This window comes from Uloborus diversus, chromosome 8, assembly GCF_026930045.1.
Source record: "Uloborus diversus isolate 005 chromosome 8, Udiv.v.3.1, whole genome shotgun sequence".
Taxonomy (NCBI): Eukaryota; Metazoa; Arthropoda; class Arachnida; order Araneae; family Uloboridae; genus Uloborus; species Uloborus diversus.
The window spans coordinates 13,200,908-13,272,996 of NC_072738.1; the positions used below are offsets into that span (position 1 = coordinate 13,200,908).

Consider the following 72,089-nt stretch of genomic DNA (forward strand, 5'->3'; position numbering starts at 1 on the left):
TAAATAAATAATCTATATTCGCAAAAGAAATTAATTCGAAAAAAAAAAGGAATTTTCAAATTAGAAAATAGAAATATGCGTCGAAGATTTTCGTTCCACCTGAAACTTGAACCTTGGGCAGCTCGCTTGAAAGCCCGACGTTCTAGCAATCTGGCTATCAGAGCTCTGGCGAACGGAGTCTTTAATATAATAAAAATTAAAAATGCACCTTGGTTATTATTGATTTAAAGCTTTGAAATCTATAGGTAGAATAGTTAAATTGACTCAGAATTTTCATCCCCAAATAAATAATCAATATTCGCAAAATAAAAGAATTTGAAAAAAAAAAAAAAGATTTTTCGAATAAGAATACAAAAATTTAGGTGCCAGATTTTCGTTCAACCCGAGACTTGAACCTTGGGCAACTCGCTTGGAAGCCCGACGTTCTAGCAATCCGGCTATCAGAGCTCTGTCGAACGGAGTCTTAAATATAATAAAAACTAAAAATGCACCTTGGTTATTGATTTAAAACTTTGAAATCTACAGGTCGAATAGTTATAACTGAAACCGAATTTTAATCACTAAATAAATAATCAATATTCGCAAAATAAAAGAATTTGAAAAAAAAAGATTTTTCGAATTAGAAAATAAAAATTTAGATACCAGATTTTCGTTCAACCCGGGACTTGAACCTTGGGCAACTCGCTTGGAAGCCCGACGTTCTAGCAATCGGGCTATCAGAGCTCTGTCGAACGGAGTCTTAAATATAATAAAAACTGAAAATGCACCTTGGTTATTGATTTAAAACTTTGAAATCTACAGGTCGAATAGTTATAACTGAATCCGAATTTTAATCACTAAATAAATAATCAATATTCGCTAAAGAAAGGAATTAAAAAAAAAAGAATTTTCGAATTAAAAAATAAAAGTACACATTGAAGATTTCCGTTCCGACTGGGACTCGAACCTAGGGCCACTTGCTTGGAAGACCGACGTTCTAGCAATCGGGCTATCAGAGCTTTGTCGGTCGGAGTCTTAAATATAATAAAAACTAAAAATGCACCTTGGTTATTATTCATTTAAAACTTTGAAATCTACAGGTCGAACAGTTAAATTAACTCAGAATTTTTATCCCCAAATAAATAATCAATATTCGCAAAAGAAAGGAACTAAAAAAAAAAAAATTTCGAATTAGAAAATAAAAGTGTACATTGACGATTTCCGTTCCGACTGGGACTCGAACCTAGGGCCACTCGCATGAAAGCCCAACGCACTAGCCACCGGGCTACCGGAGCTCTGTCGGTCGCGGTCTTTAATGTAATAAAAATTAAAAATGCACCTTGGTTATTATTGATTTAAAGCTTTGAAATCTATAGGTAGAATAGTTAAATTGACTCAGAATTTTCATCCCTAAATAAATAATCAATATTCGCAAAATAAAAGAATTTGAAAAAAAAAAAAAAAAAGATTTTTCGAATAAGAAAACAAAAATTTAGATACCAGATTTTCGTTCAACCCGAGACTTGAACGTTGGGCAACTCGCTTGGAAGCCCGCCGTTCTAGCAATCGGGCTATCAGAGCTCTGTCGAACGGAGTCTTAAATATAATAAAAACTAAAAATGCACCTTGGTTATTGATTTAAAACTTTGAAATCTACAGGTCGAATAGTTATAACTGAAACCGAATTTTAATCACTAAATAAATAATCAATATTCGCAAAATAAAAGAATTTGAAAAAAAAAAAGATTTTTCGAATTAGAAAATAAAAATTTAGATACCAGATTTTCGTTCAACCCGGGACTTGAACCTTGGGCAACTCGCTTGGAAGCCCGACGTTCTAGCAATCGGGCTATCAGAGCTCTGTCGAACGGAGTCTTAAATATAATAAAAACTAAAAATGCACCTTGGTTATTGATTTAAAACTTTGAAATCTACAGGTCGAATAGTTATAACTGAATCCGAATTTTAATCACTAAATAAATAATCAATATTCGCTAAAGAAAGGAATTAAAAAAAAAAGAATTTTCGAATTAGAAAATAAAAGTACACATTGAAGATTTCCGTTCCGACTGGAACTCGAACCTAGGGCCACTCGCTTGAAAGCCCAACAAACTAGCCATCGGGCTATCGGAGCTCTGTCGGTCGGAGTCTTAAATATAATAAAAACTAAAAATGCACCTTGGTTATTATTCATTTTAAACTTTGAAATCTACAGGTCGAACAGTTAAATTAACTCAGAATTTTTATCCCTAAATAAATAATCAATATTCGCAAAAGAAAGGAATTAAAAAAAAAAAAATTCGAATTAGAAAATAAAAGTGTACATTGAAGATTTTCGTTCCGACTGGGACTCGAACCTAGGGCCACTTGCTTGGAAGCCCGACGTTCTAGCAATCGGGCTATCAGAGCTCTGTCGGTCCGAGTCTTAAATATAATAAAAACTAAAAATGCACCTTGGTTTTATAGATTTAAAATTTGAAATCAACAGTCGAATAGTTAAACTGACTCCGAATTTTCATCACTAAATAAATAATCTATATTCGCAAAAGAAAGGAATTTGAAAAAAAGAAAGGAATTTTCAAATTAGAAAATAAAAATGTGCATTGAAGATTTTCGTTCCACCTGAAACTTGAACCTTGGGCCACGCGCTTGAAAGCCCAACGCTCTAGCCATCTGGCTATCAGAGCTCTCGCGAACGGAGTCTTAAATAAAAAAAAGTAAAAATGCACCTTGGTTATTATTGATTTAAAACTTTGAAATCTGCAGGTCGAATAGTTATAACTGACTCCGAATTTTAATCACTAAATAAATAATCTATATTCGCAAAAGAAATTAATTCGAAAAAAAAAAAGGAATTTTCAAATTAGAAAATAGAAATATGCGTCGAAGATTTTCGTTCCACCTGAAACTTGAACCTTGGGCAGCTCGCTTGAAAGCCCGACGTTCTAGCAATCTGGCTATCAGAGCTCTGGCGAACGGAGTCTTTAATATAATAAAAATTAAAAATGCACCTTGGTTATTATTGATTTAAAGCTTTGAAATCTATAGGTAGAATAGTTAAATTGACTCAGAATTTTCATCCCCAAATAAATAATCAATATTCGCAAAATAAAAGAATTTGAAAAAAAAAAAAAAAAAGATTTTTCGAATAAGAAAACAAAAATTTAGATACCAGATTTTCGTTCAACCCGAGACTTGAACCTTGGGCAACTCGCTTGGAAGCCCGACGTTCTAGCAATCGGGCTATCAGAGCTCTGTCGAACGGAGTCTTAAATATAATAAAAACTAAAAATGCACCTTGGTTATTGATTTAAAACTTTGAAATCTACAGGTCGAATAGTTATAACTGAAACCGAATTTTAATCACTAAATAAATAATCAATATTCGCAAAATGAAAGAATTTGAAAAAAAAAGATTTTTCGAATTAGAAAATAAAAATTTAGATACCAGATTTTCGTTCAACCCGGGACTTGAACCTTGGGCAACTCGCTTGGAAGCCCGACGTTCTAGCAATCGGGCTATCAGTGCTCTGTCGAACGGAGTCTTAAATATAATAAAAACTAAAAATGCACCTTGGTTATTGATTTAAAACTTTGAAATCTACAGGTCGAATAGTTATAACTGAATCCGAATTTTAATCACTAAATAAATAATCAATATTCGCTAAAGAAAGAAATTAAAAAAAAAGAATTTTCGAAATAGAAAATAAAAGTACACATTGAAGATTTCCGTTCCGACTGGGACTCGAACCTAGGGCCACTCGCTTGAAAGCCCAACAAACTAGCCATCGGGCTATCGGAGCTCTGTCGGTCGGAGTCTTATATATAATAAAAACTAAAAATGCACCTTGGTTATTATTCATTTAAAACTTTGAAATCTACAGGTCGAACAGTTAAATTAACTCAGAATTTTTATCCCTGAATAAATAATCAATATTCGCAAAAGAAAGGAATTAAAAAAAAAAAAAAAAAGAATTTTCGAATTAGAAAATAAAAGTGTACATTGAAAATTTTCGTTCCGACTGGGACTCGAACCTAGGGCCACTTGCTTGGAAGACCGACGTTCTAGCAATCGGGCTATCAGAGCTTTGTCGGTCGGAGTCTTAAATATAATAAAAACTAAAAATGCACCTTGGTTATTATTCATTTAAAACTTTGAAATCTACAGGTCGAACAGTTAAATTAACTCAGAATTTTTATCCCTAAATAAATAATCAATATTCGCAAAAGAAAGGAATTAAAAAAAAAAAAAATTTCGAATTAGAAAAAAAAGTGTACATTGAAGATTTTCGTTCCGACTGGGACTCGAACCTAGGGCCACTTGCTTGGAAGCCCGACGTTCTAGCAATCGGGCTATCAGAGCTCTGTCGGTCCGAGTCTTAAATATAATAAAAACTAAAAATGCACCTTGGTTTTATAGATTTAAAATTTGAAATCAACAGTCGAATAGTTAAACTGACTCCGAATTTTCATCACTAAATAAATAATCTATATTCGCAAAAGAAAGGAATTTGAAAAAAAGAAAGGAATTTTCAAATTAGAAAATAAAAATGTGCATTGAAGATTTTCGTTCCACCTGAAACTTGATCCTTGGGCCACGCGCTTGAAAGCCCAACGCTATAGCCATCTGGCTATCAGAGCTCTGGCGAACGGAGTCTTAAATAAAAAAAAGTAAAAATGCACCTTGGTTATTATTGATTTAAAACTTTGAAATCTGCAGGTCGAATAGTTATAACTGACTCCGAATTTTAATCACTAAATAAATAATCTATATTCGCAAAAGAAATTAATTCGAAAAAAAAAAGGAATTTTCAAATTAGAAAATAGAAATATGCGTCGAAGATTTTCGTTCCACCTGAAACTTGAACCTTGGGCAACTCGCTTGGAAGCCCGACGTTCTAGCAATCGGGCTATCAGAGCTCTGTCGAACGAAGTCTTAAATATAATAAAAACTAAAAATGCACCTTGGTTATTGATTTATAACTTTGAAATCTACAGGTCGAATAGTTATAACTGAAACCGAATTTTAATCACTAAATAAATAATCAATATTCGCAAAATAAAAGAATTTGAAAAAAAAAGATTTTTCGAATTAGAAAATAAAAATTTAGATACCAGATTTCCGTTCAACCCGGAACTTGAACCTTGGGCAACTCGCTTGGAAGCCCGACGTTCTAGCAATCGGGCTATCAGAGCTCTGTCGAAGGGAGTCTTAAATATAATAAAAACTAAAAATGCACCTTGGTTATTGATTTAAAACTTTGAAATCTACAGGTCGAATAGTTATAACTGAATCCGAATTTTAATCACTAAATAAATAATCAATATTCGCTAAAGAAAGGAATTAAAAAAAAAAGAATTTTCGAATTAGAAAATAAAAGTACACTTTGAAGATTTCCGTTCCGACTGGGACTCGAACCTAGGGCCACTCGCTTGAAAGCCCAACAAACTAGCCATCGGGCTATCGGAGCTCTGTCGGTCGGAGTCTTAAATATAATAAAAACTAAAAATGCACCTTGGTTATTATTCATTTAAAACTTGGAAATCTACAGGTCGAACAGTTAAATTAACTCAGAATTTTTATCCCTGAATAAATAATCAATATTCGCAAAAGAAAGGAATTAAAAAAAATAAAAAAAAGAATTTTCGAATTAGAAAATAAAAGTGTACATTGAAAATTTTCGTTCCGACTGGGACTCGAACCTAGGGCCACTTGCTTGGAAGACCGACGTTCTAGCAATCGGGCTATCAGAGCTTTGTCGGTCGGAGTCTTAAATATAATAAAAACTAAAAATGCACCTTGGTTATTATTCATTTAAAACTTTGAAATCTACAGGTCGAACAGTTAGATTAACTCAGAATTTTTATCCCTAAATAAATAATCAATATTCGCAAAAGAAAGGAATTAAAAAAAAAAAATTTCGAATTAGGAAATAAAAGTGTACATTGAAGATTTTCGTTCCGACTGGGACTCGAACCTAGGGCCACTTGCTTGGAAGCCCGACGTTCTAGCAATCGGGCTATCAGAGCTCTGTCGGTCGGAGTCTTAAATATAATAAAAACTAAAAATGCACCTTGGTTTTATAGATTTAAAATTTGAAATCAACATTCGAATAGTTAAACTGACTCCGAATTTTCATCACTAAATAAATAATCTATATTCGCAAAAGAAAGGAATTTGAAAAAAAGAAAGGAATTTTCAAATTAGAAAATAAAAATGTGCATTGAAGATTTTCGTTCCACCTGAAACTTGAACCTTGGGCCACGCGCTTGAAAGCCCAACGCTCTAGCCATCTGGCTATCAGAGCTCTGGCGAACGGAGTCTAAAATAAACAAAAAAGTAAAAATGCACCTTGGTTATTATTGATTTAAAACTTTGAAATCTGCAGGTCGAATAGTTATAACTGACTCCGAATTTTAATCACTAAATAAATAATCAATATTCGCAAAAGAAAGGAATTAAAAAAAAAAAGAATTTTCGAATTAGAAAATAAAAGCGTACATTGAAGATTTCCGTTCCGACTGGGACTCGAACCTAGAACCACTCGCTTGGAAGCCCGACGCTCTAGCCATCGGAGCTCTGTTGGTCGGACTCTTAAATATAATTTAAAAAAATGCACCTTGGTTATTATTGATTTAAAACTTTGAAATATACAGGTCAAATAGTTATAACTCACTCCGAATTTTCATCCCTACATAAATACTCAATATTCGCAAAAGAAAGGAAAAATGAAAAAAAAAATTCAAATTTGAAAATAAAAAAGTTCATTGAAAATTTTCGTTCCGCCTTGGATTTGAACAACGTTCCACTCGCTTGGAAGCCCAACGCTCAAGCCATCGGGTTATCGGAGCTCTGTCTGCCGTAGTCTTAGATATAATAAAAACTAAAAATGCACCTTGCTTATTATTGATTTAAAACTTGGAAATCTACACTTCGAATAGCTATAATTGACTCCGAATTTTCATCCCTACATAAATACTCAATATTCGCAAAAGAAAGGAAAAATGAAAAAAAAAAATTCAAATTTGAAAATAAAAATTTCCATTAAAGATTTCCAACCCGCCTGGGCTTTGAACCTTGGGCCACTCGCTTGGAAGTCCAACGCTCTAGCCATCGGGCTATCGGAGCTCTCTCAGTCGGAGCGTTAAATATAATAAAAACTAAGAATGCACCTTGGCTATTATTGATTTAAAACTTGGAAATCTACAGGTAGAATAACTATAACTGACTCCGAATTTTTATCCCTAAATAAATAATCAATATTCGCAAAAGAAAGGAATTTGAAAAAAAAATATTTTCAAATTAGAAAATAAAAATTTAGAATGCAGATTTTCATTGCGACTAGGACTCGAACCTAGGGCCACTTGCTTAGAAGCACTACGCTCTACCCATCGGGCTGTCGGAGCTCTGTCAGACGGAGTCTTAAATATAATGAAAACTAAAAATGCACCTTGGTTATTATTGATTTAAAACTTGGAAATCTACAGGTAGAATAACTATAACTGACTCCAAAATTTTCATCCCTACATAAATACTCAATATTCGCAAAAGAAAGGAAAAATGAAAAAAAAAATTCAAATTTGAAAATAAAAATATGCATTGAAGATTTTCGTTCCGCCTGGGATTTGAACCTTGGTCCACTCGCTTTTAAGCCCAATGCTCTAGCCATGGTGCTATCGCAGCTCCGTCGGTCGGAGTCTTAAATATAATAAAAACTAAAAATGCACCTTGGTTATTATTCATTTAAACTTTGAAATCTACAGGTCGAATAGTTATAACTGACTCCTAATTTTCATCCCTACATAAATACTCAAAATTCGCAAAAGAAAGGAATTTGAAAAAAAAAATATTTTCATATTAGAAAATAAAAATTAAGAATGCAGATTTTCATAGCGACTGGGACTCGAACCTAGGGCCATTCGCTTAGAAGCCTAACGCTCTAGCCATGGTGCTATCGTAGCTTTTTCGGTCGGAGTCTTAAATATAATAAAAACCGAAAATGCACCTTGGTTATTATTCATTTAAACTTTGAAATCTACAGGTCGAATAGTTATAATTGACTCCGAATATTCATCCCTACATAAATACTCAATGTTCGCAAAAGAAAGGAATTTGAAGAAAAAAAAGATTTTTCAAATTAGAAAAGAAAAATTTAAATTGCAGATTTTCATTGCCACTGGGACTCGAACCTAGCGCTTGGAAGCCCAACGTTCTAGCCATCGGGCTATCGGAGCGCTGTCGGTCGGAGTCTTAAATATAATAAAAACAAAAAATGCATCTTGGTTATTATTGATTTAAAACTTTGAAATCTACAGGTTGAATAGTTAAACTGACTCAGAATGTTCATCCCTTTATAATTAGCCTACGTACTAATGGCATACTTTATAGCTGTTTTGCGAGTTATTTTCATGGAACTTTTTATTTTAATCATACTTTGTTGTTTTCTTTGGAGGTTTTATTTTATATTCCTCAATTTTTACTTTATTAGCCGATAGTTTTCCATCTCAATGGGACTGTTAGTCGTCCTTCAAAATTTGATTTGTCCACATTTAAAAATAAGTGTAGACACAACAAATGAGCTGCTTTATACAGTTTTGAACACATAAAGCTATAACAATTAAATTAAAAAAGGTAGCTCAGATTAAAAGCACGCCTTTTCATTCCTATAACGGAAAACAGAGATTTTAATTGGTGATATTCTAAATATCCGTATCCATAGATATCCGAGGGAAAATAAAGATCTGTATCCGTTACTTTTTTGACGGATCATTTCTTTTTTAAAAATTTGAATAAAAGACTTTTAAATTCCGTTTAAACTAGGTTTTATTCCCTATTTAAATTATAAGGTATCATTTCAGAAGCCAATCTGTACCCCCCCCCCTTGTTGCAATAAGAAAGGGGAAATAAGTTTTAAAAGTGTGTATCAGTGTGTCATTTTGTGGCATCGTAACTCCTAAACAGATGAACCGATTTTGATAGTTAATTTTTCGTGTAAAAGGTGACTTCATCGTAAGTGTTCTTAGTTTGGCCTCGTTTTTATTGAACTTTAATTACCGGACATGTTTTGTTTTTTTTTTTAATTTGATATTAGTTTTTGTTATTGACTTGGGGTTTCTGTGTTTCTTCATTTTTGTTTTTCTCGGCATCCTTCAAAAGAAGTGAGACTAAATTCTCTTTTTACTGTTGTAAAGGTGTTCCCGGCTCTGTATTTCGTCGGTCGGAGAAGTTCGGAGGAAAGGGTCAGCGCTGCATTTATGCTGAAATAAAATAGGAAAAATTATTTCTAGCCTGTCTAGTAGCAGGTTTACATTCTTGCTCCTGTATCCTACATTTACCGAGTAAGCTAAAAATAATTTTTCACATTCCATCTAAGCATTAATGCAGCGCTGACCCATTCCTTCTAACTCTCCCTCAATTTTGATGGAGATTTCTTTAGAGCAAATCATAGTCTTGATTATATTTTTGCTGCAGTTGACATTTTTTGAAGAAACTGCCATTATTCTCACGGGAATACCTTTCGCAACAAATTTTTCACTTGGATAGTTGAACTGGGTAAAAAAAGAATATTTGAGATCCGAATCCGCGGATCTTGAAACTAATGATCCGGATCCGTGGATCTACATTTTTAACGACTACTAATTTTAATGCCTGACCTGTGTGAGATAGGTTGCAGCGACATACCTTGTAATCAATGTCCAAAAGCAAAAAAAAAATGTGTATGCAGCAGTTCGCGTAGTTTAACTAAACTACCCGAGGCCCAAATTAGAAATATTTTCGAAGTTAACTGTTTTTTAGCCCACAGCAAGGTGGCCAATTTTAATTCTATGTGCGATTTATGAAGTTAATTTTATTAATACTTCACAAATCGATTTCGCGTTTAAATGTGGGTAAGAATTTCACGAAGTATTTTTCAGTTCATGTCAAGATTTAAAATACATTTAAACAACAATTCGCCATACACCTGATACCATTTAGCTGGTACAGAGGGCTCTCTATCTAATCTGAACACTCCCTAATGTGAACACCCCGATATTCTGAACACATTTCGAGGGTCCCAACGAAATTCCACCGATTTAACGTAGGATGGTCAATGTTATCTGAACACCATGTAATATTAGCATCCCAGTATTATTGAACTCCAGTTTTAACCCCATTCAATTATTACCTTTCTATCAACAGAACGTATTCACAATCATGGGTTTCGTTCGCATACCGCTACCGAACGGTTGATCACATGACAGATAATGACGTCAGCGATTGTTCACCAGTTGTTCAATAACCGATGCTTCATCGATCGTTTTCGGTTGGTACGCGGCTACTTGCACAGACATATAACGCGCAGGTTTTTTTTAATTATTATTTGCCAAATAAGTCACGTGGTCAATCAACCATTTTGAAGCTCATTCGACTGGTGAAGCTATTGAAACGACTTCGGAGACAACCAGTTAACCAGTAACTGTATTAGAACGCTCTGGTTAATCACCAGACGACCGGTAGCGGTGTGCGAACGAAACCATTACTCGGGAATACCTATGAATCATATTGGAAAGCGTGTATACTTCACAAATTCATCCTACTAATTTAGTGTTCAAGTGAAGAAGAAAAGTTCTTTCCTGGATATTGTGCAGCACATAAAATATTTCGGCTGACCAATATAAGCCTTAAATTTCTGCCACTAACTATTTCAAGTATTCAAGACCTTTTAAGTTCGGCTTACCGTCAAGCAACATGCGGCTGATAATCAATTGGAAACCTCTTCATTTAAACTATTGGATGATAACACGTATCTTGCATAGCAGTAGACATTGCAAAAAGAGATTGAGATTACGTACCGTTTGCAGTATTGTAATATTTTATAGTTGAATGTTGAGTAAAACTTTGTTTTTAGAAAGAAAAACAAATGCAAGAGTTCAGGTCCTATTGAGCTAACTTGGACATTTCTCTAGTCATCATGCCAAAATTCAGCACCTTTATATCAGCAAGTGGTGTAGCTCACAAGGCGATGTAATGAATATAGTCCATTATTGCACTATAATACACGTACCTGCATTTTCAATCTTCCCAGATAATATGCACCCCTTTAATCTTTACACTTTTGTTCGGTCCCATGAGTGTTCAGAATAGAGAGTCCACTGATAGAATTACATCAATCTCTGTCTATACCAAACCTATTTTCTGCCTCCCGACCCCCCCCCCCCCCCCCAACTTTATTTTTACCACCTAATTCAACCAAAAAAAGTGGCTAATGTCACTTACCTTTTACTTACCAGAGGGTAAGGGAAGACATATTATCCTTTCCCATCACCTTAGTGCTCCAGCTCGTCAACATTTTATTTCAAAAGTAAATACATACATACACATTGCCCATATTAAGACAGGCTAAAACAATGACATAGTTTTTGTCTGTGAAAAAATCAAATGTTTTTGTTAAGATTTGCTGCGTAGCTAGTATTGAATGAAAAGCGATACACATTGGCACGGGAGAAGATTCAATAAGATTTGCACAATTTCTGCGATACAGCCAAGATGCTTTTTGTCCCACACCCACAAAACTTGGAAGTTCTTCGAATGTTCTTGTTCCGTGCGCGTATTTCCCCGACTTTCACCATCACGATCTCTTCGATCACAGCTAGTCTTCAAATATCAATCCAACAATGGGTGAAGTTTACTTCTCATGCTGTTAGTAATGCTGTCATCAGTGACGTAATGTTTCTTTCACTTCTAAATCTCCTCTTCACTTTCTTACCTTGAAAGAAAAAAAATCGTTAGTTCTTCGCAAAGCAACAAAAGCTAGGATCAAACTACGTTATTAAACACATTCCACTTGTTATATTTTGTACAGTGCATTTATTGTAATAATGCAGGATAACTCGAATTATCCGAACTCCGACTGTCCGAATTGCATTCGGAATTTCGGAGAAAATTAAGGCAGATTTTAAAAAAGTATTAAATTACACAGCTAGTGTAGGCGCAGCGCCAACATTATTGGGAACATGCGTCAACCGCGTCAAGTGGCGTAACCAGGGGGAGGATACGGGGAGTCTGGAAGCTCCCCGAAATGAGTTATAAATTTAAAACATGAAAATACCTATGTTTTCTCACGTAGTGTTCCTGTTTGTATACACTTAGCTAAAGCAAAATTTGAGTGCATGCAAGTCCCTTTGGACCCGCTCCGAAATGAAATCCTAGCTGTGATGCTAACCATCTCATAGTCGAGTTCTATTCTTGGCTTCCAACGTGCAGTACTTATAAGTACGCTTAACATGTACAAGTGTTAACCTTTCATTTAATTACTTAAAAGCTATTCTTCTTTAAAAATAAGCTTCTCTCATATTTTCAACACATAGGGAATCATTAAAAAATATTAATTAAAATTAAATTATCCGAATATTTTGTTATCCAAATGGGGTCCGGTCTCAATTGATTCGGATAGTTGGAGTTCTATTGTCATTCAACTTGTTAGGAGACTCTTCGCTTTCATTCTGACCATATTATTAGACGTGATATGAACACATAGATACCAGAACTAACTCAAACTGTCTAGATACGAACTTTATTGATGACCGCCATCCACACTACAAGGCGCAGAGTAGCGCGTCCACTAATACAAAAAAGCAGCCGACCACCTGTCAACAGAAGGTATTATTTTATCTGGCGCCACCTGCCAGATAAATGGCTTTACATCAAAATTTGCATAAATCAAAATAAATAAAAGAATTGAATAATTAGAAAGAGAAAACAGTTCAAAGTTCTTTTCTGATCAGTTTCACAACACAACTTCTCTACTCTGTGGTGCTATTATAATATAATGCGGCCGTACATTATTGGTTCTCTTCCTTGGACGAGTTAGTTTCAAGCAGATTGAAAATAAGATAGGCCAGGGATTCCAGTAACCAAGCATTGGCGAAACAGGATTTTCTTCGTAAAGCATCGCTGTTCGCTTATAGTAAGAAGTAAATTGCAAAAGAAAGTTTGCACTTTACATATGAGAATAGCGCATCGGAAGTCCTGATTTGCTGAGCGCATTAACTACCCTCCCTATTTCCTACCCATTCCATTTTTTGCCTGTTACACCGAACGTTAACACTGGGAGGGCCTTAAACTACAGGTTATTAAGAAAACATGATCCTACAACTCGTTCGTTGAAGTATGTTCTTCGTGCGAAACTCGGACAGCCCATGCCTAGTTATCCTATCCAGAGACTGAAGTTTCATTCTTTTTATGAACTCAAAAGTCTCAAACAGTGACTGAGCTGGAGGCAAACATCCTCTCATTGAAGCAGAGAATTCCAACAGACTTGTTGCGAAAGAAAATTTAGCTCTCTAGCTCCAGTCCACAGCTATGGTGGAGTTGGACTCGTAAATTGCAAATATTCACTTCAGCTTAAATTATTTTAGTTACCAGTTCGTTAGCACTCTCAGCTTCAATGAGATGACATTTGATTCCAGCTCGGTAAATCACTATTTCGGACTGATGAATCAAAGGACGAAACAGCAGCCTGTGGATGTGATAACTGGAGCATCCGTACATTGCACGAAGTTCTGCCTTAGTCCTGTAACTTAGGGGACAAAGTTACAGGACTAAGGCAGTTAGTGTTAAATAGATTGCTATTACTTACTGCTTAATAATGTATATAGATGTTACTGTATAACTTACTGTTTAATAGTATGCTGTCTTAATCACTTATTTAGTCTTGTAGCTAGATCCGCACAGAAGTTACAGGGGGTTAAAGGTGTTCTGAGTGACTTCGAAAAAAAGCAGGCTCGAATCTTTAGTTTCTTTCCTTTTGTTCTACTCTACGGAAGCACTTCTTTGTCCCCAGATTGAATATTTCACAAATCGTAAACCGTAGGTTGAGGAATTTAACATACTAATGTCATGCTGTACTAAAAAATTGAAGCCGGGAGTTAAACTCCTGCACCCCAAGATCCTAATTTTTTTGTAATAGATCTTGAGATACATTTATTCAAAACATTGCATTATTTAACCTCAATTGGTAGTTAATTTAAACTCAGGTATTGTTACTAGTTTCTGAAGTACTTATATGAAATAGCGTTTAAGCTTAAATTAAAATGTCAACCATTCTGCCAGTTCTTTTAATTATTATCGGCATTCTTACGAAGCGATCACGTTATCACAGCCCCGCCTATTTCCTTGCCAATGTATGCCATAACTACGGCCTCAATTTTATCTCCTTTTTACCACACGTGTCATTTTATGCTTTGTACTAGCTTAAATCAAAAATGTGAGTTGACTAAGGAATTCCTTAGAAAAATTTTGTTGATATTACTCGCTCGTTTCTACAATGGCAGTGTGGCAAAAGCAAAGATGGAGCAGGTTTTGAAGTAAAATGAGTTTTTTTGCAGCGGTTTTCTATCTGATAGGGAGACTCGTTACGAACTGCTTTGTCGCAGAGTAATTTAGTCAAAGATGAATCTACTAAAAGAAAGAAAAAAAAACATGATACTTATGAAAATTTATAGAGTAAGCCATTTTGACACTAAACGCCTCTATTGTACTCACAAAAATAATTCATTCAAATCAGATTATTCACACAAATTAAGGCCTGAATTTACATTTATTCTCACCCTTAAATAAATGCTGAGTAGTTTTTTTCGATCCGTCCACCCTTGCACGCGTAGAGGAATTTGAGGCAAAGTAATGAAATGATAAATTATTTTCAGTTTGCAGCGACACCTATCTAGAAATACTTTATCTACGTTCCAAAACATACAGTTGATTTCAGTCAAACAATAAATTGTTCTGAATATTAACTTGTTACACAAGTAATTTTCTAAATTTGCTACTCATCTAGTATTACTAAAAGACGCGATATCTATGCATCCATCTCATTGATACTCCAGGTGAACGACAGGGAACTGACCATCAAACCAGCAATCGATAGACTCGTAATTTTTCAGGCTACGTGTTTAGCTACCTTGCATAATTGTACGACTTTAACTAGTGGAGAAGATATATTAATGAAAAACTTTCTTTTCTCCCTTCTTTTTTCTTTTCGAAAATTCAGAGTCTGCCTGAAAAATGTCCAAAGCTAAAGTCAGTCGCTGACGGGAAGGTCACGCCGCGAGTACAAATGTTTCGAGTGACTGAAACGAAGCGCGTTTTTCAATGCGCGGGGAAAACTGATGTTCAGAAAAGCTCACGTGAAGCGCGTTTTTCAATGCGATTGTTTTTCATTTCTCCTTGTTAAGGAATGTATTTTACTTCCCCAAAACGTTAATTTAAATTCTTTCGCTAACTTAAGCTGATGCAAGAGGCAAGTGAGGGGCGAAATCCCAAAGGTTTCTTTTCGGCATTTCTTGGAAATGGAGTTGTGCACAAAACCACTGCAGGTCAGCTGGGCGAGTCACAGTAGGTGGAGAATCCGATGCTGTGGAGCAAGTAGCGGTAAGAAGAGGGCGAAGCCCCCGACATACACCTCCGATGGTGGTTTACACCAACCAGCTGCAGGCAGTTTGTACGAGCCGGGAGTCGAAGGCGGCTTGTATTGTAATATTTTGTGACTTAACAGAAACAATTTTTTAAACTTTAAAATTAGATTTTTGCAATTATCCTTTCAAATATTAATGGCGATCAATTGATGTCAATTACTTATTTAGTTAATATTTCGCATATTTTGAATTTTACGATATAATGCAATTTATCAAAGTGCACGCAAAACGTGAATGAAGCAAAATGTAATACTTAGTTTCGTTTGCTTATTTATTCATTAATTTCTTCACTTACAGATTTATTTGATAATTAACTTATTTATTTATTCATTCATTCATTCCATTATTTCTCTTTTCATGTACTCTTATTTTTCCTATATTAAAAAAAAAAAAAAAACAAATTAAGTAACTTATTCAAAATATCTTTAATACTCAAATCCAAAATACTTCATGAGAAAAATATTTTTCATTTTGATCCATGTATATTTTAAGTAATTCTCAGTTTTTTTTTTTTTTTCGCAGTAACTTCTTTTGTTATTTTCTTCTATAAACTGCAATAGTGGAGTGAATTCCAAAACTCTTTAATGCTGACTTATATGAATTATTACATGAAACCATTCCCAACCTAATGAAATTTGATATCAATATCGTAAGTTGGGGCAAGTAGACAACATTTTCTGGGAAAGTGTGCGAATGCGCACACGTACACAAGCTGCATTATGAGCAGGGCCGGATTAGCCATAGAGCGCAGAAGTAGCAAATGCTACGGTTCCCGCTCTTCTGGGAGCCCTGCACCATGAGGAAAAAACACTACTTTTACTCGCTTAAACTTCTTCCTCTCACTCTCTTTATTTTGATTCAGGTTTTTCCATAAAAAGTAAAGTTTCAAATGAGAAAAATTACAAATCTAATGTTTTTCGTTTAAGTGCAGACTCGTAACGTGTACGGTATAATACCATCCTGGCCTTTATCATCGGTGCTGGGAGAGGGGGAGGGATCTTCTTGCTTATTTTTGAGACGGTAAGAGCCATGAAACTAAGGCATCGGAGACAAAAAAAAAAAAAACTTGAACTACTTGTGAAAAAAAAAGGAAGTTTCGCCAATTAGATTTCGACTAGAACCACTAACTTTAAATCCCCCCCCCCCTTTTTTTAAAATTTGCTTAACAATTTTGCACATTAATATTTGACCTCTCGAGGATACGCATTTTCGACTAAAATACGGCTTTGTGCTGCTTATGTAAATCTGCGGACCCGGGGCAAATCTAGAGACTTTTTTTTTTTAAAGCTCATACAAATATTTTTTTCAGATAGGTCTTTTGTTCTGGAAGAGGCGATTATTCTTTATAAAGAGATTACTTCTGGTACTGTTATTTTTATCAAATGCTAAACGATTTTACTTTTGCGCGTACCGGTAATATTCGAACTGCATTTCATTAATAGCTGCAGCTATAAATTTAAAAACTGCCAAATTAAGAAAAAAAAACCTATAAATGCTACACATTAAATTTAGTGACAAAAATTGTTTCATGATTATCCGTCAAACTTTCATACATTCAGGTTTTGATCGAGTACGGGCTCTACTATATTTAGGGGTATTTGGTCTTACCTTCATTGCGCTCTTGCGAACCATCAACGATCAACCAATTTATGTTTGATCGTTGATGGTTCGTCGTTGATCGTTGACGTCGACAATAGATGTTTCGGACTGCATACACGTTTAAAAAACAGAAATATATATAAAATACTATAATAAAAAGTCGCACACTAGTAGTTCTAAATGTCTGAAGGTAAAAAACAAACTTAAAGCAAAAATTTATCAAGAGGTTCAGTTGTCAGGGCATTTACAATTAATTAAAATGGAAAAAACTTTCCTGAAAAATGCCATCTTGGTCTATAATAATAAGAGTCTACTGAAGGTGGAACTGTTTGTACCTTTAACAAATAAAAATATTAGGGTGGAAATTGAAAATTTCTTTACGGAAATCCTTACCATTTAAATATTTCTGAAACAAATAGTGGGAGTGGGGTAGATTTTCCCACAATATTTGTATTGAAAATAAATCAAAGACGGCGTAGAAAAGAAGGGGCAGGGAGAAAGTCCGCGTATGTAATCCATCTCTTTTGCATCACTAAAGGTAGCCTAGAACTTTATTACTAGTAATCTAAATTCAAAAAAACTCAGGGAGAAAATCGTCTAACATAATCGAGAACCGGCTAAAACTACTTTCTGGAACTTCCGTTTCGAAAAATTTCCATGGTTGAAATCCCGAACCCGATTCTTCCTTATAACGTCATTAAAGATGGCCTACAACTGTGTAATTCGGACTATAATTTAGAAAAAATTTCCATGGGAGAGTACCCCTCTCCCTCCACCCGATCACCTAAAATGTATTTTTAGAACTTTAACTTAGAAAATTTTCCAGATTTCCGGGGAGAGTCCCATACCGAAACTTTACCAGCGATGGTCTATATTCCCGTTTTCAACACTTCAATTTGAGCAATCTCCAGGGAGGGGCTTTTAAGCCCCTCCCCCGGGCCCCAACCAAAGATCGTATAAAACTACCCTTTTAGAGCCTATAGCTTTGAAAATTCAAAATTTGTCTGGAGGGATCTCCTTAAACCCTCTTTTACCAATCTTCCTCAAACTCATTAAAGATAATCTTCAATTTAATTTAGGGCTTCAATTTCGAAACATTTCCTAGATTGAGTCGCTGTGAATCCAGTTTCCTCCCAAGATGGTACAATCGCGTTTTTTTGACTTCAGTTTCTCCAAATAAGGGACTCCGAATTTTCTCTCCGCCTAATGTCATCAGAAGTCGTTAAAATTGCGTTTTTAATCGAAATATCGTAAAATTTTCTGGGGGTAAACCACCGGAACCCCTCTCTTCAGACTGTCCAAAACTGCGTTTCCGGAATCTCCAAAATTCATAGTGATGGGGAAGTTCAATGTAAGGTGGTCATAACCCTCACTAAGCACAAAAATATATCTATGTGTATGTATGCATTATAAATTCTTTCCCCGTATTCATGAAAAAATCTACTATTGTTTATAATTATACAAAGGCAAAGGCCCTTTGGTAAAATTTGCTACAGGCCCCGCGCTGGCTTAATCCGGCACTGATTATAAGCCTCAAAACGTTAAACAATTGAAGCCTAAATGATGAAAAATGCTAATTTACTGAATTGATTGCATTGATTCCACAAAATGCTTGAGATTACAATATCTTATATACAGGGTGTTCCGTTTTAAGCTGCAAGACCTTTATTTTCGCAACCGTTAGTCCTAGATATATACTTCCAATTGCAAAAATGTTCAAAATCAGGTACGAAGTTAAGATATTGAAATTTTGAAGATTTCAATATTTTTGATTTTTGAAAATAAAAATGAATCAAAAAATACAAAATTTTACTTTTCATACGGGCTCTAGATCCTTTAACTAATATTTAGAGAAATAATCTCCATTGAAAACTATTACTGATACAAAAAACTTGACATTTGAGCGACCAAAACTCAAGAAAATATTTCAGTTCAAAGTTTTAAGGGACCATACAGTAGATGAGATTGTAACTTATCGCTCTTTCAGAAGAATGACAGGTCGTCAAAGTAAGAAAAACTAGGCATTGATATTTTTCTTTGCTATTCAAAAATAAATGCCGTGATACGCAAAAACACACTACAAAATCCTCGAACAATTTGAAAAACCACACTCTATGCGCACATGTAATTTTAAACACTTGTTAATCGCTATATTTTCTCGCAAGTGGTGCAATTGACGGCGAGTGAAAAGTGGTGTAAGTTACAAAACTATGCGTTTCATATCTCGGTGAATATTGGTCGTACTAATTTCAAACTTTTTGTGTTGTAATTATTTTTTCATGGAGATTATTTCCCTGAAGATAAGTTAGGGGACCTGGGGCCCGTATAAAATGTCAAATTTTGTATTTTTTGACTCGTTTTCATTTTCACTTCAAACTTTCAATATCTAACTCTGCATCTGATTTTGAACATTTTTGCAGTTGGAAGTATACATCTAGGACTAACGCTTGCAAAAAAAAAAAGGTCTTGCAGGTTAAAACGGAACACCCTGTACATGTCTGTGCAATTTTACATACTCACCTACGACCTACGTATGCTCTGTTTCAAAAAATGAAATACTCGGAAGAAAAACCGAAAAGGAAAAAACTCCAACAAATGTAATACTGTGTGTAGAATTACCTTTGACTCTTTTGCTTGACAATAACTACTCTCATCTGCCAATAGAAAGGCTGGATATCTGTAAGCCGATGGAATAACACTCCTCACTTAGAGTTGCAGCCTAAGGAGAAAGTGTAAAAGATTCATTAAAAAAGTATGTGAATACGACCAATGATTCTTGTGTGGTTAACAATACAGGCGAAACTACGATTACACAGGTAAACAAAAGTTTTGTTACATGAAACATTAATAGTATTCCCAGGGTAATTTTTAACGCTGATTTCAAATATCCACTTAGACTTTTCCCATCTCCCATTTTGTGCAATTATAGGTTTTAAGTTATTTATTTTTCCAATGTTTTCCTATACCAATTAATGATAAAAACTAACAAAGACTTTGTTTAATGGAACATCTGTGGTTTTTCTAGGGTAAATTTTGACGCTGATTTCAAATATTTGATCAGAATTTTTTCATCATCTACAGTTTTTGTATAAACATTGGTTTTGAGTGATTTATTTTTCCCGTGTTTTCCTACATTACATAATGATGAAAAATCATTGTTAACAATTAAAATCTTTTAATAAAGACACGAAATGTGGAGATAGTCAGGTTTGCTGGTACTGCAGTGATAATAAGGTAGTCAGTCTTAGTGGCACCCCACTTTCGTGATATACCTGAATAGAATCATTTTCTGTAATTTTATATTTGAATACAAACATAAAGAATTCACAGATTTTACTTCAACGAAAATTCTTTAGTATACTGTATAGACTCTGTACTGGATATGTTTGTATTTTTCATATCAAACAGATGAGACTTGGTTTTAACTCTTTCGAAACTAGTTCAAAAGCTATACTATTTCATGATTGAATCATGCCTTCGGTATCACTCGCATATTCAGTCGAAATGAAGGAAACGTATTGCGATTTGTAAGTCTTTTTTAAATAAAACTTAGTACAGCACATATCATGGGACAATTATTTCTGGCCTAAGATTAAATTAAACAAAATTTATTAACTGGGTCATTCCATGCGAAATGAGTAAAATTCGCAAAAAAGTAGTGGCCGCATGGTAAGAGATTTTTATGAAATTTGGTATACAGGTTCCTTTTTATGCCTATATAAAAATATCTAAAATATTTTTGCTTAAAAATTTTTATTTAAATAGTTACATGCGATTGAAAATTGGTCAAATTGAACAGCATTCTCATAAATGCAACATGTTGCACATTTGAAGGCTGGTATCTTATTAACTATTCAATGAAAACATAAAAGTTATATGTTTTTTGCAATCTATGGAGCAGGGTAATCAATCTGATATCAGTAAAATTTTCAAAGTTATCATAGTTAACTTTTAACCGAGCTTCAAAACCTGAAAATATTTCAATTTTCTCATAATTAAGCATTTTATTTTTTAATCTCAATCTTTAAGGAAGGCATTAGCTTCGATGAAATTATTACCCAATAATGTGCTAAGTATCATAAAAGACTTCTGCTTTTGAAGTTGTACGTTAACTCATTTGTCTTCAAAATCAGTTTAATGATCAGTTTTTGATCATTAATTTTAGTATTAGTCATGTATGTGAATATGCGAATATCTTTCAAACTTATGTCCAGTGTTACAAAAAATCTGTGGAGGATGGAGAAAAACTGTTTGCCTATTTGAATTCAGCGCATCATTTTTACACTATGGTCAGGTATTTTTTTTCCGTTTAACAGAAAAAATGTTTCTTTTTTTTTTTTTTTGTTTCTAGAGTTATTTATACAGGTTGAGTGGTAATAAGCACGTAAACCGGCATTTCACAAAGTGTGATAGTGTGGGAAGCGGTTTCTTGGGACACACGATCACCTGTAGTTGTTCTCCAAGGCACTTTGACAGCTCGCCGATACCTTGATAGCATTTTAATGCCGATTGTTCTGCCTATGCAAAAAGTCGCCCAGGTGCCATTTATCAGCATGACAATGCTCGTCCACGTACTGTGCGACTCTCTCAACATTATCTTCAGGGATATAGCGTACTCCCATGGCCTCCAGGTCACCAGACCTTTCGCCAACAGAGCATGTCTGGGACGTGCTGGGAAGGCAACTGCAGCCATCTCGGTATACAGGGGAATTAACGACGCAGTTGCAAAGATTATGGCATGATCTTCCGCAGGGAGTCATTAAGTGACTTAATTGATTCGATGCCACGTCGTGTTTCGGCTTGTATTGCTGCCAGAGGTGACTTTACTACTTACTGATTTGTAACCTTTTGCATGCTGTAACTGCTTAATAAAATAGCTTTTCTTCTGAATTTTTAATCATCTTCTTATCTTCTTATACACTACATGCCTGCCAAATTTCGTGAGTGTAGTTCAATTTCTTCTGGGTGCAAATATTTCTTTGCGACATAGTGTATTTCAGTACACCAAAGGTCAACCATACAAATCTTTCTCTTTTTGGCTACTACTCTTTTTTATGTATTTACTAAAATATATATTGCTGTGGCTCACTGTTGGAGCGAGAAAATTTCGACGGCCGAAGTTTCAGAAAAAAACCTTTTTTTGGCCAACTTTGAGTGACCCCTGACCTTCGCGTAAGAAGTCCACCAGAACTAATTATGTTCAATCAGATATCGAGGATACAGTAGAATACAAAATAACTGCAAGTTTCATGACTCACTCATAAAGTAAAGTATTGGTCTATGAAAATCGGTGTGTTTTTCTTGGAAAAAACGAATCAAGTCCAACTTGAACCACCAAATACTAAAAGATTGTTTTTGTTTTTTTTTTGCAAAAATAAAAAACAAAACACGTATTTAGCAGCTTTAAATAAGTTATATATCCTGGGAATTTCAGCAAAATCAAAAATGTCAACTATCTAGCTTGTCTGATCCTTTAAAAAACTGACTCTTAACTACTAATACTATGTGGATTATCCAAGCAACAAAAGAAAGTTTTTGTACTCCCTGTACAGCCTTTGAAAAATTAAGGTTTAAAAAGTTCGCCAAAAGGCCCCGGTGTCCGCCACGTAGTGTAACTTGCCTTAAGGAGGCTAAAAGATGCTGGAAAGATATCATTCTTGAATCGGGTACAGATGTTGATTTCATTATTTGCTATTGATCCAGAAAAGAAAGAAATATATATTTGTAAATTGAAAGATAGCAAAAAAACAAATAAACTATAAATCGAGAAACATGGTTAAGTTAGAAACGTCTTGCTTGTGCGTGCAATGACAGAGTGCGATACAACATCACGTTGTTACAGTTTGAGGAAGATAAAAGCCGCTGAAGTTAATTCTTCCATGGAAGCTCAATAACAAGCTTTAACATTTTTTGTTTGAAAAACTTTCGAAAGAGCAATTTCTTATTTATGGAAAAACTTTTGCACTCACTCTACATGGAATAAGCAGGTACAGATGCTTAAATGATGTTGGTTTTTTAAAATTGATGAGCCTATCGAAAAAATCGAATTCGAGATCATATTTCGACTTGGCAAACTTAACGTTCGTACATGAATATCTTTTAGAGTGTAAATTAGGGTGGGCCGAAAAAAAATCCAAATTCTGCAGAGTGCTTAGCCAAAGTGCAGAATATTTGTTACTCTTTCCCACTAATCACTATTCAAAACTTCGTGGTTCTGAGTTAATGTCTTTCGATCTGGCAACAGACTTGAATTTTTTTATTTAAAAAAAATCGAATTCAGAGATTATTCATAAAATATTTTAAATTTCGCAGAACGTTAAGCTATAGTGCTGGAATTTCGTAACTTCTTAACAACTGCGTAAAATTTCAAACCTGTGAGTTAATTACTTCTGCTCTGGCAAGAGAGTTCTAGAGAAATTCATAAAAAATTTTTTAAGAGTCACACATTACAAAGGAGCTACAAACCTACGCTGCAATACTTTGAAAGTTTAATCACCTCAGCACAAATTCAGACCACCCCTTAAACCGGTTCTGTTATTTAAAAAGAATTAAAGGGACGGGGTCAGTATCCTCCTTAATTTTGAAAAACTGATGTTTTTTCATATAGGTGAGCATGATTTTGTCCTTATCCGATAAAATATCATCGAGTTCATGCACTCCTTTCCTCCGTCGCCTTGTGGAACAATTCGATAGATCGGGCCTGTCTTTCATTTTGTGAACTCCTAAAACAAATTATTGAACAAATTTCCTGTTTCTGGGTTAATTTTCTCTGCTGTGGGAAGAGGTCTAAATTTCAATGGAAAAAACTTTTTTTGTTATCGTATGACTGTTGTAGTGGATAGAGATTTAAAATTTGCAAAGTCTTTAATTTTCAGCTTATTGCATGTGTCATTCTTCAAAAAGTAACTTTTCTGTCCCACGCCTTTTACAGTAAAACTTTTAAGGAACAATTCATTTATCAATGCTTTTGTAATTTCATCAAAAATATATCTGTTTAAACCCATCAGCAATTTTTTAATAATAATTTTTATTTTAATATATTTTTGGTTCACAACATTTGAGTTCTCATCTCCGTGGCATGTCCCACACCTGGTGTGACTGTTTATGTTGCTTAATAACTTGCTTAATGAAAAGTATATACCAATTTGTATATTATTCCTCCACAAGTGTCTCAAATTCTAATTGTTTATTCATATTTAGTTATTTAATGTTACACTTTAGTTCATTTAATAGCCCGGTCAATTTAGACATAAAAATAGTGATCAAATAACAAAAATTCCGGGAAAGCTAAATTTTGGTAGGGACCTTGGGCTTACTATTACAAATAAGGTGCCAAAAGTCCCCGTCGATCCCATGTGCGCTAAAAAAGTTATTCGGGGTCAATGGTCCAAATTTTAGGTTTTTTGGATTTTTCCCAAAAACGGTAAGTTTTATCGAAAAGTACCGCAGACCAAAGTTGTAGATCTCAAAATTCTCTATAAAAATGGTCCTTATGATTTTTTTCTCCAAGACCAAACCTTCCCAGATATTGCGTACTCTCAAAAGACAGTCAGTCATTTACAGAATCCCCTCTACTTGCATGGCCTTGAATAACATCTGGCTATTCTAGTCCGTGTGGCACCGTTCACGTACCCAAAGGGGCCGGACCTACTAAGGGCATGGGCGCACCCCTGAATATCGCGGAGCCCCCCCCCCCCCAAGAAGCAAGAGTCCCCCTCCAAAAACTGAGAAAAATACCTCTCAAAACAGCCCCCTTTTAAATGTGTTTTGAGCTCTCAAACTGTAACCACATTTCATACAATAAAACATAGTTTGGCTGGCGAGTCGCATTATTATCTTGACTTCTGACAATATTTGGCCTTAGTGATACATTGTGAGTAAGATTTCTGGATTCTAATCTGACTCTAAGAAATCCATCTCTCTTAGTTAGACAACAAACTGACGCTTTTTTGTCTAATTTTACGCATCGTCTCACTGCTTTAGTATAACGTGAGGTATTGGAAATCATATAATTCAGTAGTTACGCCCTCAAGCACCATTTCTTTTAAAGTTTTATTTGATATTCCTTTTTTTAGGAAGATGATCCGAGTTTTCCCACTTCTGCTTACCAAAGAACTCAAGTTGAAATCTGAAATTGTAAATTTTCGCTATACAATCGAATTTTTTAAACTTGCCATCGTACTATGTTTAGAATATCAGCTCTTGTTCTGCAAACTGGTTACTTTGAGAATCCAAAAAATATAACACTAGGCATTGCGGATGACCATCATCAGAGAACTTGTTTCAAGACGGATTACGACGATCAGCTCGAAGATGGACAATGAACATGTATAATTCCAGATTTCAATTTTGAAGCAGAGAGATTGCTATGAGCTCATCGATAAGCAGAACTGGTAAAACTCGGCAGCTCCCTCTTTCAAAAAGTGGACTTCCGATAAAACTTTGAAAGAAATTGCTTGGTGGCGTACCTACTGAGTAGTATGGTTTTCAAAACCCTTTCACGTCATACTAAAGCAGCGAGACGATAGGTAAAATAAGAAGTGTCAGGTACTCAAAACCTCACGTGTCATACTAATGCAGTGAGACGATAGGTAATATAGGAAAAATAAATGTCAGGTACAGGTTGCTGCCTAACCAAAAGGGATGGATTTATTCGAGTCAGATTAGAATCTAGAAATATTAAGCCACAATACCATCAAGCCACAATTTCAATCAAGACTGAAAATTATGAGAAGTAAAATAGTTCAACTCGCATGCCAAACTTATGTTTTATTGTAATCAATGTGGTTACAGTTTGAGGGCTCAAAACCCATTACAATTTCTTTAGCAACGTCTTTTGTTTCAAAGGGTGACTGATGTGGGCTGTTGCAAGCCACATTATTTTAAAATTTTTGTACTTAACCTTTGTTCTCTATCATAGGTAAATTTGACATTTTGAACCTAAGTTATCTGCTAAGTGGAGAATTAAACATTTTTTTACTAGATAAGAAATGCTTTTATTACTTTTTTTTTTTTCGTATCTATGTAAGAACTAATTAATATAAAAACAAACTTTTACAAATCATAACTTCTAATTTTTTTTTCTAAGTACGGAGCAACACGATGTTATTCAATTCTGACTATATTGGTCAAATTCAAGACTCAACGCATGTGTGGAACTTTAAAATACAGTTAATTATTAAAATGATCTTATGCAGGGTGTAATCTACACAAAAAGCCTGCTCTTAAAAGCGATAACATCAAATTTATCAAATTTTGATATTTGATGAAATTATTATAACTTTTTCCAGTTTTTATGCATTTATGGTCAACTTCGAGGCGCGAGCAACACCTCAAGATATTTTTTGCGGTCGAAATCCTTTTGTTGAACCAAATATCTCTACAAAAGGCAACTTTTCCGGGCTATTACTTAGCGTTTATCAGATTTTGATTTTTTTCAATCCACCCTAATGAGCATGGTCAGTACTTCAAAAGTAAGTCCACCTCGAACAAGAGCGGGATAGGGTGAATCTGAATCCAGCTTTTGTTGTAAAAAACACTGCTTATTTTGTGGCGAGGAAGCGGATGAAGAGGCTGAGAAGAACAAAACGCAGAATTATCGCAGAAAAATTTAAAGTTTCCACACTTACATTCAAAGAATCACTTTTAAAATTAGCTAAAGATCGTTCTGAGGTGCGTCAAAAGCTGCTCTTGCACGTTTTAATTTTGAGTATGATTTAGTAGCTGCTTTATGAATTTTTCTTTCATTATTCTGCGTTTTCTTCTTTCTCAGCCCATCCTCATCCGCTTTACAGCCACAAAATAAGCAGTGTTTTTAAAAGCAAAAGCTGGGTTCAAATTCACTTATTCGCGCTACAGTACGAGGAGGACTTACTTTTGAAGTACTGGCCTCTTTATCCTCACGTTGCTGCAGAGATTGAATTTTTCCGGGTGTATGATTTTCTGCAATCCACGCGAATTGTAAAGGACTTTTGACTTCCTAAATAATCAGCATTCTTATAACTTCTCCCGAGACTTGCATCGATTAAAGTTGGCATTCCATAACTGCCCAGCACAACAGTTTCACCTTCAGTCAAAAGTTTATTGCAAATAAAGCGAAATTATTATATTTTTCTTAAATATTAATCAGCTCAAACAACAGTAGACGCTTGTGATAAATACATTTATTCACTCGAATTGCACGTTTAACTCTAAAAGAAGCAGGTACGTCAGGGGTGCCCTCCCCCCCTAGGAGGGGTCATGGCCCAGACTGCGCCATCGAAATTTTTAGGGGGATTGTTTTGAGGAATATTTTTCATTTGGGGGGAAGCATGCTTTTTGGGGGGGGGGTTTCCGCGAAAATGAGTGGGGTGCGCCTTTGCTCTTAGTGGGTTGGGCACCTCTGGGTACGTGAACGATGCCACACGGACTAGAATAGCCAGATGTTATTCAAGGCCACGCTAGTAGAGGGGATTCTGTAAATGGCTGGCTGTCTTTTGAGAGTACGCAATATCTGGAAAGGTTTGGTCTTGGAGAAAAAAATCATAAGGACCATTTTTATAGAGAATTTTGAGATCTACAACTTTGGTCTGCGGTACTTTTCGATAAAACTTACCGTTTTTGAGAAAAATCCAAAAAACCTAAAATTTTGACCTTTGACCCCGAATAACTTTTTTAGCGCACATGGGATCGATGGGGACTTTTGGCACCTTATTTGTAATACTAATCCCAAGGTCCCTACAAAAATTTAGCTTTCCCGGAATTTTTGTTATTTCAATTGTCTAAATTGACCGGACTATAAGTAGGGTAGGATAAGTTACCATTTCACACAATAAATTCTCACCTCCGTTACCTAAACACAAAACGCCATTTCTCATTAACACGTGGCAGTAATGAAGTCAAATTTTGCTTTCCATGATACAAGGGAGCCTCCTTGTTTATTTTTAGCCATAGTTAAAGTTGTGAGATTTTTGTCGAAAAACAAGAAGATAGATTTCGTTTGAAAAACTAAGTGTGGTTATTGTGAGCTCTCACCTCCGTGAACTTGAAATTCAGGAATGAAATATAATGTAAAAAAAAAAGAAGTGAACAAGCTTTCACATGTTTAACATGTGCAAATTGTAGCAACGAAGGAAAAAAAAATTTTCCTGAAAAATGTATCCATTAGGCCTAATCTATATGAATGGAAATTTTCCTCACCTCCGTTACAGATCTTATCAATGTCATTATTTCTGAAGTGAAAATAAATGGATGGAGAGGAAATACATCAACATTAGACATTCTTCCAAAATTATAAATTGGCAGTATATTTGCAAATTTACTAAATGCTATTTTTAACACACATTTGAAGCAAAAGCATAACTAAAAATTAAGCCGCACTTTAATTAAGAGAGCTTAGTATAAGATTCCCACTAATCATTAAAATATCTCATTTTTTGCACAAATAACAAAATTACTACTTTGATATTAAATTGGCCTCAATTTTTAAACATTAAAAGTTTTATTTTTTTTTTATTTCTGTGAACAAGGCATTTTTTAAAAATATTTTTACTTATGAGTAAAATAATTGGAACTTAGCTGGGCCATTGCTTATGGTTACTTTTTAGTATTTAACACTTTCATGTAAGAATAGAAAAAAAAAACAGAAAACAAAAAGTTTCGAAATTGAAAAATATTTGCTTTCAAACTTTATGCTTCCTGGAGAATGACTCGTGTAAGAACAAGTTCTATTAGAAATCAAAGAATTTATATTGTTACAAATTCTGTAAATAGTAATTATTGTAGTAACGTAACCTGTAAATAGTTTCCCGTAATGAATATACAACCCCTGTACATTCGGCTAAAGTATACGACCCCCCCCTATTTCTTTTTTGTTCATTGATAAAATTTGATAACGGTCTACTATTATCCAGAAGCGTTTGGAGTCTTGTGGAATATTGGAGAGATTTCTTTCGATGTTTATAAAAGCGTCCCGCGTGATAAAAAGTTAGTTTCGATTGAGAATTTGTTCTGAGAGTGTATTAGCTCTGTTTATTGCGAGGCATTTCGCTGTGTTGTTTTCGTATTTGGAAGTAAACACGTGTGTAAACGTTGAGTTTGCGGTGTTGTGTGATAATTGCTTAATTGCTGATGAATAATTTAGCAGTTGTTGACGATCTTTCCTGTACATAGTGTAAATAAATTCTCTGTGTTTTTATCAAGAGCTGTGTCGTCCTTTTAAGAAAGTTGGAAGTATCGCCGGATACGTTACAATATGGTTATAAAAATTCTCTAGTTAATGTGCAAAAAAATAGAACTGCATTTATGACATAGATTTCTACTCATTGAGGAAAACATTGTAAAATAACTTGTAAAGCATATTATGTATGCGTTTTTGAAACTAAAAAATATACTTTTCTGAGCAAATGATGGGATAAATTACATCGATACATTTTTCTTAAGTGTCTTGGTTTACTTGAATGAATTCAAACGACATGCTTTACTCAGTGTCCAATAGAATGATTGCATTTTTTTTCTAAACACAGGAAGGAGTAAATGCCCCTATTTAAAAATAAACTTCGCCAATATTTTAGTTGGTGGTATTATAGTTGAAGGGTGTACTCCAATTTCTTCCTCAGACCCGGGGGAATAGGGGGAGCTAACAAAGCGCTTATTGTTAGCCGATGCTCTCCAATCATACCTCCCGCAGAGAAAGGTGTTTGAGAATACAAAACTGTTTTTCCTTTGAAAATGAAGTTGGCGATTACTTGGCGTCTTAAGGGGTTGCCCACCCATAAACAGGTGAGTGAAAATTAAGAATAGGTAGCACGTGTGTCCATGATTTCAAAATGGCGGACGTAACATTTATTCAATCTACTAGAAAAAGAAAATCTCCGCAACATATAACGATTATTTGTACTGCATATTTTCATTCCAAAAGAGGAAACAAGACGTACTGGTCCCGCATTAGAAAATTGACATGAAATTGTCGTGAAAATTTTCTGTCTTCTAATTTTAAAATGGTTTTCCAAAATAAAAGAATCCTCAAAACTTTTAATAATAATGAAGTAAAAGTACTGGTGAATAGCGAAAAGTTAAGCTGATTTTATTTTTTCAACTTCTGAAATTTTTTTAATAATTATATTTTTTAAAAAATTAATAAAGGGACCATTTCATCGTATTTTTTCCGAATGTAAGGCTTCAACATGACACTTTTTTTTTGCCATAACTGCTTGATGTACTGTTTGATGAGCACATTGTTTTATTTTGAGTTTGCGTGTTGGAAGGACTAACTCAAAATAAAACGATGTGTAAATCAAACTGTAAATTAAACTTGGTTAGTCATTCAGCTTGGACACAATCTGTGAAATTCGGTACATATATTTGTTCTAGAACATAAAATCCACAAATCCAAATTGTCAGTTTCCATGTCCATTTTTTATAATTACTGAAATCCATGATGATTTTCACTGACTTTCCAGTTGCACGGGTACTCTACAATTACATGTTTGTTCAATATTAAGGGATGACATTTCTAAATGTTTAAATCCGAGACAGGTTTATAGATTGCAAGATTACTGGGTAAAGATTGTAGATGTTTGTTGTTTTTGAATAGTTACATAATTCAAAAGGCTCATTTTGCCATCAGGGCTGATCCTAGGGTGTCGGCCGCCCGTGTGCAAAGACCTCATGTGCCGCTCCTGACCTCATGTGCCACTTCTTCATGTGTTGACTAATACTTAACGCCCATATAAATCTTTCTTCAAATTCCTGTATCAAGTTTTAATTTAAAAAAGAAAAAAGAAAAAAAAAACAGAAGAAGGATGAATTTATTAACTTATAATCTTAAGAACTTAGTAAGACCAGTTAATCAGTACGGTAAAGGTGTTCTTGTGTGAGGGTGTATATCAGCATCAAGACTTGGAACTTTTTAATTTTTTGATGAAATAATGAATCATGCTATTAATTTAAATATTTTAAAAAACAATTTTAAACTATTAGCTCAAAATTTGGTAGTCGGAAGCAACTTTTTTTTTTTTTTTTTTTAAATCAAGATAACGATAAGCAGCACAAGTTTGCGTTTGGTGCCTCAAAAATTGACCTTAAGCTTAGAAATATCTCGTAAATTGCTAGATTTAAACTTAATGGAACATATTTGGAGATATCTGGTGGCTAGATTACGAAAATACACCATTGAAACGAAAAGCGAGCTAGAAACTAAAACTCGAAATGCGGCTGAAAACTTACTCAGAAATTGCAGAAAAAAAGAAAGAAAAAACAATGAGCGAAAAGTATTCTAGTGTGAAGATATTTTTACACTATACATCACTTCAATGGTACATAGTGATTACTTTAGATTTGCTTGATTACTTAAGTTTTATACTCAATAAATCTTAAGTAATCAAGCAAATTAGGTAATTTATGAAGATTTGGTTGAAATATGCTTTTTGGACTATTTTGAAATGCAAAAGGCTGAAAAGTAATGATAAATAAAAATTATAACAGAGCTATTTGGATTTTTTTTCCATGTAATTTTAAAAAAACTTACATGGTCTGCCCTGTATATTTATGTACATAATAGAAAGCTGCATAGGTTTTTAAAAAGAAAAAAAATGAAAACTATTCAGCAAACTTTCATTACCTTAAAAAATATAATTTCTTAATTTATTGAATCGGTAATTTATCTATAAAGCTTTGCTAGTTACCTTGCATTAATTATATTTTATTCTTTGCAATAACATATTAAATTGATGAAAACATCTGGGGGAAAACAGTAAAATGGTTTTTAAAAAAAAAAACACTTAGTTTAAACCACGGTTTAAACCAACGTGGTTTAAACCAAACAACCATGCCTATTATGCACTATTTTTCTTTTACTAATAATAAAGTTGAAAGTCTCTATGTCTGGATGTCTGTAGGACCCCCCCCCCCCTTTCTTTCCAAATCAAAGTTCCATTCGAATGAAATAACATCAAAAAGGTCTATTTTTTTGGAGTTTTCAGCTTTTTTTTTCGCGAAATAAATCAATCCACTGAGCAGAAAATTATTTTTCGATCGATTACTAATTTTTACCTCCGAAAAGGGAGGGAGCAAGGAACCCTTTACTTTTAGGAGTGAGGAGGCAGTCAACCCCCTTTACGACTCACCCGCCGCTGGGATGTTCATTATACAAAATTCGTTAAAGGTTAGCTAAACTTAATAGCAGCTAAGCAGTTTCAAATGTATTGGCTGCTCCAGAATTAAATTAGTTATAACGGGAAAAGATAAAATGCAAATTTTTGAGCTTTGTCATCTAGAAATCAGATACTCATTTATTACATTTGATACTTTTTTAGAACGAACCAAACTCATATAAATAGTCTTCAGAATTAAAAACCATTTTGTGCATTTTATCTTGAAGTTTTTATCGTTTTGAAATTCATTTGTGGTGAAACTTCTTTAAATTATAGGTAAATTTACCTGTTATTTTTTTAAGTATAGACTTTCATTAAAAAAATATATATTAAGCTTAAAGAGAGAATAGCTTATGTTTCCCATTATCTGCTCTAAACATCGCAACTTTTTAAGCTCGAATTCAAAAACCATTTTGAACAATTATTCTGAAAAAAAAAAAAAAAGATTGTTAAAAGCGCTTTTGAACTGATTACTTGCTTCGAATCACAGAAAGCTCAAAAACCTGCATCACTTGAAAAGTTTAATCCTCCATGTTAATTCGTTAAATTTATTAACTAAACTCTAATTTTAAAATTACTATTATTTTGTAATGTTTTTCAAAAAAGCGTGCATTATGACCAGGGCCGGATTAAGCCAGCGTGGGACCCGTAGCAAATGCTTCCAAGGGGCCCTTCGTTTTCGAATGATATAGTGAACAATATAGCACTTCTTCATGGAGACGGGAGGTGTACTTATAACGTACATGAATACATACATGTGGATACAGTTTTAGAGCTTTACGATGGTATCCCCTTCTATTGTTTCTCGTCTTCCCGTCACTACACGTTTTTAACTTCTAATTCCAAAAACGCAATTTTTAGACAATATACATGGGGGGGTCCGGGGGGTTACCCCCAGAAAATTTTCGATACATCAATTCTAAAAATTCAATTCTAACAACCCCTGATCACATTCGGAAGAGAAGATTCGGAGACCATTATTTGGAGAAACTGAAGCCAAAGAACGCGATCAAAGTAAAAAATTTGGGTTCACAGCGACTCTCCAGGCAGTTTTTTAAAATTGAAGTCTTAAATAAAACTAGATTATCCTTAATGATGTTGCAGAGAGAAGAAAAAGTGGTGTTCAAGGAGGTCCCATTGGAAAAATTTTTGAATTCATTATTTGTTATTAATCTAAAAACATAATTTTAAGCACAAATTCTCGAAATTATATACTCTGAAATGGTATTTTTTTACGTTCTTTGGTGATTTTGGGGCGGAATTCGTGAAAGCCATTTTCTGGAAATTTCTCGAAAGTGAAGTTGTGAACACGTGATAGATAGTATGCCATCGGCGGTTACGTTTCGGTATGGGATGGGGTTAAGGCACTCTCTGATGCAACCCGGAAAATTTTCGAAGTTAAAGTCTTAAAAGTGCATTTTAGAATACTGTTGACAATGTTGGAGGGAGAGAGGTACACACCCATTTTAATTTTTCGAAATTATAGGCCAAAACGTGCATTTGCAGGCCACCTTATTAGACGACGTTATAGGACGGGATCGGGCTCGGTATTACACCCATGGAAATTTTTCGAAACTGAAGTTCCGGAAAGCAGTTTTAACGGGTTTTCGATTATGCTAAATAATTTTCTTCCTGAAATTATCTGAATTTCAAGTTCGAATAAAAAAGTTTTCGGCTACCTCTGGTAATGCAAAAGAAAAGGTTCGGGCATGGGTGGCAGCTTTTTAGTTCCCTCCCACTCAGAGGAAAAAATTAGAAACGATATTTCAAGTCTTTCTTCTACACATAATTATTTTAATTCATCAAAAAATAATGTTCTCTTTACAATTCATTTATTTCGCTCTACATAAGTGTGAAGTCTCAGAATCTTTTTTTTTTTTTTCTTCTATCATGATCTCTTAATTTTGCTCATTGTTGTTTAGTGCCGGATCTACGGGGCCGTGTCACGGGCGGAAAATTTTGAGGGTGATAAATTGAAATGAAGTTGAGTAACCAAAGAGAGTTTAAAATGACTAATAATTACCTTTTTAGGACTCCAATTTCGAACAACGCTTTAAGAAGAAAGCCACTTTTAAACAATTTCTGGATGGTAACCTTTTCCCCTCTCTTATCTAACATCACCAAAGAAAGCTTTAAAATGTGGTTTTAGGACTTGTGCTTTAAGAATTTCAGCATCCTCCTTCTCCTGCTTAAATTTGAGTTTTTAGAACCTAAAATCCGAAAAATTCCGGAGAAAGCCCTTAAACCATCTCGATTTCAAAATTTCAAAAAAATTCCAAAGGAGAATACCCACCTACTTCCCTAGCTTCTCAACATTCGGGGGAAAAGGCTCCAAAGCATCAATCTTTACCTAAAATTAGAACTAAAGATAGCCTGCGTCTTGAAGATTTTAGTTTCTAACATTCTGCGAAGCAAACCCCCCCCCCCCGATAACGTCTCCAGTGATAATCTAAAACCACGGTCTGAAACTTGAAGTCAGAATTGTTTCTGGGGGAGTTCAGACCCTTATCCCTTTCTCTAATCTTCTCACATAGCTTGAAATTTTGTTTTCAGCTAAACCATGGGTCGATCCCTCAAACGCTTTCCTCCCAAAGATATCCTGAAATTGACTACAGTTTTGAGCACAATTTCAGGAAAGAACCCCTTCCCCTTTCCTCTATTATTATGAAACAACCAAAACTTCCTTTTTTTAGGCTTGAATTAGCTGAAAGTTTTAGGACCCTAACTCCCTTAAATTTCCTAAGGTAGCTTAAAATTGACTTCATTTTAAAAAAAGAAAAAAAAATCCAGAGAAAACCCAATTCTCCGTTCTCCAAACTTTGCCAAAAATTGTAATTTTTAGGTCATTTTTGAAACTTTTCTGACCCAACAGAGCTTTTTCTCCTTCCACTAAGAAAGATCAATTAAAATTGCGTTTTTAAGACTTCAATTGGGAGAAATTTCTGGAAAGCAATCTATCGAAAAAATAAGATTTTCATTTTATCTGAGCATTTAGAAAAGCTAAATCGAGAGAGAAGAGAAAGATAGAGAGAAATTTAAACGGGTTAAAATACGGAAAGTAGCTTTTTTTTCTAGAATTTTTTCTCATGGCGCGGGGCCCCCAGAAGCGAGGGACTCGTAGCATTTGCTACTTCTGCTCTATGGCTAATCCGGCCCTGACTATGACAGAGAAGGTATGTTAAAAAATAGTCTTAAATTAAAAAATAAAATGAGTGAGAACGACTATATCCTGAATGCTGTGACGCATCTCTTATTTCCTTTCTACCACCCGTTGCACTGCAAAGAGCAGTTTCACGGTTTCCAAGAATTTTCGAAGAACTGTGAAGAGAGAACTCTTTTGGAAGGATTGCAACAATTTGGCCTGTTATCCTTCTTCTTTTGGCGAACGTCTATCCAGAGATTTACAAATTTTGCGTGACCAGTAATGGCGGACACATTGTACCTGCTTTTAAAGTTTGTTTCCTTTGACAAAGGAAGTGTCTACAATGGATAATCTGACAGGTGACGTCTCGAGGGAGAGGAACTTGGGAAGAAATTGGATGTAGCCTAGTTGAAGTGTACAATGCCATGATTCGATTTGCTGTTTTCATCCAGTGAGACACATTTGGCGATTTCGATAAGGATACGCCTTATTTCATGACATGTTAAATTAGTAATAAATTGTGTTTGCCTTTACTCAACACCGTCGGGTCAACTTGCAATTCACTGATGTAAAAGTAACTATGGGACCATTTTCAGAGTTGCACAGACTTTTTCTAATTTTACCGGAGTGAGATTTCGGGTCTAAAGTTGTATTATCAAGAAATAGGAAGAGATGCCTCAATGGGAGTCCCTCAAGATGTTAAAAGGCAAATTGCGCAGTGGAAGGGTCTTCGAAATTTTTGCTCGAGAACGCGAATAATTCCAGCTTTAATCCAGTGAATTGAAAATATTTTGAAATATCCGTAACACACAACAGACAACTTCTAACAAAATATTTAAATAACGTGATTTCCTTATCATTTTCCTCGTATAAACAACGAGGTTAAGCTTTTTTTGTTCAAGACAGGCTCGTTATTTTGCATTTTTTTTAGGGGCTATGTACGAACTAAATGAAACTTTATCGCAAAGCCACAAAACCAAGTCCACATATGCGTAAAAACATTAGTTTTTTTTTTTTTTTTTTTGAAGTGAGGGGCCTATGACCCTTTCTCCCCTGAACCCTCTAAATGGCAGGCCTGGTTCAAGGGGTGGCCTGGTGTTGTCGTTGAGGTGATTAAACATTCGAAGCACTGAACTGTATTAGGTATGTTTCTACTTTGTAATGTGTCACTCGTATTGGAGGATTTTTTTTTTTTTTAATTCTCAAATTCAGACCTTTTGCCAGAGCAGAAATACTTAACTCAAGTTCTTGAAATTTTTCGCAGTACTTTGTGTTTGGAAGTTACACAAAACTTCTACTTCCAAACAATAGTAGTTGTGATTGGAAGCGGAAGAAACCACACTAAAGTTTAACGTTCTGCAAAATTTGAAAGATTTTGTAAAAATCCTTTTTTTTTAAATTTTTTGCCCTTGAAATCTGAAAAATTCATGTCTGTTGCCAGAGCGGAAGACATTAACTCAGATCACGAAATTTTGCTCGGTAGTTAGTGGCAGGGAGTCCCAAATTTTCCGCACAAAGACTTAGTGCACCACAGAGTTTCTATTTGTTTCTGCCAACTGTAGTGTTTTTATGTAAAAACACATGTAGCGTTAGAGAGGTTGAAAACTGCTATTACTTCGTTTCAACATAAATTTCCACGAATAGTTTTTCCAAGAATACAGTGATATATTGTTGATAGGTTTGAACTAAACAATGACTGCAATATGGTCATAATTAAAAATGCTTTCAAACTAAACGTTAAACGTGGGGCAGGGTCAGACGGAAACTTTTATATGCCCAGTAGCATATATGCTACCATTACTCCTATTCGGACCAAAGGACATTTCTGACCCTCTGATAGGATGTTTGGAATGCAACTGAAAGCTGCATAAGCTCACTGTGATATTGCTCGCCGTCATTCGCGTCATATATTTACTTTGTCTTCAAATACGAATTAGTATTTGCAAATAAGATCTTTTATTGAATGCAGCTGACGAAAAAACTGTTTACTTTACATTCAGTTACATCCTTCGCAAATTAAATAAACACTACTTTTGAGGACATATGCTTGGCATTAAAAATGGGTGGCACAATTTTTAATCAAAAAATGCAAATTTTTCTATACTATTGCAATTTAAGTTAAAATCGCGTTTTGAATAACTCTCAGAGCAAACTGTTTTGTAAATTAAAAAGCAAATTATTCATTTTTTCTTACTCTTTAAAAGATTTGACACAATTTGTACAGCTCTTTGTAATAAACGCCTTGTTGATTATGAAATTAACAAATGCTTCCTAATAATAATAACTTTATGTAACTAATTTCTAACATCATTCGCGTTTTTAATGCTAGTTTATTTTCACTCATTACAAAAATTTGATGTTTTCGTTTTTTCATCTGAAATGTGATATTGCAACATGAAAACCTAAATGAAAAGTATAAGAGAAACAAAAAAGAAAAAAAATGCCTTTGAGACAGCAGAAAAATCACGCGAAACACTTACACCTCATTCGCTGCCAAGCGATGCTAAAAAGATCGTTTTACAGTAACTCATATAACAGATATCGAAACTTCAGCGTTAATTCTACGAGAATATCGCAACATATTACCAAACAGACACTGGATTTGGCATCTTATTTCTGTAGTTTGGCTACATATTGCCACGTTGGAAGCCACATGTTTGCCAATATTTCTTCAAGTGGTCACCAATTTATTACATTTCGACAATCTGCATTTGAAATTCAAGTCGCTTTGCCACGAAAAGCGTGTTAATACTGACTTTGGATGAAACATGATACCAGAAATGAACATAGCTAAATGCATGAAAATATTTTTGAGAACTTACTTCGCTCGACCAGCAGTTCGGGCTTAAGATGCGTCTCAAAAACGAATTCACTACAAGAAAATTCCACTCATTTTTCAATCTAGCTTCACTGCTGTGATGATCATCATCAAAGTTATATATCTAGAAATACATTAAAAAATTTCAATCAGCCACAAATTTATTGATTTAATACAAAATGTGACAACGACATTTAATTAAACTAAACTTGTTTATGGAAAATCAAAATAGGGGAAATTGGGGCTTGTATTTCTTTTTCATGGAACGCACCTTTTGGGCCAGAAGAAACGTCTTGGTTGCCACTTACTTTCGTTCACACAGGGAACATATTTTTCCATTTACATTTGAGGACATACCAATCAAAACCACACAAAAGGGGGGGTCCTTTTTTAACGAGTTTTGAGAGTTAACGAAAAACACATTTCTAAATAACCCCCTTTTATGGAAAGATCTATTTATGTTGTTACAATTCTGTAAATAGTAATTACTTTTGTGATTAATTAGTCGTAATCTAGCTAAATTTGGCGTTTATTGAATTATTTTTCATCTAAAATTATTGCAGTAACGTAACCTTTAAATAGTTTCTTGTAATGAATATACAGCCCCCGTACATTCGGCTGAAGTATAGGGTCCTCTCATTTCTGAATGATAAAATTTGTGAATGGAAAGAAATAAGAAAGTGTAGAATGGAGTAGAATTTTCTGGAATATCTGAGAAGCTCTCTTTCGATGTCTATAAATAGCCGTGCCGCATGATAAAAAGTCAGTCTCGATTGAGAATTTGTACTGAGAGTGTATTAGCTCTGTTTATTGCGAGGCATTTCGCTGTGTTGTTTTGCGTATTTGGATGTAACTACGTGTGCCATCGTTGAGTACACGGTGTTAATTGATATTTGCCTAATCGCTGATGATTAATTTAGCAGTTGTTAACGATCTCTCTTGTACATAGTGTAAATAAATCTCCTGTGTTTTCTCAAGAACTGTGTCGTCATTTCAAGAAAGTTGGAAGCTGCACCGGAACCTTTAACAATATATCCACACCGAATGATTTAATCTCAATAATATTCTTTAGAGAAAACTTTTAAATGAAGGAAAACCAGTAAACCTGTTATTAAATTTTTAAACTAAGTCATGTCCTCATTTGATTGGGTCTAATGGACATGTTTTCCTTTGAATAGACACGCAATTGACATGTTTCTTTTTGAATGAGTGAAGAATCTTAAAACATTCACAGACATCCACCATAACCTCACCAGCAAGTGGAACAAAGTTTGACAGTGTAGATCAAATGCAGGTCACATGACCAAAATAAGAGCCTGCTATTGGCCAAATGGACATGTTTTCTGATTCAAACAAGCTTATGGACATGTTCTTGTTTGATTCAGGATTCTTAGTTTTAAAACAGAATTTTAATGAGGCATGATTTTCTTTGACTGAAATTAACAATATAGCATCGTAGAAACTATCCTGTAACATTTGAATTAGATGCTAACTTAATTTTGTGTTGAAGCTGAACATGTGTGGTTTGGATTGGTACCTCTTTACTTAACAAAAAGCCAACCCATTGGAGGCGTTTTTAAACCGCAATACAAAAATTTCTTTTTGTTGCAGAAAAAGGCGGATAGCCATAAGAGAACTTCCAACTCCTAACTAGGTGGAAAAAAAGGTTCAGTAAGTGGTAATTGTAGGTGGTATCGGTAAGCTGCAAGTTGCAATGTAAACGGGTCACAACCGGATTGTTTACTCCTTGCTTTAAGCCAGTGAATTGCTATTTTTCCTACGGGTTCGGATTAGGTAGGCTTGCTAGATTTCTGAAATGTTCAACCGGGACAACGGAATCCTCCCCCCTTCCGCGCGCGAACATTCAAAAGGGAACCAGGGGTGACAATGGATTCAAGTAAAATTTTCTGAAACTATGAGGAAGCTCTGCCCCCCCCCCCATAAAAACTTTTGAAATATGCTAACAAAACTATCTATACATATAATAAAATAAGATGTTTGTGTGTGTGTGTGTGGCGCGCATCCCGGGAAAACGGTAAGGCCTAGAAAGATGAAATTTGGTATACAGGTGCAGTTTTTGCTGAAGATGTGCACCCCGGGCTTCGATTTTTGATATTTTTATTAGAAAAAAAGTTATTTAATGTTTTATGTGATTTTTAGCACTTTTAACCTCACAGACCCCGAACCAACCACGCCAGACGAATATTTTTTGTACTATAGTGTAGGAAATTTAATTTTAAATATGATAAATGAAAAAATTTTAAAGATAGAGCAATTTTTGTATTTTTTATAGATTTTTGAAAAACCTCTAATTTGCATTTTTTTTCTGGGGTTAGTTTTTTTTGAAACCCATCCTGCGAAAAGTATTGAACCCTCAATTCTAAAATTTTAGTTGGTAATAATAAAAACATTCTGCCCCCTTCAGAAGAAAAAAGTTTTTAAAAATACGCAATAGTTTTTTTTTACAATTTTTTTAATGCAGAACGCAACGCGAGCTGATCGCTTGCCGGCTGAGTTCTGAACTTACCTCATCACGTGATCCAACTGAAATCGTTTGCACTCTTCACTTTTTTTTTTTTTTGCAAGCGTTACCTTTTGCCGCACTACGGGGAACATAGAGCGTTTTTTTTTTTTTTTTTTTTTTTTTTTTTTTTTTTGCGGGCTATTTTGATTAAATAAATAAAGCCCGCGATTTTTTGCATGATCTGTGTTTTTGTTACGGATTGGCGGTTAGGTTAGGTAGATACAGAGATAGAGATTGAGGGGACAAAAAATGTTTTATTTTTTTTCTTCGAATTAATACTTATATAAATAAAAAAAGATTGTTACTGTCAGAGGTAGATATGCATGGAGCGTATAGATAGACAGATAGATAGATTGACAAATATAGAGGTTGATATAGTAGATTTACAGCAAGAAAGAGACATGCCCGTCATTTAAAAAAACTTCAACGGAATGTCAAAGCCCCCCCCCCCCACACACGCACACTTTGCTTTTGAAAAAACAATGCTTTCACATAAAAGTGAGTCTGCTTTTTGTTATTTTTCGACAAAATTTGCATGAAGAGTACGCCGTTTGTGTCTCCCCTCCTCTCCTTTAAAAGTATTCCAAACGACGGAACTGGAGATAGGTCTGGAAAATATTTTATTCAAACTACTAATGATATAGATAGATGTAGATTGATTGATAGCGTCACGAAATTTATTTAAGCAGCCGCCGAAGGCGGCAGCATTGGCGTAAAAAGGCGAATGATAATTTTGATACATAAAGAAAACCATTGATTAATACCGTCGCTAAATTGTCTAAGCAGCCGCCGAAGGCGTCAACCCTGGTGCAAAAAGGCGAATGGTGTAAAAAGGTGGACCAGCTGGTCGCCGAAGGCGGCTAGTTAAAAATAAACATTTAATTTTTTTTAAATAACTTTTCAGCTTTAGAATGTGTTATCAATCCAAAATTTTTCGAAGCTTTGGATCACATACACCCCTGAAAGGAACACACCCCTGGCTGGTGTTTAGCGTGTTTTAGAGGGTAGTTCATTCTTACGCTATGAATAAATACTAATTATGAGTCTAAACCAGGGGAAATAATGAAGGACACAAGCAGATAAATTTAAACATTTATTTCTTACATGTCAATATTTTCTAGTTACTTTGATAGTTACATAAGAAGAAATACTTTGAATGACGAATAAAAACTGAACAATATGTACATGTAATTATTTTTTCATTCGCTAGGACTTTTTTTTAAAAAACTCATTTTTACTTCCTTTTACAAAAAAGGAAGTACTGTATTCGCGAAAAAAATTTCACTCAAAAATCGGCCTTAATTTCCATTTTTCTCACCCCCGAATGAATGTTGAGTTTTTTTTTCGACCCGAACATGCGTGGATATATGCCAAAGAACGTACAGACACCCAAAATATTCATTTTGACGACTCCCGAGTTAATTACAATGAGTTTTCTCGTGACGTCCCTATGTACGTCGTATGTGTGTATGTATCTCGCATAACTCAAAAACGATATGTCTCAGAAAGTTGAAATTTGGTACGTAGACCAAACGTAGGTCTAGTTGTGCACCTTCCCTTTTGGTTGCATTCGAATGTTCCTAAGGGGGTCTTTTGCCCCTTTTTGGGGGGAAATCATTGTTAGTTTCGATTTAAACTCAAGTAGTGTTATAATTTGTCGGACACTTGGCGATATATCGCCAGTCTTTTGGTCGTCAAGTTTTACCAAAGCTTGGCGACAAATTTGGCGATTTTTTTTTTTTTTTTTATTTTAAATTTGGTCTCAATTTGGCCTCTGTTGGTGATATTTGGAGAGTTCACTATTGAATCACATTAAAATTGCCAATAATGGGGAAATGACATTAAATTGGAGTAAAAGGAAGTCATGTGATGCACGCATCAGCTCGTTGCTTTTAATGTCATAAAAATCCTCACAAGTCGATGCGATATTAATTTTACAAGTCTATGTTTCAAATGACAAATTAATTATCCAAAATAATCCTTCACAGTTAATTATTTGTAGACTTTTTTGGTTATCTAATCGAATTTATCTTTTTCCGCGACATGAAGTAAACCGGTCGGGACACCAGGATTTTGCCTAAAATCAGGGAGTGTCCCGGTCAATCCGGGACGTCTGGCAAGCCTAGGATTAGGGAAGTATACTGAACATAAATCAATGAATATTTTAAATTGAATTTCAATTTATATGTTTGGGGGAGAGTCGGAAGGAATGAAAAAGAGCTGCACTTATGCCTAAATGAAATATAAACATTTATTTCCCGCTTGTGCAGCAGATGTTGCAGCTTTAGACTCTTGCTTGATTCCCGTCTGCTGTCTATTGAAAAGCTAGAAACAATTTTACGTTTCATTTCGGCAACAGTGCAGTTATCCCAATCCTCTCAACTATCCACTACTTATTCGGTAAGATCACCATTACTCTGGAATAGAACCTGCTTCCTGGACGAAATGTCTCTTTATTTGCATATGGCAAAAATACACATTATCAATTAAATATTTACAACTAAATACGTGTATACTAATTCGGTAAAAAATAATAATCGATAAGTTTAAATTTTTGTGGGAGAAGAGAAAGGCTAACGAGCCACAATATAAGTAAACTTAATTCTTCCTATCTTCTCTAAAGCACCTAAACGGACCATAAAATTCACATGATAAAATAAGTTACTTTAACTTAGTTTCGTTCTGATGTTGCACGAGATAAATTTAGCTCAAGTTACTCATTCTTGAACCAACTTCGTTCTGGTTGATGCTTAAATCTTATACAGCTGATCGCTAATTGTTTGCAGCTTAACAATGACCTTGCCACAAAACTGTAACATTGCATGAAATACACTACCAGCTCAATCATTCCAGGCAAGGACTGCAGTTTCGTGCTTATTAGCACTCATCAGCCCGACATAGGAAGTAACTGAACTGGAGGTGGAAAACCTCTTAAGGAAGCGAAGAGTGCCAAACAAACTGGTAGCTAATATAGAATTAGCAGACCAGACGAGTGACCGAAACAATGGTTTGGTTCAACTCGAAGATAGCAGGCAAGTCATGGCATATTCAGTAAATTACCGCCCTATAGCCAGGGCTAAGACAGACATACATGAAATACACCGCCAGTGAATATACCGTGCCTTGCCTGCAATCTTCGAGCTGAACCGAACCATCGCTTCGGTCCCTCGTCTGGTCAGTTCTAATTCTATATTAGTTACCAGTTTGTTTGGCATTCCTCCTTAAGAGGTTTTTCACCTCCAGCGACAGTCACTTCCTATGCCGGGCTGATGAGTGCTAATGAGCACGCAACTGCAGTCCTCGGCTGGAATGACTGAGCTGGCGGTGTATTTCATGTATGTCTGCCTTTGCTCTGGCTATAGGGCGGTCACTTACCGAGTGTAACATTGGATCATTTGCAGTTTATTTTAAAGAGAATTACCATAGAGATCATAAATTTGTGCAAAATTAACCACCCGTAAGATTGAAAGTTGTCCTAAGTTATTCTTGGATTGATCACAGGATCTGTTTATCATTCCAATGTTTTCTCCAGTTAGCTTTTGAGCGCATCTCTTCCCAAAGATTTGGTTCAACCTTTAGTATGTATGGGAATCGTGTATGGACGCCGGCTGAATCATATGCAGAGGAGGGGGGGGGGGGCTACACCTGCATGTGAATCACTAAAATCAAAAGAAAAATAATATAATTTGAATTTTGACATGAATTCAAATTACGTTTTTCGCAATCACGAGTGTGTGTATGTAAGCGTGTGTATTTGTGTGTGGTTGAGTATGTGTGTTTGTGTGTAGGGGGTATGTGTGTGTAGGCATGTGTGTCTGTGTCTGTGTGCTGGCATAAGTGTGTGGGTAGTTGTGTGTATGAATGTGTGTGTGGGGGGGATGTGTATGTGTGTGTAGGCATATGTGTTTGTATATGTGTTTGTGTGTAGGCATATGTGTTTGTATATGTGTTTGTGTGTAGGCATATGTCTTTGTATATGTGTTTGTGTGTAGGCATATGTGTTTGTATATGTGCTTGTGTGTAGGTATATGTGTGTGTAGGTGTATGTGTGTGTCTGTGTGTGTGTAGTTGTGTATGCATGAGTGTAAGTGTAGGACATTGACGCAACCTGGAGACGGCTTTCGCTATCGGTGCAGCATCGTGAGGAGCCCGTCGACGGTGATGGTGCGGAGGGTGGCGATGGGAAAATAAAATGATAGCACGCCAAAAACAGTCAAATGAGAACAGTAAGCAATCGTGATTGCTCAATAATGAAACTGAAAACATTTGAATTTTGACGTTTTGAGTTCAGATTATGTTTTTCGCAATCATGAATTGCGATAGGACCCTACTGGATGGGAATGGAATGGAATGGAAATGGCGGAGAAATTTGATTCAGTTATATATTAATTCGTTTTTCTAAAATTGGTTATACAAGACACATCCATAAAAAAATGAAATAGTGATTAGGATGCGGTACTACAGATTTTATGGCCGATATCCACCAGTACACTTATTATTAAGATTATTTACAGCTTATAACATTGTGTGTGTGTTTTCTTTATTATTTTCTTATCAATCTTAAATGGTGGAATTAGTATTAATTGAAATTTGTATTTGGATGAATTTCTGCTATTTAAGTCCATATATATAGGTGTTTTTTTCCCCGAAGAAACGTAATTTTACACCAAAACCCTTTTTTCAGTGTAAAGTCTGCTTGTTTCAAGCCCTGAAAAAAAGATGAATTAAATTGATTTGAAACTATGACAACAAAAATTTCGCTTCCTAAATAAATATTATTAAAAAAAAAAAAAGTTATGAAATCTAAAAAATTAGATCAACATCAATTTTAGTCTAGTCGGGATAAGTAATCTGCGACTGCTCAAAAAGAAAAAAAAAAGTCTTTTTTTTTTTTACATTTGATAATAATTCAATTACTTTTTTTATTTCTTTGTTTGATTAGTTTAAATGTATCTTAGTTAATATTACCTATTTTACTAGTAAATAACTCGTCAAGGTAAAATGATGACCAATTCCCTTATATGAGAGATTGGCTTTCAATCCTCCTCCCCCCATTGACATGTTTTACTAAATATCTGTACCTCAAATTCAAATTAAAGTACGTCAAATTTTCACTACTTTTCAAGAGAGCGTAAAAACGTATGTTTACTGCAAACGAAGGTTGGGACATGCGCTCTTCGAACCTTCCTAAATCAAAATGATTTTTTTTTTAAATGCAGAACTACGTTGTTACGGCTTTAGGCGGAATAGGAATCTTCGGTGTTAGCCTTTCCAAATAAATTACATAAAGGAACTAAACTGAAGTGAACTCAAACTTTGTTTAACTGCACCCACGTTGCTTTTTGTTTACTCGCGCTTCCTCTGTTCTCCAACTATTCGCAGAGAGAATTCGAATCTCACAGTCGTTCATTAAAATGTATTGTTAAATGTATATCAATTTTGTAACAAAATACAAAAATAATCATCTTTATTCTTGTCAAAATTTACACTTTAAACAGGTATTAGACTTCGTCAGCACCAATACCTGTAAATCTATTTATCAAGTCTGACCACCGATGAGATGGAAAGACTAACATCCGGGTTTCAGGCGGAAATGGAAGCATCTATTAGTTTTCAGGGATACTAACTTTCAAAAATGAAATTATCAAAATTTAGGTGCTCCAACAATAAAATATAACAGCCCTCAAGCTAATCATTTATTACCGATGGTTTCGTTCTAAGGTAGGGAGGGATTGACTGATATAAATAGATCCATTTTATTGCAAGTTTCATTGTTGGTGACGTCAGAGCGTTACTTGATTAGTGACCTTGACTATTATGTATATAAAGATTCATAAGTTTGTTTTTCCTCTGATTGCAATATATTTGTAATTTTGTAATTTGACTTTTGCTCAAAAGGAATTTAATTTCACTTATTTAATAAAAATATTTTTAAAAAATTAGAATAATAGTAATATTAAAAAAGAATTATAATTTTTAAAAATAATTTTATTAAAAACCAGGGAGGGAAAGTACACCTCCTTGCAGACCACTGCTGACAGTCATAAACATAAAACTAAAATTAATGTTTTTTATAATGCATTTTGCAGTTTTTTTAAACTAAAGTTTAATTATTTTTGAAAAACTAGAAGTGAAAATTTACCCCCTTGCACCACCTTACCGTCGTTAGTGGACATTAATATGCGATCGATAATTTTGGTGATGTGTTTCGTCGTTTTTTGAGCAATCACTCTTGCTCAAAAAACGACAACGTCAAACGTTCTCACTTGACTGTTTTGAGGTCCTATCTTTTTATTTTCCCACCAGCACCCTCTGCAGCATCACCGTCGACTGGCTCCTCCCGATGCTGCTCCTATAGCGAAAACCGTCTCCAGGTTGCGTCAATATCCTACACACACGTGCATACATACACAACTACAGACACACGCACACAGACACACACATACACCTACACACACGCGCATACATACACAACTACACACACACATACACCTACACACATACACACACGCACACATACACACAAACACATACACACACACAAACACATATACACATACGCACAACTACCCACACATTCATGCCTGCACACACAGACACAAACACATATGCCTACACACACATACACATACACCGCCCCCACGCACACAAACACTCATACACACAACTACCAACGCTCATGCCTGCGCACAGACAAAAATACACATGCCTACACGCACTCATACCCCTACACACAAACATACACGCCTACATACACACACTCGTGATTGCGAAAGACATAATTTGAATTCCAGATGACAAAATTCAAATTAATTTAATTTTTTTAAACTGTTTTGTAGCTAGTCTCTCCTCAATAAAATTTTATTTATAAAATCCAGTATGTGAAAATGAGTTTCCTTGTCTACCTTGTCGGCACTCATAGACATCGACACAACCGTGACTACAATTGTTTGGTTACCTACAAGTAAATATACGTTCCGACATTCTTAATGAAAGTCTATTCCAAGTTTTTTAGTGGAAACAAGAACTGAAATCTACGCTAAAATTTAATTGGAACATTTTTTGTTAAGACAATATTTTAAATTCATTGTGTGAAATAGTAATACACGCATATCCCTAGGTCGTCGGAAAGAATTTCTCGGAAAAATCCAAGTTTCGTAGTGCTGCCATCTGTGATTATAAAAACGAACTTGAAAGGCACCCTTTATTACATTTTGGGTCCATCAAGTAAAAGTTGTTTTCAAAGATTTTTGAGAAATTATTGTATTGATTTTCCCCAGGAGCGGTAGCATAAAGGCAATAAATATTTTCCTCTTCGTAAAAATTTAAAATCTCAGAAAGAAAAGGGGGGGGGGGGCGGACTATTATAAAACCGAAAAGTAGGTCATTAACACGAGGTATCAATCAAGTAGTGCTGCCATCTGCACTGATGGAAAAGAACCAAAGTTAAAAGTAATAAATATTCAACCTGCATTTAGCTACGCTGCCATCTATAAATACCTAAAAATTTAACAAGAAACCTGCATTTCCACCACAGTTTTTTGTCTTTACAGGAAAAGGTTTTTTTTTTTTTTAGAAATTTCTGAAACTCGTCTTTTTATACGATGTGTGGTACGCAAAAAAGGAGAAATTAATTTGAATTTTGGCTTCTTGAATTCAAATTATGTTTTTCGCAATCACGAGTGTGGGTGTGTGTATGTAGGCGTGTTTTCGTGTCCAGACATGATTATGTATGCATACATGTGTGTGTTTGAATGTCCAGGCATAAGAGTGTGTATGTCTGTGTGTATGTGTGCAGGCATGAGTGTGTGCGTGTATGTGTGTGTATGTATGCGTGTGTATGATGGATATGGACGCAACCTGGAGACAGTTTTTGCTAGAGGAGCAGCATATCGGGAGGGACCGGTCGACGGTGGTGCTGCAGAGGGAGGCGGGGGAAAATCAAAAGACATCATTCAACAGTCAAATGAGAACTATAAGCAATATGATTGCTCAAAAAAAAAAAAAAAAAACCGAGTCTTTAAAGAACGTTGTCACCAAAGAAGTCTTACTTCGTAGTGTTGCCATCTATGGTTATAAAAAACAGCAAGAAAAACTACTGAATTATATCTTGGGGTTTATAAGGTAAAAGTGCTTTAAATTTTTTTTTTCCAATTATTGCCCTTTATCCAGTTACGGTAGGAACAACATAAAAACATACCTATTCATAGAAAATTGAAAATTGTTTAGAAAAAGAGACAGAGAGAAAACGAAAGGAAATTGGAATATGAAATTGAAAAGCAGGGCATCAAACCAAGGATTAAATTTTAAACTGCTGCCATACACACTTATGAAAAAAAAAGCAGAAAAGGTACTCTCCCGGAAGTAGGGAAAAGTCTGACCACCGAGGACATGGAAAGGCAAAAATCCGGTTTATTGGCGGAAATGGACGTTCTATTTGTTTACAGGGCTGGTCTAAATTCTGTTAAGAATATGTTTTTGATTTATTACAATTTTTTGAGCAATCACCATCGCTTATTGTTATCATTGGACTGCTTTGATGTCCTATGATTTTATTTTCCCCCCGCCTCCCTCTGCAGCACCACCGTCGGCCGGCCGCCTCACGATGCTGCTCCTATAGCAAAAACCGTCTCCAGGTTGCGTCACTTACTTGCCTACCTTTACACATACACATACACCTACATACACATACACCTACACACATATACACATACACCTACACACACAAACACATACACACACGCATACATACAGACACCTACACATACACACACCATACACACAACTACCCACACATACACATCCCCCCACACAAACACACAATTACCCACACACACATAAACACACATGCCTTCACACAGATACGCATACCCCCCCCCCACACACACAACATACCCCGCCCCCCCCACACAAACACACCCGCCTACATACACACACTCGTGATTGCGAAAAACGTAATTTGAATTCAATATGTCAAAGTTCATTTTTTTCCTTTTTTTTTAATTAAAGTAATCAATTAAGATGGGCGGATAGTCTCTATCAATAGCCAAAGCATCTGCGTACTTAAGTTCCGTATTAAGAATCTCAGGTAACGAACAGATATTCATTGCACTATAAACAAACGTATTGAAGACTGAATATTTTCGATTAAAAGGGCGAGACGATCATCTATGTGGGGGTAAGGAAACAGTAAAGAGTTCGCGATAAACCGTAGTTTCGAAACCGGATTCAATTTTACCCTTTCAGACGGAATTTCGAAATACTTAACCTTCAAGTTTATAGGTGAGAAATTCAAAGAGTTATGACACGTCTAATAATCCGGACATATGTTACTGAAATCTCTCAGACAATAAAACGATGAAACATCAAACAAACTTCTTTGTAAAATATTCTCTGAACTATAATAAAACATAATAGAAGTTTAATATAAAATTATATACTTTTAAAAAAATCAGAAAAAAAACTCGCTTTTGGCGCGAGAATCCGTGGTTGGGAAAATGAGTCAGTCCCATTCTCCCAACCCCTATTTCTTTATGTTGTCAATCCCAAAATGAAAAATTCTTGTACAGATAATAATAAGCAGACTGTAAAGAGTCAACTACGAAAAAAAATCGAGTAATTTATTCAATTAATAAATGATTAGCAGCTGCTTAAAGTTCATGTCCCGTATACCGGACGCCACGTCTGAAAGGATTAAGAAACGAGGTCATTGAGAAATAGAAGGCAGTTATTCTGTTCTTTTTCACAAGAGAATTGAATATGAGGATCGATGGAGGGGGGGGGGGGGGCGTGGTATCCCGATCGGTAGAGTGTCGGATTCGGGGCCGGAGGGTCCTGAGTTCGAACCTCGATGGTTGAAGACCCACCGTCGTCATTAAAGGGGACGTTAAATATGCTCGTGGTCTCAATGTCCTCCAAGTGAAATGATACCTCTGGGGGTGCTAGCTATCAGATCCTGGTCTAGTTCTAAATTCTCATTAACTGTTCGATCCGGTGATGGTGCTGCCATCTATCGGTATATAAAATAATGGACGCAAGGCACTTAGTATGCAGTCCTCGACATAAATACAGTTGTAGTCAGTTGTGACTCTGAATAGGAATAGGATAGGAAGAGAATTGAATGTGAGGATCGATGGAATTTAAATTAGACAAAGCCTCATCAACGCTAATTTGATCACGAGGGAATAAAGACCAAGCAGTCATCAACATAGCGAACATAGAATTGAAACTACTTTCTGAAACAACTTAACCTCAAAGCAATCCATGTTGGCTTACGTTCGACGAGCACGACCGGTAGCGACCGGTTGGTTAATCACGTGACAGCAATGACGTCAGTGGTTGCTAACCGGTTGTTCACGAACCAATGCTTCATTGAACGCTTTCGGTTGATCACCAGTTACTTGTGCAGACATGACGCAGACGAATAACATGCAGGTGAAAAATACATATAATTGGTCAAAAATATCACGGGGTTCCATCAACCAATCAACGAGCTAGAGTTGCGGTCTACCGGTAGATCAACCGGTGAGGCTCATGAAACGTCATCGGATGCAACCAGTTAACCGGTAGCTCTCAAGAACGCTGCGGTTAGCAACCGGTTGCTCACCGGTCGACCGGTGAGGTTCGTCGAACGCAAGCTAAATGTCCGTAAGAATGGAACTAATTGGGTTTCCAATAACCAGACATAGTATAAAATTTACAATTAAAAGAAAAGAACATTTCTTTAGACAGGTACAGATAAGGACGATGAAATCTTCAATTCTTTAGTGGTAAAATGAAATTCAGAAAGTCTACGCTTAAGGCATAACAATGCTTCCTCAATCGGAACGTTCGTAAATCGGAACTTACACGTGAAAAGAAGTCATAAACGAGTTATTTGAAAAGGAATTATGTTTTTATCTTTCTTTTTTTTGCCACAATTTAAATGTTTAAACTTCTTGTTCTAATACCATTTAAATCAGCGGTAGGCAACCCGTCGATCGCGATCGACCGATCTCCATCCCGTTTGTAGTCGACCGCTGGACCATGTTTTTTGTCAGAGAAAATAATATTTTATTTTCTGGAAAACAAATTAGGTTCATTTCTTACATAACTAATTCTTTTGAATTTTTTTTTTTTTAATTTTTCACAATCGTTTTAAGAGCAAAAATTTTTAATTTTCAAGAAAAAATTCTTCTTGATTTTTGTTCTTGAAGCATGTCCACAAAATATACTATGGAATTACAGATACAGATAAAACTTAGTACGAATGTTTTGAAAATTTAAAAATAGGAAAACATTGCTTTGAATGGGATTTTACCAGTGCAACAATGAGGAGGATTAGCCCCTTCCCCCTACAGAAGTCGACCACTGCTCCCGAAACTTAGAAAGTAGATGGACAGTTATTTTTGGTTGACAATCGCTGGTTTAAATGCTTCATTTTAACACTCTTTTCATATATCTTGTAAAATATTTCAACTCCTTTAGTTTTTAGTTTGCACATAAGCTGTAAAGTGCCGAGAAATTTATTTAGCTTATTTTACACATAGTTTAAATCTAAACGGAGAAATATTGCTATATATTTTTTTTTTGCACTAAATGTGCACAATACAGCTCTTTCTTGAAAATGTAATTATATTTTATTACATTAATAGCCCAAAACACACCACAATGAGGTGACTGCACTTCGTTTTCCACCCTGCAATTCCCCTTAACTCGACTAAGAAGGATAGTCGTTTACAGGACTTACAAAATTGTAAAAAAAACTTGCATTTACAATTACTATATGGTTTTAAACAAGTTTCTACGTTTAGATCAAGGTTAGATGTTGGATTTGTGACTCAATTTTCGCATTGATGAATGCGAGCATAAAGTTTTTTTTTTACACAAATCCATATCTCGTCTCATAACTAAATGCCAACCTACCGAATCACTAGCTAGTTTCATAACCCTTTTAACACCCGGAGTGCAAAAGAAGAACATTTACTGAATTACTGATAATGCTTGAATTAAATGTTATTAACTTAGAAAGAACTCGGTCGGAAGAAATCGATAGTTTTAAAAATTGACTCAAAAATCGGGCAAAAGTATTTGATGCAGTGGCAGATCCATGGGAGGGGGGCGATTGGGTCGATCGCCCCCAAAAAGGCTTGAAAATTCCAAAAAATACGGGAAAAGATCACCTAATCTCTCACCCTCCCCCCGCCCTAATGTCACAAAAAATCACTTCCAGTTAAATTTCAGGACCTGAATTCCAAAAATTTTCCGGGGAAGGGTTCTCTCCCTCATGTCTCATCGTTGGATCATCTAAAATTTTCCGCTCTTTTTAGGCAATTTTTTGAAATTGCCTGAAAAGATTCTTTGAAATCTCTTCCCCTAATGCTAGCAAAATCGGATTATACAATCTCGTTTTAAGAGTAAAGTTCCGAAATTTTTTCGAGGGAAGACTACATAATCTCTCTCACTGTAACATAACAAAAAATCGTCGAAAATAGCGAATATAAAGTCAAACTTCAAAACTGGATCCAAACGTAAAAACTTGCTTGAAATCATGTAATTATTGATAATATAAGTTATTTTACACATACATAAGTGCTGTAAATAATTATTATTTTTGGGGATTGCAGAGTGGAGCACAAAGTGCAACCACCTTGAAGTGGTGGGTCCCATAGCTGTTAATGTAATAAAATATAATTGCATTTCCAACGAAGAGCTGCATTGTGCTCATTTACTGTAAAAGTATACATAACTTGAATTTAAAAGAGTAAATCCTGCAATGTGAAATGCGAGTGAAAAGCTTCGATTTTTGATTTTTTTTGAAACTTTACGGCTTTTGCACGAGCTAAAATGTAAAGGAGAGAAGTGAAAGGAGTGTCAAAAGGAAGCATTTAAACGATATCAGAACAAAAATTTCAAGCATTTGAATTATCATGAAAGTTTTTGAAAATTGACTATTTTTTACCCTTTTCAAATTTTGCTGTCAATGCGAGATCTGAAGACATAAATGCTAATTTTTAGAATTATTTTTCCCATATTTAGGATAATACTACACTTCTTTGCTATTAGAAGTTGTTTCTCGAAATTCTCTTTTTCACTCCATCCTAACGTTCAGGACGGAGCAAAACAAAATGTTCATCTGCAAAGAGTGTTACTTTTGGAAGAACGAAAACAACTGTATTAGAGATGTCCAATCTTTTAACGCGAAACCTTACTCGAATTTGTGCATGCGTCAGGTCTCTTCTGATTTTATCAAAACAGGAGTGATAGCAAGAAGGAAGTAACGAACAAACAGTTAGTTAATAATGAAATAATTCGATGAGACGCATATAAATTGAGAAAAAGAAGAAATTTTTAATCTATTCCTAGTAACGCATTGTACTCATTCTCAGGCACAAATGCATCTTCCAAGAAGGCGCAATTCGAAAAAGTCTTCGAATTTCTGACTAGTCACATTAAGTAAGTTCCCAAGCCTAAGTTACAAAAAATAATCAAGTCGTTGTGAAGAATTAGTTCTGTGATTTTAGCCCTTGGGCAAATTAATTGAAACAAAATATATTTTCCATTAATTTAAAAATAATTCAAAGTATTCTTCATCAATCAAACTGAAATATGTAAAAATATTAATGGGATGAATAAATCATTTACATGACATCCATTTACACCAATCTGAGGGGTTCTGAGAACGCATGTGCAGGAATTTCCGAAGATGAAATCTACAGCTATGATTACGTCGGTTGGGATTTCACTGCCGTCATCAATGGATATGACACCGCGAAAGCGTACAAAGATTGTTCCTCTTTCCGAACGCCAATAGAGACATTTCAAAGTTCGTTGGCGTTAGTATTGCAACTGTGAGCCATATTATAAAACAAAATAGGGGAACAGGATTCATATTTCAAAATCGGAGAGGGAAATATCGCCAAAATTCGAAATTACCACCATGACTTTTTTCCACTTATGCAAAGTAAAAAAGTTCCTTTGAAAGACAGTGCAGCATTCACTGGAGATTCAACAAAGAATGGAATATATATTTGTTCATCTATTGTTCGGAGGCGCCTTTCTGCAGCCTGTCGGTCGATGAAAAAACAGCTTCTGACCCAACGAATGAAGAAAAAGCGCTACTTGTGGGAGTTAAAATATAAGAATTGGACTGCTGAATCTTTACTAATAATAAAGCTGAAAGTCTCTGTCCGGATCTCTGTACGTCAGGATCTCTGTGACGAGCATAGTGCCTAGACCGTTCGGCCGATTTTCATGAAATTTGGCACAAATTTAGGTTGTAGCATGGGGGTGTGCACCTCGAGGCGATGTTTCGAAAATTCGATGTGGTTCTTTTTCTATTCAACTTTTAAGAACAAAATTATCATAAGATGGACGAGTAAATTACGAAATTGTCATAACGAGGAACAGTAACATGGGCACAAGCCAATTGGCGAGGTACGAAATTATCATAACGTGGGTACAAGCCAATTGGAGAAAATTCACCATACATTATTTGTAAATATACAGGCGAACCAAAAGATCTTTTAATGTTTTTATTACAGGCAGAGCCGTGCGGGTACCACTAGTATTGAGTAATGTACTATTTAGCGACGAAATTAATTTTCTTGTCCTAGAATGCAACACGTTCAGAGATCTCCAGGCGAAAGATTATGAACCAATTTGTAAAACACTCAAAAAATATGTTTTGGAGTTTTTCGGTTTACGGTATGGTTGGTTCTTTGCAGCCTGTTTAGAGTACGATGCGTTCTGAGAAATATTAATTACCATTGTGAAAAAAAGGGGGTTTCCAGAGTTGAAAAAACGATACCCAGATGGAACGGGGATTTTCCAGCAGGAATTAGACCGCTTCCATTATTCCAAAATATTCAATTGTTCAAATGTTAGTAAAACGTCCTGGGTGTTATATTATGCACTAAAAACTTTTAATTTTATATAAACTTAAATAAAATACCATATCTTCATAGTTTTCTCAATTTTTTGAGTTTGTTTCAATAAATTTGCACAAAGTGTATTTAAAGTTCACACAAATTAGTTCACTCTAAAAAATTTAGTTCTCGTTACATACAAAAAAATTACTTCCTAAAAACTGGTAATTTTATGGCACTTTTTTTTTTGTTACTAGTTTTTTCCAAACTTTTGAATAATTAAGCACTAGCATTTAAACAGTCAATGAAAAACTACAAATGAAAATAGCTATACGGAAACTTGTGACTGCAAAATTTGTAAGTTTCGTGGAGTTAAAATGTAGCTTTTAAGTTTTTGCAACTTGAGAGAAAAACGTTTCTACAACGTTTAAACCAGTTTGCATTTAATAATAATTTTTCAATGATTAAATGGCTTTCTAACTGTCGAAGAGTAGAATATACCAAAATTTCAATTATTACGAAACACTTGGCAGTTCGATTGCCATTTAATATATTTTTTAAATAGCCAAGCACAGTGAAAGTGCACAAAAATATTATTCTTTAACCCCTTCAGTCGGAATTATAGAATGTTTAACCAAAAATTTTGATATTTGGTAAAGGGTATCTTATAGACAAAATTTTGAGTTTGTAGGAGAAAAATTAAAAGAGCTATGTCACGTCCAATATTCCAAACTTATATTTTTGAAATCAATATTTCATGTACAAAAACGATAAAATACCAAGCAAACTTCATTATAAAATGTTCTGCAAACAATTATAAAACATAATATAAGCGTTTAAAACGATTAGTTAAAGATTATATATTTTTTTAAAAAATCAGGAAAAAAAACTCGTTTTTCAGATGAAAATCCATGGTTGAAAAAATGAGCCACTCTCTATCTCTCTATCCTTATATATCAGTGTCGTCAATCCCAAAACGAAAAATTATTTCACAGATTATAATAAGCAGAATGTAAAGAGTCAACTACAAAAAAATCAACTAATTAAATCAATTATTAAATGATTAGCAGCTGTTTAAAATTGTATGTCCGGTAAACTAGTAAAAACTTTTACCGGATAATTACTAACTGAAAAGGAAAAGAAACAGGTGATGAGATTTAAAAAATATATGTAATTTATTTTTTGCCTATAAGCTAAAGACTCTTTAAATGCATGCTCATCAGTCACAAAATTTAATTAGGCTCATTTTACTTCCTTTTACAAAAAAGGAAGTATTGTATTCGCGGAAAAAATTTCACTCAAAATTCGGCCTTAATTTCCATTTTGCTCACCCCAGAATTAATGTTGAGTTTTTTTTTTCAACCCAACCACACGCAGATAAGTGCCTAAGAACGTATAAACATTCGAAAAATCCATTTTGACATTCCCCGAGTTAATTACAACGAGTTTTCTCGTTACGTCTGTATGTATGTGCGTATGTATGTCGCATAACTCAAGAATGGTATGTCCTAGAAAGTTGAAATTTGGTACGTAGACTCCTAGTGGGGTCTAGTTGTGCACCTCCCCTTTTGGTTGCTTTCGGGTGCTTTAAAGGGTGTCTTTCGTCCCTTTTTGGGGGGAAATAATTGTTAATTTTGATGTATACTCAAGTGGTGTTATAATTTGGCGGACACTTGGCGATATATCGCCAGTCTTCTGGTCGCCAAGTTTATCGCCAACTTGGCGACAAATTTGGCGATTTTTTTTTTAAAATCTGGTTTCAATTTGGGCACTGGTGGTGATATTTAGAGAGTAAACTATTGAATTACATTAAATTTGCCAATAATGGGAAAATGACATTAAAATTGGAGTAAAAGGAAATCATGTGATGCACACATCAGCTCATTTGACAAAAATAAAAGGAAGTACTTCCTAACACTTTTAATATGATATTTAAAATATGCAAAGTTACTGGAACGTATCAGCATTTGAAGCTTACCTGTATCAGCAATTTTGTTGAAGATTTTCTCAAAATACCTGGATTTTCATGAAAGATAAAATGTTTTCAATTACTTTCAAATGCAGCACCACCTGAAAAAAAGACATACAATTATGCATACTAATTACAACACTTCAAATGGTTCCACATTATGGTGATGCTTGTTTTACAACTATGGAAAATGCTAGCTTCGTAACCTCTAATTTTGTTCATTTGAATAATGAAAGAATTCAGGCCAAATATTAGCACATTTGAACATTATTTAGAGGTAGCGCAACAGCTGTGAAGTTTCTAACATATGCGTATTTTTCCCGATAAGTGGAGTATACTTAGTGTTCCATTACTTCATAAGTATACCTTAAAACTATTTTATGTCCCCATATAGGGCACTAGATGATATCACTGCACAACCTACAATAATTAAAAGCCATTGTTAGTTCTAATTGACTAATTTTATGACAATATGCGATGCGTTTAGTTGTATACGAACACTTTATTGTCAAACTTAGTCCATTTTTAAAACTTTAGTTTGGATTCCTTATTGAAACTAAAATGACCATAAAAGCCATAACATCTATAATCAACGTGTATCTTCTTGGGCAGTCAGTTGCAGAATTTAAAAGTGATGAATTACTATCTTGACATAAGTCTCCTGTATATGTTTTATACAATCATTTTGAATTGAAGCTTCAACTGTGATCATTACAGGAACAAAACACGTTTGGCAAAGAGCGTAGATCCCAGTGAGAGACAAGCAGAGTGTTGAAATAAAACTTAAACGGTTATTCCAAGAAGAGCAGTGTTTAAAGAAAACCAAAACTTGTCTACTCAGCAAACAAAGAAGTCTGCTTTTCTTTCTAAACTGAACGATCTTTTGATGTTGCTTATCTCCGATGTCTTAACTAGTGTAAAAAGAAGGAAAATACTTTTTAATAGGTCAAAAGATGAAAGATAGGTGTGAAAAAGATTCTTGAAAGGGAAAAAACAGACAAATGACTGAAAGAAGCGAAGGAAAATTCTAGAGTTAGAAGTACAGTAAAGTTTACCCGGAAACAGCTTATATTCTAGCAAGAACCACAAAAAGTTCAGGACACGATACTGATGATTTTCCCCCCTATAAGTTAGGGGCCAAGTTGCTATCATAGATTGAAGCAAAGAGCTCAAAAATATGCAGATACAATGGCTTAAGTCTCAACCTAATATGCCACTTATTTAGAAAGGATGAAGTGCCAGCCAGTTCTAGTTACTGGCAGGCTAGCTTTCATCAGGAACAGAAGAGGTACAGGTAGCAGCTGTTGGAAGCTATTGAAAACTGGGGAGCACATGAAACAATATTAATGCAACATGCTTTATCACAGGTCTTGTATGAATAAACTGGTTCAGTTCCCTTGTCACGTCTCAGTTTAAACTTACATCCAAAATCATTTCACTATTCAAAGTTTTAGTCCTCCTAGTACGTTTTCTTTCAGCTGGTTCTGCATTGCGGGCGGAATGAGAAGGTTACAAAAGCGCTAGAAACAAACAATTAATGCTTTAAATGTGGAGTAGCAGAAAATCAAGCTAAGGGTTTTAAACTAATCAGGAGTACACTGCCGTGGGCAGGTAAACGGCAGTATACGCAGAAATGTTTCCGAGATATTTAAAGAAATGTGTGTTGGATTTAATACTAAAAATAGGGAAATGTTGAAATAAGAAGTTTTTTTCAAACATTTTTTTCAGTGGAGACCAAATAAGAAAACTTGTACAATAAAGTTATAAAGTTGAAGTACAACAGATAACAAAATTGCAAAAAAATGAAAAATGTGCATTCACTGCCCTTTACCTGCCCACTGCAATACAGCGGTTCCACCATGCAAGATTAAATAACACATGATTAAATACAGCTGCCTTCTATTACAAGTAATAGTGAATCGCTGCATAATATATGCCAGAAGCAGGAAAATGACTATGTCTGAGACTCCGTAAAAATTATAATTTTTTCTCGAATGGTGAAAAGTCTATTAAATGGACCCAAAGTCAAACTTATTTTTTAATATCAGCTAGTTCATATAGACTGTAGAAATAAATTACTAACTCGTACTTTTTATCATCGTTTTCTCATAGTAATAAACTTTTAGGTCACTTGAGCTATCGTCTAAATACTAGAATTTTCATTTCAAATTTCATGCTTAGTGTTTTTTTTTTTTTTTTTTTTCAATCAAAAGGAGCAATTTAAAAGGGAAAGGCCTACAGAAATTAGAACTTTTTTTTTATAAACATTTAATTATGCACTACCCTTTTCCACATAAAGTATCTTCCGTGAAGTATCACAAATAGAAATCTATGTCTGAAATATTTTTTAAAATCAGTAACTAATTAACACATAACACGTGTTATTTTGTAATTTAACTTTTTTGAAGTTGTTTGTTTGAAAATGTTTGATAAACACGTTAGCTTTTTCAATTCTATTTTTTGCAAAACGCAATTTTTTTTTAAACTTATGTATCAGTTTATACTAAAAAGTATATATATTTTACTTCGAAACATGTGAGAAATTTTCCCTGTTGGATCTAGAGTTGAATACAGAATTACATCGATAATTTCTGTGAGGAAGAACAGTTTAAGAAACGATTAGTTACCATTTTATTTTGAACTAGCGGTCCCCACACGGCTTTGCCCGTAGTAGAAAATTAAAAGGTCATTTCGTTAGCTTTCACATTTACAAATAATGGATAATGAATTTCTCGCCAATTTATTATGTTCATTTACTCGCCTATGTTCCACGTTGTGATCATTTGCTCGGTAAAATGTTCTTAAAATTGAAATAGAAAAAGAAGTAAGTCGAATTTTCGAAAAATCGCTTCGAGGTGCACACCACCATGCTACAAACTAATTCTGTACCAAACTTCATGAAAATCGGCTGAACCGTCTAGGCGATATGCGCGTCGCAGAGATCAAGACAGAAATCCAGGCAGAAAGACTTTCAACTTTATTATTAGTAGAGATAGAGAAATTGAATTTCTGCCTTCTTAATTGTCCATATGGGATGTAAAGTTAAAAAAGAAGATGTGTGTGCCACTTGATAACTAAATGGAAAACAAAAAGTATGTCACAAATTGAAGTTATATGAAAGGAAATATTTCTTGCCAGGATCTAAAAAGAGACCAGAGTTACGCATAGTCTCAATTTAAATCAAAATGAAGTACAGGGTGCCTTATAATTAACCTACATACAGTTTAAAAAAAACAATTTCGCAGAGAATTACTACTTGGCGCTGTGGACTTATGTAGTGGCGGAAAGTATAAAAGGAGAATGATTCACGTTGCATACAATACACCAGGCAGCCCGGTTATCACATCCAGAGACTGCAGTTTCGTTCTTATTAGAACTCATCAGTCAGGAATAGTGAACAACCGCGAATGTAATATTATTAAAGCTGAGAGTGATCTGAGATGATGCGTGAGCAGAGATGACATCGGCCATTAGTTCGGTTATTCACTGTTTCTGACTGATGAGTTCTAATAAGAACGAAACTGCAGTCTCTGGATATGATAATCGGGATTCCTGGTATATTGTGTGTGCTTCTGCCTTAGGGCAGTAACTTACTGCTTAATGTTTCACATTGGTTCCATTACGAAAATGTCTCCCAAAGCGCGATATTCAACCAAACACCGTATATTCAGTGTTAATTTTGTTCTGCCTTCTAGTGTTCGACACCATTAAAAGTGTGCTCGGAACCAGGGTTATTGCTTAGCAATATCCGAACAACCATCTTGATGTATTGCATTCACCGGATATGAATCCGTGCTACTTCTGCCTTTGGGGTCACAGAAGAGACAGTGTACAAGAAACCGAGTGACCTGAATAGCCTCAAGAAGTCCATAACTGACTCATTTGCAAGTGTTAAAAGAAAAATACTTGAACGAGATACTGATGACTTCGTGTCTAGGTTGCGTCAAAGCTCTGAAGGTTTTCATTTTGTAAACATTCTGATTTAATTTCCTTTCCGGTGTTCATTTCAATAAAAAAATTTCATAGTGCTATTTGCCACGCTTCTTGGGTTATTTCAGTTTAAAGTTTTAGGTTAACTAAAAGACAGCCTGTAATTACGTTTTCTGATATCTCAACTGATAAAAATTAATGCATACAAAACAAAAACGGAAGCAGTGTTCTGCCATTAATAATAGGCTTTGATTGAGTTTATTATACAAAAAAAATCTGAGAAATGAACCACAGATTTTTTTTTTTTTTTCAAGTGTTAAAGTGTATTTTTCTAGATTTTCTAGGCTTAATCAAGTAGATCCTCTTTAAATGTCCTCTAAATTTAAAAAACGAAAATTTGAGGACTTTTGAAGACTGAGGAGAGTTAGTCCAGGTGGGATTGGAATCAACAACTAAAGATGTTGTCTAATATATCTTAACGAATGGTTTTAAAATCAAGAGTGTGGTAAGATACCTTCCTTTTTTCTATACTCTGTAAAACCCATTTTCTGAATTAGAAAGCTTCGGTTATTCAAAATAATTTAGGTGCATAGGTACGTTTAAGAGGGCCATTGATCTTCACTGGGGATCGTAAGATGACTAGAACCAGTCTAGCTGGGCCCAGAGCCTGTTGCTGGTCGTCACTTTTGTATTAGTATTTGTAAAGTTTTGTTGTTAGGATTATTGATCAGTAAAGCTATTTATTACTTTGACTTGCAGAACACACTGAATCCATTAAATTTGAATCAAAAACTTATAAGTATGGTGTAACATATTTCTACATACAGTAGGCGCCGTTTAATGTGATCACGGTTAATGTTATCATTCGCTTTATGTTATCAGAATCACGAAGTCCCGCAACACTTGTATGTTAACACACATTAAAAAAAGTCGGATATTGTAATCAGCGTCTTCGTTTATTGTTATCACTTTTTCATAAACTTTCAATTTTTCCCCCGTTTTTGTTCCTCAATTAACAGAAATACATAGGCAAACCCTGACGAGACTCACTTTCTGTGTAGCGTTTTGTGGTTATCAATAGCAGTTCAAAATTTTTCTAGGAATGAAGCTACAGAAAGTTCGCCCCCAGTGACCACAGACTCCCCCTAAGAAAACTTTCTTTTGCACCTAAAAAGATCAGTCCCTGAACATGTTCCAGACATTGATGTGGGACTTCCATTGTTGCCATTACTTTGTAAGCTGTTAAAGAATTGTGTCGAGATTGAAAACAAAGCAAAGTTAAATTAAAATTAGCAAAACCATGCTGGAAAAGATAGAACAGCTTAAGTTGCTTTGAAACTGGTGTACGAATGTCAGGGAAAACGGTTATAATTTACTTCACCTCTTACTATGTGATTAAAAATTGCATAATTTAGCTTTAACTTTTTATAATTCAGATATTTCCATTCTGTCAGTTTAATAATTTATGATTTCAAACTGCATTCAGTTGAGTCATTGTGATTTTAATTTGAGGTTGCCAAATTAAATGCACCTTAATTGGAAAAAAATCATTATTTTTTGTCTCCTAGATTTTTTCGGTTATTGTTATCAGTCGGTATTGTTATCAAATTGTATTTGTCCCAAGTTGATCACATTAAGGGGCGCCTACTGTAATATAAAATGAAGTCCAGAAAAAACGTCTGTTTCTTTGAACGCGCAAAACTCAAGAACTACCCGACCAACTTCGCTGAAATTTGCACAATATCTTTCTTCTAGCACAGGAAAAGTTTGCAGACCAGTTTAAGAAAAATTCGATGAGTAGTTCTTTTTTTATTCCAGTTTAGGACCGATTTTCACATATATTCCCGAATATGGGGGCGACAAATTATTTGCATATATTAATGTTATCTTTCGTTGGAAAGAGTAGAATTTTCCGCGTTTTGTGCAATTTTTTTCAATGCTCTAACTTTATTACGGCGAGAGTTATCCGCGTTTTTAACTCGAATTGTTTTAGGCTTAGCTGAAATTTAGGCACTATTTGAATTTATCAATAAAAAGTAAAGGAAGTGTACCCCAGTTTTCTTTTTCCCACCATTGGAAAAAGCGACATTTTTTACTAATGATATATCTCGACCTTTGGTCTAAAAACTAAGCTAAAATGTTACATGCCTTTTTAAATAAGTTTGAAAAATCTCATCTCCATTCAAGTTGTTAACCATTTTATTTTCGCGTTTCCACTTTTTGAATCTATTGTTTCTTTCCATCTTTCTCATTTTAATTTCTTTAACTCATTTTATTTTGTGTTTCCATGATTGCGCTTTTTAAATCCATTTTACGCATTTTAAGTTTTTTAAGGTATTTTAATATATGTCGCCAATGTCTGGAAGGGAAACTTTGCATGATGTTTTTTTCTTCTTTTATTTGAGCTTGATTGTTGAATATACTTCACTTGACAAGGTTTATTTTCAAGGTAGACCGAACAAAACCGAACAAAGCAGCCAGTATATCTATGAATAATTTTGCTATTAAAAATACTTCCAAATAAATAATAACATGAAATGTTACTCCATGTATTTGGACTTACCTCAGCTGATGTATTTGCAATTCGATAAGAGTAAATATCGATGGGAGTTGAGAAAATTCTTTTTGGTGTGAAGTCTGTTTGGTGTAAGATAATAAATGCAAATATAATTTTCTTGCACTATATTTTACAGTGGTCAATATCTTTCCGATTTACTTTAATGCTACAAAATTTTAAAATAGTGATAGCAGATGAAATGTGTTAGATAAAAAGAGCAGTAATTTATAGCTTTGTCTTCCTCATGTAAATACTAATTTCCAAATTTTTCTCTTTTAGAAGCAAATTTTATCCTCACAGTGCACACTAAATCTTTACAGATATCACCAATTCTACAGGGTGTTCCGTTTTAACCTGCAAGACCTTTATTTTCGCAACCGTTAGTCCGAGATGTATACTTCCACTTGAAAAAAATGTTCAAAATTAGATGCAGAGTTGAGGTAACCAGTTTGAAGTAAAAATTTAAATGAGTCAAAAAATACAAAATTTAACTTTTTATACGGGCCCCAGGTCCCCCAACTTATATTTAGGGAAATAATCTCCATTGAAAACTATTACTGACACAAAAAACTTGACATTTGTGCGACCAAAATTCAAGGACGTATTGCATTTCCAAGTTTTAAGGGACCATACAGAAGTTGAGATTGGGACTTATCGTCCTTTCAAAAGAGTGACAGGTCGTCAAAGTAAGAAAAACAAGGTATACTTATATTTTTCATTGTTACTCAAAAATAAATGCAAATGTTATGTCGTGATATGCAAATATAACTACAATTCTCGAACAATTTGAAAACCCACACTCTATGCACAGATATAATTTTAAACACTTGTTAACAGCTATATTTCCCCCCAAAAGGTAATATTGACGGCGAATGAAAAGTGGCGTAAGTTTCAAAACGACGCGTTTCATATCTGGGTGAATATTGGTCGTAGGTGTTGGAATTATTTTTCAATGGAGATTATTTTCCTAAATATAAGTTAGGGGACCTGGGGCCCGTATAAAAAGTTGAATTTTTGTATTTTTTGACTAATTTTAAATTTTACTTCAAACTTTCAATGTCTTAACTCTGCATCTGATTTTAAACATTTTTGCCATTGGAAGTATACAGCTAAAACTAACGGTTGCAAAAATAAAGGTCTTGCAGGTTAGAACGGAACACTCTGTGTATGGCCTGTGCTCTTTTGATATCATCTGTAGATAGAGTAAGTAAAAGTTGTCATAGCCCAAGTAAGAAGGTTATGGACGACGCAGATAAGTTGTTGCATCTCTTTCTTCGATGTCGATTTCTGTAATAATATTCTTCTTTTTCTGCAGAGTTCTAACACTCATCACTGACAAGGACTTTTTGTGTTAAACAGTAGGTAAAATCTAATTTTCTTCACAATACATAAAATTATATTATCAAAAAAATGTGTCAAATTGAGGAAGGAATTTGACTGGGCAGAAATTATTTTAACAAATAATTTTAATATGACTGCTTAACACTCAGTCATCAGTCAATGTTTTCTATCGACTGATTTCATCATAATTGGATGGAAAGAATCTGTCAAAAAGCATTTTTTATCGCTTAAATTTTCTTACACATAACAAATATATTTTTTTTAATTTTGAAACATTAAAAATTTTAGATTAAAAAAAACAAGAATCGACACTTAAAATTTTACCACCAAGTGTTGAAATGCATTCTGAAATATCTGTCAACACATCTTTGTTGCAGTTGAAAAGGGGGCATTTTGAGAAAACCTCTGTTAAAGTAGTAAACAACTTGCAGAAAAAAATATAATGCAAATACTTTTGCCAACCAGTAATCATCACTACTTATAAGGAAATATACAATGTGAACAATGCACAAACGTTTATTTGAGCTAAACGACTTTGGATATTTCCTGTTATTCCTTGTAAAAAAATGGTATTTATTTATTGCTTACTTACACTTGAGTTTGGATTTATTTCTATGACACCTTAACTCTCATGCTGTGTCTCCTGTTATATTCATTGGCTTTCATTTTGTGGGAAACACAGCATAACAAACATGATTTTTGAAAGGAGTTTAAGTTTTTTTGATTTAAAATTAAAAAAAAAAGTTTTTAACAGAATTGCTGATAAGTCTAGTTTTAGAGTGCGCTGTAAAGATAAAATATGCTTCTAAAAGTAGAAAATTTCAATTTCGGAAACTAGTATCAGGTACAAAAACTGATACATTACTGTTGTTTTTATACAATACACATAATCTGCTATCACTATTTAAAAATTTTGCAGCAATAAAATAACTCGAAAAGATATTGATCACTATAAAACCAACTCCAAGAAATTTATATTTGCAATTATTCTCTTACACTTCAATTAGAAATCAAATTTATGTAACACTCATCGATGTTTACTCATATCGAATTGCAAATACATCAGCTAATGTAAGTCCAAATACAAGGTGTTTCATATTATTATTCATTTAAAGTATATGTATTAGTAAGATTATTCATACATATTTTACAGCATGATAATAGATTTAGATTAAAATGTAATGTTTTTGGTGTGTTCTATAAGTCAAAGTAGTAAATCCCTTTACTTTTGGATAATCCTAACTACTTGCTCTCATGTTTGTATTTATTTATTTTGTACGTACCTAAATTCTCATGCTGTGGCTTCCTTTGCATGTGTTAGTTTTCATTTTGTGGGAAATATTGTGTAGTGTAAGTTTGGAAGTTTAACGTTGGACTGTTTTCAAAATAAAATTATTTATTGTTTCTTCTACAGCAAAAGTAAATTTTGTGACCTACGTTGGAATTGTCACTGCCACTAGAGATACTGAGGTATGAAAACTTTCCCAAGTTGATTTAAATACTTAAAATTTGAGCTGTTAGTCTACGCATTTCATTTGTAGATAATGACAATATTTTGGAAACTGTTAAATAAGCTTCAAAAAAGCTTAGCACGGGGCAAGTTGTGACAAATGTCAAGAAGGCATGTTGTGACAGTGTCACTAATTGCCCCGGCTCGTTATCCGTCAGAGATGAGAGCACTGATGACCAAAATGACAGTGAAAATAGTAAATATGAAGCTGTTAACAAACCAAGCCTTTCAGCAATACATTTAGTCAACGATAGTAAGGAAGCAGAACAGTGACCAGAAAGAAAAAAAACCCATCAAATAAGATGAGTCTAAGACAGTTGACGTTAGCATTGTGTCAGCGTTACGTTTTACAGAAAAGACGGCCACTTAAAGCAGGAAATCGAAAGTACAAGCACTCTGCTCGTTAATATTAAAAATCTGACAACCGCACTTAGAGAGAAAATTCTAGCAGGAAAAATAGCAAGAGAATACAAAAAACAATTTGAAGAAGAAGTAAAACGGAAAACTATATGGAAATGCCAAAAAGGGCACAAAAAAGACACCAACGTTATCGAAAGAATTGACGAAGCTAGATTCGGATAGCTCTGAAGATGATAAAAATTGATTATGTCTACTTTGCTTGAACCGATACAAAGTTTCTAAACTTGTAGAGGACTGGTTGCAATGCATGCCATGTAAGGGATGGTGTCACGTCAAATGTACCAAAGAATAAATCTTCTTTTATTTGTATTAACAACGCATCTGACATCTGATGATGAAACAAGCGATGTTAATGAGTGATTATAAAAAATAGGTACGCTTGTAGGATATGGACTCACACGTTGTACCGAGTCAAAGATTAATGTGACCAAAAATTAGTGTTGTGGCCTACGTTTTATTTCTTTCCTGATAAAGTTTTTTAATGTGCGTCTAAAAAAGAGTTCACAAGTGATGCTTAAACTATTTTATTTTTATTTCGTTTACAGTGTTATTAAAAATATGAATGTGTTCTTTTTGTGTTAAGAGCGTTATACTATGAATTATTTTTTTCATTATTAACTTAAAATATCTTATTTAGTTGCATTTCTTACATAATTTGTACATGTAACAATCAATTTGCATGAGTTTTTTATGTGTCACAATGTGCCTCAAACATGTCACAGCTAGCCCCGCTATGGGGCAAGTTGAGACAATTTTAGAGACTAAGCAAATTCTATTTTATATCAAGAAACATGTTTAGAATGTTCCGAATTATTTTATAAATATATTGCTCAAGATTTACTCTAATGATATGAGGCGCTAAATGTTTCACATCAGTTCAAATCAAACGCTAGTATCAAAAATGCTAAAATGTTACTGCTAGCCCCAGCCTCCCCTACACCAAGTTTGAATAAAATCTAAGATGGTGGGTGTCATGGCCTAGATGATTTTATATGGATTGACCCGCTTATAATTATAATTATTGTGCATTGTAAAGTGGATGCTTGTTTCATTTCATTATTTGTAATGTCAGGCAATGCCTATTTTGTAATGTAAACTTGATCTGGTAATTTTTTTTTTTTTAACTTGTAACTTTAATTTACATAATTACTATTGCTCTACATTGTTTAAAAGAGTCAATTTCCTGCGCATACTTTCAAACAACTATATCTGAAATTTCGGTTCAATTTGGTGAGCGAATAAGTCACTACACTGCGTTCGTGGAAAAGATAGACTATATAAAAACAAGGAAAACCGCCATTTGGCAACGTCAATACCGTGTTTGTCTTGAACAAGAACAGCTTAATGCCAAACAGACGGTGTATGTGTGAATAGTGTTAGTTTACAATTTATTCTAGAGATAAGCACCAAAAGTGACCGTAGAGGCAAACCTTCTTGTAACCTGTTTCATTACTTCCGATCAATCTTTTCCGTGAACGCAGTATACGGTTTCATACACTAGGGAAGTCTTTTTGAACCACCGTATGTGGTCTAAAAGCACACAAAATTCTCGAAATAATTGTCTCTTTTCATTTGGTTACACCAAAGGATTATTTCTGATTAAAGTGTGTAAATATCATTGAAAAACGAGCTGATGTGTGTGCATCACATGACTTCCTTTTACTCCAATTTAATGTCATTTTCTCATTATTGGTAGTTTTAATGTGATTCAATAGTTTACTCTCTAAATATCACCAACAATAGCCAAACTGAAACCAGATTTAAAAAAATAAATAAATTTAAAAAACCACCAAATTTGTCGCCAAGTTGGCGACAAAACTTGGCGACCAAAAAACTAGCGATATATCGCCAAGTGTCCGCCAAATTATAACACCACTCGAGTTTCCTTTAAATTTACAATGGTTTCTCCCCAAAATGGGGCAAAAGACCGTCTTAGGAACATTCAAATGCAACCGAAAGGGAAGGTGCACAACTAGATCCCACTAGGAGTCTACGTACTAAATGCAAACTTTCAAGGACATACTGTTTTTGAGTTATGCGAGATATATACACACCTACGCACATACATACGTACATACAAACGTCACGAGAAAACTCGTTGTAATTAACTTGGGGATCGTCCAAATGGATATTTCGGGAGTCTGTACGTTTCTAGGCATATATCCACGTGTGGTCGGGTTGAAAAATAAACTCAACATTCATTTGGGGGTGAGCAAAATGGAAATTAAGGCCAATTTTCGAGAAAAAATCTTTTCGTGAATACAATACTTCCTTTTTTGTAAAAGGAAGTAAAAAATGAAAATAAGTTCACCAGTTTCATGAATAAAGCATTACCTCAAGCTAAGAGAATAAGCATACACTTCAATAATCACGGTGTTGAATTTCTGAACTCCATCCATTTTCACGTAATTATCTTGAGTTATTTCACCTTTATCTAAAATAGGGTCTCCATTGGGTACTACCACAGCAATTGAAAAGTCCCTCTATAAAAACATTAATAATATTTGAAATTAAATGCAACACAAGGAGCTTAAATGCGCAGGCAGAGAAATAAATGAATGTAAGCGAACTTCTCGAAGTTTGGGGTAAAACGCGAGCAACTTTCAACCTATAAGTTAAGACTTTCAAAGAAAAGTGTTTTCAAATCATGCATAGTATGATTTAGATCGCATATTGACCGTTCCCAAGCGGTAATTCTGTAGACGTGCTAATTCTTTCGTGAACACTAGATGGCACCACTATTTTATTGTTTATTTCATGAAATAAAACTTATATTTTTGTTGAGAAATTCAGTTTAGCTTTGTTTTTAGTGTGTGAGAAGAAGATATTAAAAGTAATCAGTCAGTGCACCTATTGACGTGTAATTAACCAATTAATTAAGAAATAAAATACCTTAAAACTTTATACCTAATATAATTACCATCTTTTTTTTAAATTAAAAAATAAAAATCTTAGAGAAAATGATCTGTGATACCTTATCACGTGTCAATAGGTTTTATGACGGTGTATAATATATATTTAATGCTCAAAAGTTTACTTTTCATGTTAAAAATTACATTGGCTCTTTTTTTTTTTAATGTGGCATTTAACATAAAATGAAAATGATTATTTTTTTGTAAAAAAATCTGTTCTGTTTCATTCAAATAATCATGCTTTTAATTCTGTCCCCCCCCCCTCAGTTCTTATATTATCAAAATTAAAAACCAAATTATAGTTCAATGTTTCTGATTATGAGCTCAAAAATAAGTTCAAGAAAAGATCATCATTACCCTTATCAACTTAATATAAATAAATAAAAAGGCAAATTGAGAACCAGAAACTGGTATTGGATTGTAAACTACTAACCAGACTGGTCTTATTCATGCAATCTGCATACATATCTGCCAGACAGCCTGGTTATCCCACCCAGAGGCTGCTATTTTGTCCTTGTTATGAACTCATCAGTTTGGAACAGTCAATAACCATGCTGGAGGCAAATATCCTGTTATTGGTTCTCAGAGTACCAACAGACTGGCAGTGAAATTAAATTAAGAAAACCAGCGAGAAACACCAGCAATGGTGTTCTTGGGTATTAAGGAGTAAGTTACTGCCTTAAGCCAGAGCTAAGGCAGAACTACAGTTAAACCTCTTGTTAAACCGCCCCTCGAAAAACCACCACAGTCGTAATTCGCAAAGAAAGATTATTTAAAAAAAAGTTGTGTATAGAAATGTAATAAAAATTCTCTCATTAAATTGCCACCCCTCTGTACAGTACTGGACAACACCGCAGTCTCTGGATGAGATAACTGGGCTGTTGGTATATTGCATGTAGCAATCTTTCGAGATTTTTTTTATGAAAGCTGCTGAAGGATTTCATAAACATATTATATATACATTTAATTGAAAGTAACTTGTCTTTGTATTGTAATTGTCAATTTAGCAGTGCATACAGAGCCTGATCATTCTGACATTGGACATGGGGCACAATTCTATTTCAGGGTCCCCTTAGGGGTAGAATTACGGTAACCGGGTCGCGGTGATAAATATTTCATTCTATCAACCCGCTACCTTACCTTGGCGACGGATCAATGTTGATAACCATACACCAAATCTTATTCGCTATTCGTTTGGCCAATCAACCATTGCAGAGTTCAGTGCACAAAATTGCAATGTATTTGTTTAATAAATCTTTTTTTTTTTTTTTTTTTAATTCCATAGAATAAGATTTTAAATTTTCTCAAAGTTTTTTTTCCAGAAAATGGTAACATATATTGCGTTTCTTCAATTTTTAGATCTTCGAAACATTTTACAAAAATTTCCATCGCAGAATGTTTGGCACTATTTTAAGTTGGATTTAAAAATCAGTTATTCATATCTCTGGATACGTTTTTGGAATTTGTTCGCAGTGAGTAATTTTCTTTGTGTTTTACTGTTCCATCTTTGATTTAATTCATCACTTATTGCAATAACTTAGTAAGTTTGAACTAAAATGTTAGTTATGATAATGTTCTCTGAATGGATCTTTTGATGCGGTTTAACTTATTTTGTAGATCGCTTTAAATTTTAATTGAACATTAAATCTACGTAAGGGCTTTTTCTATTTACTTAACAAACTATTACAGACTAATGTCGTTTTTCATCAAACTTTAAATGCTGTTAAATTTGGTAGAAATGTATGTTTCATTTTAATGTTTTTTAGGAAATTAAACAAAAAGTGTAACATCATTTTTGTCATGAACCATTTCGTTTTATGCGCTTTACATTCCCACGCACATTATGTTAACATGTTGAAAAACGTTACATCTCACTTCTCTTTTCTGCAAACTTAATTTTAAAATAAGAAAAGCAATAAAATTCTATAAAAAAATAGGCTTAATAATATATTTCTGCA

General features: G+C 34.5%; 1 long non-coding RNA gene across 1 annotated transcript; it reads right to left on the reverse strand.

Moving 5' to 3' along the window:
* Positions 1-11,574: 11,574 nt before the first annotated feature.
* LOC129227629 (uncharacterized) lies at positions 11,575-38,193 on the reverse strand. The gene is made up of 3 exons (XR_008580857.1): positions 38,127-38,193; positions 19,651-19,750; positions 11,575-11,726 (listed from the first exon to the last, which is right to left on the reverse strand). It is a non-coding gene; the product is annotated as an uncharacterized LOC129227629 (long non-coding RNA).
* Between the last annotated feature and the right edge of the window lie 33,896 nt (positions 38,194-72,089).